Source organism: Monodelphis domestica, chromosome 4, assembly GCF_027887165.1.
Source record: "Monodelphis domestica isolate mMonDom1 chromosome 4, mMonDom1.pri, whole genome shotgun sequence".
Lineage (NCBI taxonomy): Eukaryota > Metazoa > Chordata > Mammalia > Didelphimorphia > Didelphidae > Monodelphis > Monodelphis domestica.
In genome coordinates, this window is record NC_077230.1 from 232,938,273 (window position 1) to 232,999,669 (window position 61,397).

At 40.9% G+C, this 61,397-nt stretch overlaps 1 protein-coding gene across 1 annotated transcript; it reads left to right on the top strand.

Annotated features, from left to right (window-relative positions):
* The first annotated feature begins 24,192 nt into the window (after positions 1-24,192).
* On the top strand, positions 24,193-36,290 carry LOC103095791 (tripartite motif-containing protein 43-like). Its single transcript, XM_007494725.2, has 7 exons — positions 24,193-24,302; positions 27,170-27,572; positions 27,839-27,946; positions 32,056-32,337; positions 34,317-34,339; positions 34,497-34,594; positions 35,396-36,290. Exons 2-7 carry the CDS (start codon positions 27,174-27,176, stop codon positions 35,674-35,676), a joined length of 1,191 nt encoding a protein of 396 aa, XP_007494787.2. The 5' UTR covers positions 24,193-24,302; positions 27,170-27,173; the 3' UTR covers positions 35,677-36,290.
* Positions 36,291-61,397: the final 25,107 nt, after the last annotated feature.

Here is a 61,397-nt window from a genome sequence, read left to right on the forward strand (position 1 = left end):
ACAGTGGATATCTATCAGAGGTGAAATTAACCCACAATAGCTTGCATTGATAAGCGATATCACCTGCTTAGAAAATTGTTAATAATTCCTCCATAGTTAAAATTAGAAAGCCTTATAAATTCCTTTAAATCATATTCCAATTCATGCTTATTATATCTCAGTATTAAATTTTTCTTCTAGCCAATTACAGCATTAGTGATAAAACTTGCAACCGCAGTTGCTCTGATGCTATCTTCCACGTGGCTCAAGCCACATGGCCGGTAGAGAAAAAAATTCAAGCTGCTTCAGATTTAAGCCCAAACCTTAAATTTTTCTGTTAGCACTTTAATTACCTCGTGCTTTATACCAATATTTCTCTACAGATAAAACGTTTCTAGTCCTGATATTTAAACGTTTCTAGTCCTGATATTTTGTGGCATATAACAAGTCAGAGAAAGATTTTTAATTCTCCTTTTTTGACTTCCTTTATCAAAAATATAAGTAGACATTCCTTTATAATTTTGCCTGTATCCAACCTAAATTAAAACGATTCAAATTCCCAGATCTCATCTCACGGTGCTTCTTATCATTTGCAATCACCCAGGTAAAGCCTGCCTTTACCTGGCTGGACCTCAAACAAAAGAGTTCCTAGGACCTTTTTCAAATGCTAAATGAGTGCAGAGGCTTGTCTTTTTAAAAAATCTTCTGCCTTTGGTTACAGAATGGCAATATATCTTTTTACAACTTAGGCTGTTCCGAATTTAACCTAATTCAGGATTATTACCTTGATTCATTAATTTTGCTGAGACCTGCGGTTTTATTAGAAAAAGTTTTTTCCTTTAAGTGCCCAGCTTTGAGTCAAAGCAATTACTTCCTGATAAGCCTTTCAAATGCATCCCAGGAATCTGCCTGTGAAGATTAGCTTGCTCCTTTCGAAATCCACTATGCTCTAGCAACTGTCTGTTTCAGACTGAGAGTTCTCAAGTTCTCAATCGCCCCTAGTGAGGGTTTTGCTAGGTCAAATTTTCTTTTTTTTCTTCCCCTCTCCCTCAGACCTCTCCTCTGGTGTTTCTTAACCTCCGGAGATCCAGGGCGGGGAGAGGAGGCCTCTAACTAGCTGCAGAGGCGTGGGAGGATGGGGGGGAGGGTGCCGAGGGGTCCAGCTGTTTGCCCCCAGTGGCTCGTTGGTCTAGGGTGAGTGACTTCTAATCCCATGCCCGCCTGCCTCCTTTTAAAATCCCCAAAATGCTGGAGGACCAGGTCGATAGGCTGGCTTTGAGAGTTTCCTATTCTTGTTTAGTGAAAGTAGGAAGGAAGATGAGAAGACAGATAAGGAGAGAAAGGAAGGTGAGGAAAATAAGGCCACGCGTGGTGAGAAGGAAATCAAGGGGACCGTCAGCCGAGTTAGTGTGTCTGCGACGGGGGGGGGGGGGGGGATAGCCCAAACAAATTAAGGTTAAATTTGGGCCTACCCATGTGCCGGCGGCCGAGTGAGGCGTCCCTCAGTCGGTGCACCGGCGCGGGACTCAAACCCACACGGATGGGACTCAAACCCACCTAACAACAAGTGGGACCCTAGCCCACCTAACGGCCAGTGGGATTTGTAACCCACTGAAAGACTGTGGCCTCAGGACTCGAACCTGGGGCCAGTAGCGGGACTGTAACCCACTGGTAGCCTCAGGACTCGAACCTGGGGCCAGTACCTGCAGGATTTTGTGGGGTATGCGTTGGGGAGGGAAGGGCGCCTCTTCCCGTGTCCAACACCCCGTTTATCGTAGTGTTGAGCTGAGACTCGAACTCAGGACACTGCGAAAGGACTCGAACCTAGATTTGGTAGAAACCGAAACTAGTGGGTAGGGTTGGGAGAGGGTAGGGTAGGGAGAGGGGTGGCGGGAAGGGGTGAATGGGATGGCATTCGCTTCCTCGGTTTCCCGGCTGGGCCCCTGCTGGGGAGACAGAACCGCGGTACCGCCAAGTCCACACTCAGAAACAGGTCTGGAGTTTAACAGAGTCGCGGGCAAGCCCTCACCCCAGAATGGGATGGACCCGTGAGGCTTAGGACAGGTGTGTCGTATAAACCCCGACCTGGAGCACAATGTGCCACCCTTTGCCTGTATGCGTTTCACGGGGTCTCCCTCCAGCCATAAAGTATGTCACGCTCTCTCATTCACACACACACTCAAGCCAGAACCCCGCAGTTTCGGTTTCAAAAAGCCAATAGGGGTCCCGGAGGCTTACCTGCTCGGCGTAGGTCTCCTGCTCTCCGTCTGTGGTTCCTGGACTCCCTGGGGACGAGCCCCCATATGTTAGGGTCCGTTTAGGGGCCAAAGGAACAGAACAGACGCTGCAATCAGCACAGAGAGGTGGTTTATTGTAACTCACTTCACACGCGTGGGGAGGAGCCCAAAGGGGGTTCCCCCCCCAGCAAACTTTAAGGCAGGCTTATATACCCTTGGAGCTCACCGAGGGTCCATATGGTTATCACACGGGGTGGAGTGGTCAATGTGGCTATCATTCAGGGTGGAGAGATCAATGTGGATATCCCCCAGGGTTCGTTGGCCTAGGAAGGGTGCTTATCTACACCAGGTTCGTGGGCCTAGTTCCCTTTCACTATCTGCAGATAATTGAGACCTGGAAAATCTGAGCAAATCAACAAAGAAGTTGACTAAGATGATGAAGAATCTTCTAAAGGTTCAAGATACAAAATACATTTGTTAAAATATAAGCTCTTCTATATGGCAATAAAATGCAGGTGGAAACAGTAAAAAAGGAAATTATATTCAAAATGCACCAGCCTCAGAAGACTCTATGATAGAAGCTACATATGCAAAAATGGATAATTGAGTACATTATTGATAAAGCTATAAGTCAGTACAAGCATTTTGGAAAGCAGTAAGGAATTATGTAAATAGAGCAATTAAAATGTCCATAGACATTGACCTAAAAAATCCAATGCAAAGCTTATACCCAAGGAGAGTGGTGATAAGAAATTCCTGATAGATACCTAATTATGAACAAGAGGGCAAAAAAAGAAGTTGAAAGAATCCATGAATCACTTCCTACAATAAATCTCCAAATGACAACTTCTAGGAATGTTATAACCAAGTTCAAGAGCTCTCAGGTCAAGGAGAAAATATTGCAATCAGCCAGAAAGAAACAATTTAGATATCATGAAGCCCCTGTCAGGATTACACAGGATCTGGCAACTTCCACAATGAAGAATTAGAAGGCTTGGAATGTGATATTCCAAAAGGCAAGGGAACTGGGTTTACAACCAAGAATAGCCTACCCATCAAAACTGACTATATTCTTTCAGGGGAAAATATAGTCATTTAATAAAATATAAGATTTCTAAGCATTACTGAAGACCACACCTAAACAGAAAATTTGATGTCCAAATACAAAATTCAAGAGAAGCATAGAAAAACAAATAAGAGAAAAGGGGGAAAGGGGGAACTAAGGGCCTTAATAAGATCAAACTGTTTATATTCCAATATGGAAAGATATCTGTAACTCTTAAAATTTTTTTATCATTATCATAGTAGTTAAAAGTATACATAGAGAGTGTAGCAGTAAACTATTTAGAATGATAAAAAAAATCAAGGGATGAAAAAGACAATTTCATTAAGAGAAATGGGGAAAGAAAAGTAAAATAGGGTAAATTATATCACATAAAGAGGTGTGGGGAGGGGGAGGATCTATTACAGTGGAGGGGAGAACGTGGTAATGGATAATACTTAAGCCTTATTCTCATTGGAATTGGCTCAGAGAGGGAAGTACAATAAGATTAATTGGAGTATAGAATCCTAGCTTAACCTATAGAGAAGTACAAGGGGAATAAGAAGAGGGGGTGGTGGGAAGAGGAATAATATTAGGGAGGGAGAATTAGATGAATGATTAATAGCAAAACATGAGGGATAGAGTGAAAGGGAAAGGGCAGGATTAAATGAGGAAAACAAGGTGGAGGGAAATATACAGAAGGTAATCATAACTGTGAATGTAAATGGGATAAACACCCATAAAATAGAAACAAAGAGCAGAGAGGATTAAAAAACAAATCCTATGATATGTTCTTTACAAGAAATACATTTGAGACAGGAAAACACACTGAGTAAAGGTAAAGGGGCTGGAAGAAGAATCTATTGGGCTTCAACTAAAATATAAAAATTAGGAGAAGCAATCATGATCTCAGTCAAAGCTAAAGCAAAAATAGATTTGATTAAAAGAGATAAGAAATTTAAGTAATTACATCTTGATAAAAGCTAGTAGAGACAATGAAATAATATCAATATTTAATGTATATGCACCAAATGATATAGTATCCAGATTTTTAAAGGAGAAACTAGATAAATTTAAAGAGGAAATAGAGAACAAAATTGTACTAGGGGACTTCAACCTTCCTCTATCAGAACTAGAATAAATAACTAGATAAATCTAACCAAAAATAAATGAGAACAGTAAAGAAAGTGGATGAAATTTTAGAAAAGTAAGATTTAATAGATATTTGTAGAAAAGTGAATGGGATAAAAAGGAATATTCCTTCTTTTTAGCAGCACGTGGCACATATACAAAAATTGACTATGTACTAGGGCAAAAATACTTCACAACCAAATGCAGAAAAGTGGTAATAATAAATGTAACTTTTTCAGATCATAATGCAATAAAAATTATAATCAGTAAGGGTTCATGGAAAATATAAGAAAATACTTTCCTTACAGATAATATACCAGGGTGAAAGGTGGGAGAGGTACTGATGGGCACTTCAAGATTTAGGGTACTTGAAGTTACAGAGAACCGTCTTCCCTTACTCGCTTTGGGGTCTCCTCACCCTTATAAAATTATCTGACTGTGTTTATTTAACTAAAGATGAATTTAATAACAAGTTCAAACTGGGAAGGTATCAGGGTAGAAGGAATAGGTATTTGCCCTATACTTTGCCATAGATTGGGTTTGAGTTTCTCTCAGTTTTTGAGCTGAGGACAGGCCTCGCAGGCTTGTGGAGGGTTTCTTTTGTTCCTGTCTAAGCTATATCCATGCTATCTTTCTTAAGTTCACAGTCTTTAGCAGTAGACAGCAAGAGGAAAAAGAGAATCTGACTTTCAGAGCTGGTTGGGCCTGTCTCTTTGGGCTGACACCCCTAAAGACCAGCCTTACAGTTCAAGTCACTCCCCTAAAATCCCTTTGTTCGATGACATGATCCACAGGAATCCAGGTAGAGCAAACAGTTGAGAAAAATCCAGGAATAGAGGTGGTTTCAATTCTAAGAGGTGGAAAGGATAATTTTAGTATTGTGACTTAAAATCTAATTGGTTGCCAGGGAAATCCCAAATAATAAAATACCCAAGTCAGCTGGAAATTTTATGGTGATTTAATTGATATAGAAGAGGAGATTAAGAAGAAGGAAGAAGGAAAGGGAGTAGGATTTCTCCCACCTGGTTAGTACTAGGTGGGAAGATTAGGAGATCTAGAAAGTAAGGTTTTGGAGTGTGAAGGAGAAGGAATCAATCTGAACTCCAAAAAGGCTCAGCCAAGGCTCAGCTCAAGGGCAAACTCACTGCCAAACCCAGACAAATAACTGCCACCACTCCAAGATGTCGGAACACCTAGCATGCTGCCATCCAGAGTCACCTCTCCAGGGAAAAAGGGAGAGAGAGCAAGTGATATGCCTTATGTAGACGGTTTTACATCACTTTCCTGCATCTCATCTGTACCAATGATAGCTTAGCTTGACTTAGGACAGCCCAGGGGTCTGTCTGATTTTTCTGCACATGTCTATTGAAGGCCATTTCCTCATATAATTAAATCTTTGAGTATGGTGCAGGCATCCTGACCTTGTTAAACTGAATAGGGTGGAGAAATATATAGTTCCCAAGACTTGATTCTGTTAAACCAAGTATCTCCATTGTTACTAATCAGGAAATAGCTAAATCAGATCTTCTAAAGTATGGCCTGAGTAGGGTGGAGTAGTTTTAAAATTCACAGAGGCAGAGAGATCTCCTTCCAGTCCAAGGTCCAGGAAAGAATACTACTCTAGAGCAACTGTCACTCTCCAAGTTTCCCCTCCCCCCTCCAACTGCCTTTGCTGTCCATCAATCTTTACTCTAACATTCCAAACCCTTTCTGTGAATTTTCCCCACAAAAGGCAAATTAATCTAATACTTCAAACTGAGTGTCAAAGAACAAATCATAAAAACAATCACTGATTTCTTTAAAGAGAATGACAATTAGTAAACAACATATCAAGATTCATGGGGTATGGCTCCATAATTTATAACCAAGGGAAAATGTATAAGTCTGAATATCAATAAAATAGAGAAAAGGCAGAAGAATGAATTGAGCATGCAACTAAAAATTAAATTAAATTAAAAAAGAACAAAATAAAAATTCCCAATTAAAGATTAAACTGGAAATCCTAAAAATCAAAGCAGAAATTAATAAAATTGCAAGTAAAAAACTATTGAACTAATGAATAAGACCAGAAGTTGGTTCTATGAAGAAAAACAACAACAACAACAACAACAACAACCATAAAATAGATAGAGCATTGGTTAATTTGATTTAAAAAAGGAGAGAATCAAGTTGCCAGTATCAAAAATGAAAAGGGTGATTTTACCTCCAATGAAGAGGAGATTAAAGCAATTATTAGGAGCTATTTTGTCCAATCATATGACAATCTAGGTGAAATGGATGAATATTTGCAAAAATATAAATTGCCTAGATTAACAAAAGAGGAAGTAGAATACTTAAATAATTCCATCTCAGAAAAAGAAATTGAACAAGCCATCAATGAACTCTAAGGAATTCCTGGCTTCAGGACCAGATGCATTCACAAGCAAATTCTATCAAACATTTAAAGAACAATTAACCCCAATACTATCTAAATTGGTAAAAAAGCAAAGAAGGATTCTCACCAGATTCTTTTTATAACACAAATATGATGCTGATACCTAAGCCAGGAAGCCCAAAACCAGAGAAAATTACCAAAAATTTCCTTAATGAACATTGATACAAAAATCTTAAATAAAATGCTAGCAAAGAGACTACAGCAATATATCACAAGGATTATTCACTATGACCAGGTGACACCAGAAATTCAAAGCTGGTTTAATATAAGGAAAACTATCAGTATAATTGACCATATCAATAATCAAACTAACAAAAATCACATGATTACTTCAATAGATGCAGAAAATTCCTTTGACAAAATACAACACCCATTCCTTTTGAAAGCACTAGAAAGAATAGGAATAAAAGGGCCTTTCCTTAGAATAAGTAGTATTTATTTAAAGGTGTCAGTGAGTATCATGTGTAATGGGGATGTTAGAAACCTTCCCAATAAGATCAGGAGTGAAACAAGGATACCCATTATCACCACCAATATTTAATATTGTACTAGAAATTCTAGTGTTAGAAATTAGGGAAGAAAAAGAAACTGAAGGAATTAAAGTAGACAATGAGGAAACCAAACTATTACTCTTTGTGGATGACATAATGGTATACTTAGAGAATCCTAGAAAATCAGCTAAAAAAACTAGTTGAAATAATAGTTTTAGCAAAGTTGCAGGATACAAAATAAACCCATATAAAGTGTCAGCAATTCTACATATTTCCAACAAAGCCCAGCAGCGAGTTAGAAAGAGGAAACCCATTTAAAATCACTCCAGACAATATAAACTATTTGGGAATCTATTTGCTAAGACAAACATGGAAATTATATAAAAATAATTACAAAACACTTTTCTCACAAATAAAGGTAGATCTAAACAATTGGAAAAATAATAATTGTTCATGGGTAGACCAAGGTAATATAACAAAAATGATAATCCTATCTAAATTAATTTACTTATTCAGGGCCATACCTATCCAACTACCAAAAAACTATTTTATAGAACTAAAAACAATAATAAAATTCTTCTAGAAGAACAAAAAATCAAGAATATCAAGGGAACTAATGGGAAAAAATGTGAAGGATGTTGATCTAGCAATAACAGATCTTAAACTATACTATAAAGCAGTAATCATCAAAACAATCTGGTATGGACTAAGAAATAGAAGGGTGAATCAATGGAATAGATTAGGGGCAAATGACCTCAGCAATCTAGTGTTTGATAAACCCAAAGATTCCAGCTTTGGGGATAATAGCTCACTTTTTGAAAAAAAACTGCTGGGAAAATTAGAAAATAGAATGACAAAAATTAGTTTTAGGGCAATATCTCACATCCTATACCAAGATAAGGTCAAAATGAGTATATGATTGAAACATAAAGAGTGATATAAGTAAATTAGGGGAACATAGAATATTTTGCCTGTCAAAACTATGGAGAAGGAAAGAATTTATGACCCAACAGGAGGCAGAGAACATTACAAAACATAAAATGAATAATTTTAATTATGTTAAATAAAAAAGGTTTTATACAAACAAAACCAATCCAACCAAGATTAGAAGGGAAGCGAGAAACTGGGGGAAAATATTTTATAACAAATTTCTCTGAAAAAGGTCTCACTTCTCAAATATATAAAGAATTAAAACAAATTTATAAGAATACAAGCTATTCCCCAGTTGATAAATAGTCAAAGGATATGAATAGGCAGTTTTCACATGAAGAGATCAAAGCTATCGATAGTAACATGAAAAAATAGTCTAAATCCCTCTTGATTATAGAAATGCATATCAAAACAACTCTGAGATACCACCTCACACCTTACAGATTGGCCAATATGACAGTAAAGCTAAATAATAAACATGTTGGAGAGAAAGTGGCAAAATTGGGACACTAATGTATTGCTGATAGAGTTGTGATCTGATCCAACCATTCTGGAGGGCTATAAAACAATGCATATCCTTTAATCCAGTAATATCACTACTAGGTGTGACAAGGAAATCACTTTTAAAGACTGATATATATTAATTTAAGGTCGCCAAGGAATTCAGCTATGTAATTCCTTAATGAAAACTCAAGTCTGCAGTCAATCTTTTATGGAGTTTAATTACAATAGGAGGAAGAAAGGAATTAGAGAGAGAGAGAGAGAAAAAGGGAGAGAAGGGAATAGAGCTTAAATACCCCTTCTGTTTAGGCTGGGCCAAAAGGCCCAAGCCCTTAGATAGCTGGGGCAAAGAAAAAAGATCAGTCCCTATTACTCACGTGACCAAAATGGAGAAACAGTCTCAGAGGCCCCCACCTTCAGCTTCCTTCAGAGCAAGCTTCTCAGAGCACCCTGCAACCACTCCGGCAAACTCCTCAACCCCCCCCCCCCAGTCTTCAGACCCCCCTGATCTTTAAGGAAACCATCCAAGTTGCCTCCCCTCAGTTCTCACATCTACCAATCACTGTCCATCAATTTCCCTGTGCCAATGGAGGCTCTAGCTTAACCCAGGACCGCCCAGAGGCTTTGCACATGTCTGTTGAAGGTCATATTTTCAAATAATTAAATCTTTGCTCCTTTGCTACAGCCCTTTCTAAATCCTGTTAACCTGAGTAGGGTAGAGATTGGAATAATTAAATTTTGATCTAGGCTGCAGCCCTTACTCAATCCTGTTAGGACTGAATAGGGTGGAGATTGATTCCAAGTATCTCCATTGTATCAATTCTAAAATCAATCATGACTCAAAGAAATTCCTGTTCTATGCTTAAGCATAGGTCAAAGTCCTTTCCATTGTTCAGCAAAAGGTTTCTGTCCTAAAGTAATCTTAAGAAGGTAGGAGAAGGAACCTCCCATGCCAATGGGGTTCACATTCCAATAGTCAAGACCCACTATCAATAGGAAATTTTTCAAGTATGAAATTTCCCAATGGTGAAATTTCCAACATTTATAAGTCTAAGAAATTTTGAGGTTTACATAGGTCTGTATCCCAAAGAGCTTTTTAAAAACGGGGAAAGACCTACATGTTCAAAAATATTTATAGCTGCTCTTTTTTTGTGGTGGCAAAGAATTTTTGGGGGTAGATGACCCTCAGGTGGGGAATGACTGAACAAATTGTGGTATATGATGGTGACTAAATGCTATTATATTGTAAGGAATGACAATAGGATCATTACTGAAAAAGCTGAAAAGACCTACTTAAATTGATGCAGAGTGAAATAAGCAGAACCAGGAAAACATTGAACCCAGTAACAGTAATATTGTGGAATGATAAAATGTGATAGACTTTGCTACTATCAGTACTATAATGATCCAGAACAAATCTGAGCAACTTAAAAAAAAAAGATTGCTATCCACCTCCAGAGAAAGAACTGTTGGAGTAGGAATTCAGATGAAAGCATATACTTTAAATTATATTCATTAAATAAATTATTATAAATTTGATTTATCGCTTGTTTATTTGGGTATATGCTTTGGGATTTTGGTTTTATAAGATTATTCACATACAAAAATGAATAATATGGAGATATGTTTTGCATGATAATACACAAATAACCAGATTGAATTACTTGCCATCTCTGGGAGAAGAGAGAGAAAAAGAAAGGGAGACAATTTGGATCATATAACTTCCAAAAACTTATATGGAAACTTGTTATTAAATTTTTTAAATAATAAAATTTAAAAAACAAAACAAAAAGGTGGGCCAGTTCCAAAGAGAAATCAAATATCTCTAAGACTAGTTCTTTTCAAGCAAATTAAAAAAAAGGTAGTCCTGCTTGCCTATGTTTTTGTTTCCAGCTGTAAACGCAATTGAAGTTGTTCTAGGTCACCTGGCCAAAGGGCTATGCATCTGGTGTTTGTTCAGTTGTCATTCATGAGGTGAAAAGTTTGTCCTTGTAAAGTCTGGATAGTTACCAGTAAAGGAGATGAGGCCATTTTCCTAGAATCACATGATTCACAGATGCAAGTGTCTCCTAATAAAAAATGAATCTTTCATCATTCTCCTATATCAAAGAATCCCAGTGAAACTTAATTCTCCTTTCAAGAGATGTGTGTCCTCTCTCAGATTGGCCTGACAGTTTGTCCTGTGGATATCCTCAGTTAGTGTCAGTTGGTGGATATTTCCAAAGAGGAGCTCAACTTTAAGACCTCAACTCCTCCTTCATTCCATCTTCACAAGGAAGGTGGGTCTTTTGCATGCATACTTTTTGAGAGATGAATGGAGCATCTCTAGAAATAGCTGTCTTGCCATAAAAATTCCTTCCCATTACCAGATTCTTTCCACCTTTTTATTTCTGTCCCCTCATCCTGTGGTGGGAAAGCTGATCAGGGAGGAATACTTTCTCAGGAATGACAAGGCTCCAGTAATTAGCTGAAAAATGGAAAATTTTATTAAGTTGAAGACAAGTTGAATTATTGAGTTGAGTGGTAGTGAGGCAGGAGCAAGTAGAATACTGCCTCTTAGAGGAGATGGGATCTGAGATTCTTATACCCTCTCGACAACAGAGCCTACATGACTAGAGATGGGATGATGGAGTAATGTTTTTAGGAACTCTGGGACCTGAGATGGGTCATGTGGTTATGTCCTATGCCTCAAAGTCAAAAGGGGACAAGCTTGTCCAGTTTAGGAGATGGTTAGATATCTGAACTCAAAACAGATGCTTATCAGAAGCCAGCTGGTAGGTACCTATCTGTGTACATCTAGAAGCTAGGAGAGATCAAAGGGAGATAATCTTATCATTTGGCTTCTGTTGCTCAGTCACCTACCTTTAGCCAGCACTTGCAGGAATGCAAGGGAAGAAAGGAATTCCTTTTTGACCTGGGATAGCTTTGGGGTTTGGGGGGATCTAGGGGAAGCCTGTACCCGCATATCAATCCCATTGTCTTTTGGGTAGTGAACTAAAATTTTATTACAAGGGGTTAGGAGAGAAGAAAAATTGCTGCTGAATAAAAAGAAGGCAATTTTGCATTCTTTTCCCACCAGGAGAGCTAAGGGAATCTAGGGTTCTCAAAGGCTATTGGCTAAAAAAGAGTGGATCATTTTCTTGCGAGCAAGTATAGGGTATGAGAACAAAAAGAAAGGCCTCAAAGAGAGGTCTGAGGCTTAGCTATGAATAGTATCCCCATTTCCACCTATATATTGGTATTTACAGACTATTCCTAGACAAGATCCTGCCTAACTAATCATGTCTCCTCTGACACTAATATTGACATTGGGAAGTCAATATTTTCATATGTAGGGAAAGGATTTTGGGGGGACAAATGGGTGGCACAGCAGGTGAATGCTAAGTGGAACTCAACTTTGTGGTCTCATGCTGAAATAGAGAAAGTAAACTGAAAGAAACTGTTTCTTATTGAAATAGAGAATGTAAACTGTAGGAAACTATTTCTCTTCTTGAAATAGAGAGGATAAACTGAGGGAAACTGTTTCTTGTTGCAATGACTGCTGTTCTCTGGCTGTGACTACAGAGAGCTGCTTCAGGAACCTGAGGCTCTTATTTGTAATGGAGGTAGGAATGAGAAATGCTGAGGGATGCCACACAGGGATACTGGTATACAAGGGATTGCTCTGGAGTTTGTTCTGGGGTTCTGCCTATTGATCCCTACTGATGGCTGATGGATCAATCTATTTCCTAACTTCCTTCCTCCCTCACTCCCTCCCTTAACCAACCCTCTCCTTTTGCCTCCCTCACCTCCCAATCTTCTTGAAGCCTTTTGCTTCTTCTCTCCCTCCTGAGTGAACTATAAAGGTACTCTAGTTGCTTTCTCATTCAAGGGATTTATTGGGATAACAGGATGGGAAACTGAGGTAAGAGGGATGAGGAAGTTCCCAATCTAAATGAAGGATTGATAAAGTAGTCCAGTCACAAAGGGTTACTCTTAGACAGTTAGGGAGATGGAGGACAACAGCCTTTTAAATCTTATTTCTCAAAAAATCATCAAGGTCTCTCAGCTCAACCCCAGAAAAAAAAAAACAAAACAAAGTTCAAAGTCTCTCAGTTTCTCCTGGCCAGTTCAATTCTCATATAGACCACCAACTCAAAAGCCAAGTTTCTTTTTCTTATCAGCTTCAACTACCCAGAGTCAGAGAGACAGAGACAAAGTCCAAAAGCCTTTTCTGATCCTGCTTCTTCCCCCAGTGTGACCAGAAATCCCAACTGCCACTCCTGGAAACATTCCTTTGGAACCTTCTCTTGATTGACAGCTAGAGCTAGGCCTCTAGCCTTGCATCTTTGTTTACAAGCTCTCTCTCTCCCCAGCCTCTACTACAATGCACTGACTATCTGTGACCCTGGGCAAGTCACTTAACTCTGCCTCAGTTTCTTCATCTGTAAAATGAGCTGGAGAAGGAAATGGCAAACCACTCCAAAATCTTTGCCAAGAAAACCCCAAATGAGGTCATGAGGAATTGGATGTGACTGAAACAACTAAGTGAACAAAAAGGACTTTTTCATTCTTGACCTCAGTCTACCTGGTTTCCTTTAAGTCCCAACAAAAGTCCCACCTTCTATTAGAAGCCTTCCCCAGCTCTTCTTAATTCTAGTGCCTTTCCTGGGTTAATGATTTCCTATCTATCCTGTACATAGCTTGCTTTGTTTATATTTGTTTGCATGTTGCCCCCTTCTTCATTAGATGGAGCACAGACCACCCTTTGTCTCTTTTTATAACCTCCACACTTAGCACAATGCCTGGCATATAGTAGGTGCTTAATTAATGTTTATCAATTGAATTGAATCTGACATTTCCCACCCAAATATTGACTTCTACGGTTTGGGATTGATGTCTTTTCCCTCTCTAGGATGGGGGGGTTGCAGAACAAGATTCATATGTTTTGTCTGAAGAGAGAAAGAGGAGCCTCACGCTTTGTTCCAGGCTTTTCTGTTGAGATATATTCCATTATATAACAAAGGTTTCCAGGAGGAGCGTGAGCAAAGAAAGCATGAATTCATTTGTAGTGTTCATTTATGATATGGATCAAATGTCAGTTGTGTGTGTTTACTCACACAATTTGCTTCATTCCAATAGATCTTGGAAAGTGGGATTTGTCATAAAAAGATACCCTTGTCTAAACTGGGAAATAATATCTGACATCTGAAAAAGTTCAGCTCCCAGAGGCAGTTGGGTGGCTCTGTGGATGGAGAGCCAGGCCTGGAGATGGGAGTTCCTGGGTTCAAATCTGGCCTCAGATTTGATTCCTAGCTGTGTGACCCTGGGCAAGTCACTTAAACCCTACTGCTCTTCTGCCTTAGAATCAATACTAGGATCAATAATACAGAGTATTGATTCTAAGGTGGAAGATAAGGGTTTTAAAAAAAAGTTCAGCTCCCCCAACTGTTCTCATTAGCCCTGGAGAGCTTTACTAGCATTGTCTGAGGTTCTGCTTTAAGGAGAAACCTCCCTGAATGAACAGAATGGCTGAATGCTCTCTTTCATATTGACAATTAGAAATCTGCCTGAAACTGGTCCCAGTGTAGTAATGCGGTAGTCGTTTTGCCACCAGATGGTGCTGTGTGCAGCTAGAGTGCTGCACTTGGAATGGGGAAGGCCAGAGTTCAAATCCCACTCCAGCTCCTTATGAGCCTAGAAAGATCATTTCACCTCTGTGTGTACAACAGGAATGAGAAGAGCACCAGACTCTCCGTGGTCCTGAGGAGCAAGCAAGAGAAGATGTCCAGTACTCTGTAACCTCACTGTATAAACCTTAACTTTTATTCACTGTTATTACTCACTCCAGACCAGCATTTTCAGGGACCCCAGGCAAAAATAGGTTTAGCAACCTGAGGGAACATCAAATAGCAAATTGTGCTTTTGGACCCTGGAACTGAGAGAGGCCTGTCTTTATTTTTTATTTTTTAATTGAAATTTTTTTATTTAATTAATTTAGACTATTTTCCCACCATCACATGATTCTTGTTCTTTCCCTCCCCTCCTCCCCGCACCCCCCCCCCAGTAGCTGATACACAATTCCAATGGGTTTTACATGTATCATTCGATCAAGACCCATTTCCATATTATTGATATTTGTATTAAGGTGATCAGCTTAGAGTCTACATCCCCAATCATATCCCCATGACCCATGTGATCAAGCAGTTGTTTTTCTCCTGTGTTTCTACTCCCACAGCTCTGAGAGGCCTGACTTTAACCCCTGTACTAAGGTTGAGACAACTGGGTAGTCCAGGCTAATCTCTGACTCTGATTTCCTCTTTTCACATTTCCTTGAAGGCTGGACATGTATTTCCATCCCCATTACTTTGCACAAAGCAGGCAATTCATTATTTCAATGGGTAAACTTGAAAATGGTGATGAAAGGGGGCAGCTGGGTCAATCAGTGGTTGGAGGTCCAGAAAGAGAGTATTCTGGGTTCAAATTTGACCTCAGACACTTTCTAGCTGTGTGACCCTAGGTGAGTCACAACCCCAATTGAGTAGCCCTTGCTGCTCTTCTGCCTTGGAATCAGTGCACAGTATTGATTCTAAGAAGGAAGGTAAGGGAAAAGAAAGAAAAGAAAAGAAAAGAAAAGAAAAGAAAAGAAAAGAAAAGGAAAGGAAAGGAAAGGAAAGGAAAGGAAAGGAAAGGAAAGGAAAGGAAAGGAAAGGAAAGGAAAGGAAAGGAAAGGAAAGGAAAGAAAGAAAGAAAGAAAGAAAGAAAGAAAGAAAGAAAGAAAGAAAGAAAGAAAGGAACATGTCAGAGGTGCATGCTCAGTGTTTATATTTGAGATCCTAAAGTGTTACAGAGAAACATGAAAAATATTCTTCTACCCTTTTCTCAAATTACTCATTCCCTATCAGTTGTATAGATGGTACAGTGGATAGAATGCTAGATCTGGAGGCTGGAAGATCTAAATTAAACGATTTGGCATTAAACACTTTCTGGCTATGTGACCCTGGGTAAGTCACTCAATTCCATTTATCTCAGTTTCCTTATCAATAAAATGTGCTGAAGAAGGAAATGACAAACCATTCTAGTATCTTTGCCAAGAAAACCCTATGTGGAATGACAAATAATTGGACATCACTGTAATAAGTGAACAACAACAGTCAAGTATATAGAAAAATCTGCTTTTCCTACCACAATTGCCCATTCTCAAGTGAAAAAAATTTTGTTTAAACTTGTTAAAAACCTGTATAATAAAGGGGGGGGGGATTGGTCATATCTACCAAAATTATTACATTTTGTCCTCTAAGTCCTTCACTGAGTCATATCATGTTTTATCATCAGTCATTTGGAATCCTGGTTCATCATTACAGTAATCAGTCTCAGTCTTTACCATATAGTTACCATTATATAAATGATTACTGTGGTTCAGTTCACTTAAATCTGATGAGTTCATTTTAGTCTTATGTTTTTCTTCCTCATTTCTTACAACACAATAGTATTCCTTTATATTTATAACTTATGCAGCCCTTCCAAAATTTATAGACACCTCCTCAAATTTTCAATCTTTGCAACTTCAAAAAGAACTATAATTATTTTGTACATCCTTAATTGTTTTGCTTAGGGTTTTGTTTAGCCTCTTCCTTAATCTATGTTCTGGTTGTCCCTTTCCCCTTCTCTTTCCCTCCTATTTCCTTGTTGAGTGAAATGTATTTCTGTAACTCTGTGTGTGTGTGTGTGTGTGTGTGTGTGTGTGTTCCCTCCTTTGACCAGGTCAGGTAAGAGTGGAATCCAAGTTTTAGCTACTTCCCTTTACTCTTCCTCTTTGTATAGATGCCTGTTTTTCCACCCTGGTTAGGATTCTTCTATAATGGTTTGATGAGCTGTTACTGTGTGATTTAAATAAGATATAATATTTAAAGTCTCTGCAATGATGAAAGTGACTATACACTTCCCCTTCCATTGTTGGTTCAAGTTTACCTTTTTTATTTCTCTTAACTCTTGTGTTCAAACTTCACAGTTTCTACATGGCTCTGGTATTTTCTTCAGGAATGCTTGCAAGTCTTCTTTCATGAAAGATCCAATTTTCCCCAAGTAGGATTGTATTCATTTTGCCGGGCAAGTTATTCTTGGTTATAAATCTTTATCCTTTTGGAATATGGTATTCCAAGCTCTCTTCTCCTTCATAGTGGTATCTCCTAAACCATTTGCAAAACTATGACTCCTCAATTATTTTATTTCATCCTAGTTATTTGGAATACTTTTCCACTTAGAAATCTGCATTTGTACTATAAAAAACAGTCATTTTCATTTTTTAAGTTTCAAGTAGAGTGATGAATGGATTCTTTCTCTTATTTTGTCTTCTGGTTCTAAGAGATCTAGGCAGTTTTCTTTTAAGATTTCTCTCCTTTTTTCCAACCTTTTATCTTAGAACATTTCTTGTTGTCTCATGGAAAACTTGTTTCTATTCCACTCATTTTCATTTTCAATTGGTTTCATTCAACTCAGATGTTGGTTGGGCAACTGCTGGGAGCCATCAGGCCATTATGTCTTGACAGAGTCACTCGTGGTAGCCAAGGAGGCCACAGAGTGGCCCTTGGCAAGAAGTGATTGCCCACTCAGTCCCCCTTGCATGACCTCTCTTATCAATGTCCCTTACCTATGAATTGACATGATTACTATTCTCCCTAGTCTCAAAAGGAATAATGCAAGAGAAAAAACACCTGTACCACAATTCCCCAAAATATCACCAAAAGATCAGACCCTCAAACCCTATCCCAAAAGACTATCATGGGTTAACTTTTACTTAGGTACATAATTCTGCAAAATTGCAGTTACAAGCCAAACCCAAAACTTTCCCACGCACAGAAACCTATTCTCATGAAGCCAGCACACAAATCAATCATAGAGGCCCATACAATAAGTACAAGTACATCAAGCTTCAATATACCTCAGTGACTCAATTACACAAATCAGTAACTCAGAAACTCCCTAGTAAAAACCTTGAGAAATGATTAGTCTAAATTTGAATTGTGTTCCCAGTACCCCTCAACCTCAATGATACGATTATTGAATTATCTTTTAAGAACTGTTGATTAATTATTCCATTTTATTAAAAGCAGTAAGTAATTTTCCTTGATTGTTTGGAAGCTCAAAACTCCCCACAGGGTAGTGAGAAAATCAAGCCACCTGTGACAAAATCATTTATCTTGAATGCTGTCTGTAATCACAATATAAGAATATAGAATGTTAATCAAGTGATTTGTTAAATGTTAATGTGTCACTTTTCCAATTATCTCTCTTTGAACATATGTGTTAGGTTATATCTGTGTGCCAAGAAAATGAGTATAAAAATAAAAACCAGGCATGGGGATGTCGGAGCAGCTATCAGATGCAAAGCAGTCCCATGGCCATAATGATTAAGCTGTCTTCTGTTTGTTATTTATTTTGACTGATTGTTTGACACCTGTTGGGAAACCCTGGCGTCTTGAGCAAGGGTGGACTTTGCCCCTGACAAACTTGATTGTGTTTACCAATGTGTTCCCCCTATTACTGTTGACTTAATTTGCCTCAACTTCCTCTTCTGTAAAATGAGCTACAGAAGGAAATGACACACTACCCAATATCTTTGCCAAGAAAATCCCAAGAGGGGTCATAAACACTGAAAATTGAGTAAACAGCAAATTGCTGTGGAAGGCACTACCATCCTACCCTACCAGTCCCCCAGACTCCCAGTGTCATCTTAAACTCCTCGCCATTTTTCATCTCCCATTTCCAATCTGTTGACAAGTCAATTTCATCATTGCCACACTTTTGACTAATCTCCCTTTTCTGAAACTACCACCACCCTAGTGCAGGTCCTCATCATCTAATGCTTGAATTATTAAAGTAGCCTACTAATGAGTTGCCCATTCTCAAGTCTCTCCCTACTCCAATCCCTCCTCCATTCAGTCACCAAGGTGATTTTTCTAAAACATAGGTCCAACCATGTCAGCCTTTCAATAAACTCCTGTCACCTCTAGGTTCAAATAAAAATCCTGTTGGGTGTTCATTGTCTTTCATGATCTAGCCTGCCCTACCTTTCTGGTCTTTTAACACCCTAGTCCCTTACCACATAATGTTTGATCTAGTGATAGCCTCCCAGTTGTTCCAGGATCAAAATAGTCCATCTCTGAGCTCCAGTTATTTTCTCTGATTGTCCTGCATACCTGCAATGTTCTTTTTCCTTTTCCCTGCCTCCTGGCTTCCTTCAAGTCCCAACTAAAATCCTGCCTTCCACAGACATCCCCTCCTAATTTTAGTGCCTTCACTCTATTAATCATTTCTGATTTAACATATATAGCTTATCTTTACATATTTGTTTACTTGTTGTCTCCCCCCCATTAGATAGCGGACTCCTCCAAGGCAAAGATTAGCTAACATGGTGGTGGTGCATTTTAAAAGCTTATTGAGGGGGCAGCTGGGTAGTTCAGTGGATTGAAAGCCAGGCCTAGAGACAGGAGGTCCAGGTTCAAATTTGACTGTGTGACCCTGGGCAAGTCACTTAACCCTTATCACCTAGCTCTTACCATTCTTTTGCCTTGGAACCTATACACAATATTGATTCCAAAATGGAAGGTAAGGGTTAAAAAAAAAAAGAGTTTATTGACAGCCAGACTAAACAACTCCTCACCTCAAAATGCCATCCCTGGGCCCTACTTACCTTATCAGCCCAACCTGGATCTGGGTAGTGAGTGATAAAGCTGCCACACAGTATCCATTCCCACTGTCTTGCCCCAGTAAAGGTATGGTATCTCCTTGTCCTTATGTACAGTCTCTCCCTGGGGCTGGAGTTCTCCCTGAAGTTCCTCCTTGCCAAATCCAGCCCCAAACATTCATGAACTTCTTTGTCTCCTTAAGCCTACTAGAGCTGGATAAAAATCACTATGACTTTTTCTTCAGTTTCTGCCATCAGGATTCCATCTGATATATTTTCTGGATCTGTCTGGAGTAGGATTTTTTCCTTTTTTTTTTTTTGGCAGGGGCAGGAGAGGAAGTGTGCAGGAAGGGAGGGACTCACTGTATTGCATCCTGGTACTCTACCAGCCTGGCCCCTTTGTGCCATCAGTTTTGATAGAGGGGTACAGGCTTTTCTTAGTCACCCTAAAACCCCTAAAGTATCTGGGTCAGAGAGTACATAATCGACACATTTTCCCTTGTATTCCTGCAGTGCTAAGGGAAGGTGACTTTGAGCTGAGAGCAATATCCCATCTGGCCTCTCCCCCTCATTCCTTTTTTTTTTTTAACCCTTTACCTTCCATCTTAGAATCAATACTAGGCATTGGCTCCAAGGCAGAAGAGTGGTAAGGGTTAGGCAAGGGGGGTCAAGTGACTTGCTCAGGGTCACACAGCTGGGAAGTGTCTGAGGCCAAATTTGAACCCAGGACCTCCTGTCTCTAGGCCTGGCTCTCAATCCACTGAGCTACTCAGCTGCCCCTGCTCTCCTCATTCTTGATGAGAACAGATAGGCACCTCCCAGTTTGCTGCTTTTGATAAGCATCTATTTTATATCTCAGATAACTGATTATTCTCTAAATTGAACAGTTCACGCCCGCCCTCTTGACTTTGAGGCATAGGACATAACCACATGACCCATCTCAGGTTCCAGAGACCCAATAGCATGCCACCATCATCCCATCTCTGGCCATGTAGGCCCTGTTGTCAAAATGGTATATAAAACCCAGAACACATCTCCTCTGGGAGGCAGCATTCTACTCACTCTGCCTCCCTCAGCCATTCTGTTTGACTTAACCATTTAACTTACATTCAAATGAATAAATCTCTTTTATTTTTAAGCTAGCTATTGGAGTTGTCATTCATGACAAGGACAACCTGTCCAGATCCAGGTAAAACTCTCCCAAACAGTTTCAATAGCATTTGGAAATGAGAAAGTTTTGTCATCCATTTTATCTTCCTAAATGCCCTGTAGGAAAAAATAGGATGGATCACATTCTGCTTGTTCCCCATTCCCATAACCCCATAGCCCCAGATTACAAATGAGCCAATATCCCTCTCTTCTCCATTTGTCAATAACCAATTTGAATTATTCTCCTTCTTTGCTACTTGTGAGAATCCCTTCTGATCAAAATAATCTTCCTATGGCCAAACTTTGATCCACACCAATCTTCTGCTGACAATGAGAGAAAATATAAAATAACTCCTCAGTCTGCCATTTATGGAAGGTTCAAGCCAAACTGTCTCCAATTTGTCTTTCAGCACTTTCTCATTATTGGCCTTCATAAGATGCTCAACTGTAAAGCGGGAGTGGTAATAATAGCACCTATTTGACAGGGTTACTGTGAGGATCAAATCAGATGCCAGATACCACTTTGTAAACCTGAAAGCCCAGTGTAGATATTACCTATTATTATTCAGATCATTATATTAATTCTCCAAATTCTTCCTATTTTGCTCTAGCATTAATCTATGTAAATTTTCCCAATTTTATTTTAATTCCTCATATTTGTCCTTTACTAAAGCATAACATTTCATTACATTCACATGCCACATAATTTATTAAGCTATTCTCCAACTGTTGGGCCCCTACTTTATTCCTATGTTTTTCCAGCCACAAAAAGAATTTTCCCCTCCCATAAATGGTATGTTTTGAGAGGGAAAGAAACATAGGAAAGACTACTACAGTTGAGCCTAAAAGAACCATTCAGACCATTATCCAATTTCTTTCTACTTTATCCTTGCCATTATAGTACCCAGAGGCATCACTTTAAAGACAGTGGGTTGGGGGAGCATCTGGGTAGCTGAGTGGATTGGCAGTCAGTCCCAGAGATGGGTTCAAATGTGACCTCAGACACCTCCCAGCTGTGTGACCCTGGGCAAGTCACTTAACCCCCATTGCCTAGCCCTTATCCCTCTTCTGCCTTGGAACCAATACACAGTAGTGATTCTAAGACAGAAGGTAAGGGTTTTTTAAAATAAAGACACTGTATTTAACATAACTCACCCTATTATGTCTCACCATTTTACTAGGCCCTGTAAGGGTTGGGGTGGAGGATAAAGGTGAGGTCAGGAATGTAAGCTCCTAGAGGGCAAGGATTGTTTTAACTACCATTTTATATCCTGGCAACTTGCACTGTTTGATGCTTGTAAAACCAAATAAATGCTTATTGAATAACTTTTATTTTTTATTATTTTTAATCCCTTGTTTTTGTTTTATTATTAGATCCTTTCTCTTCCCGCTCTTAGCGATTCATTGCTTCTGAAATTAAAAAAAAAAGGGGGGGGGGCAGCAAAATTAAATAACACGTTGACTGTCTGACAATCTAGAAGCATAGGGGGAAAGGCCAAGCCATAGAGTGCGGGCCTCACCTCAAAGAATAAACTAAAAGGTCTTTAGTGATAAAAGAGCCTTCCCTAATAGCCCACACCTGTGGGGGAAAGTTCAGGCTTGGAGGGGAGACCGTGGGCTGCTGACATGCCCGTTTGGCCCCAGGTGACCTTGAGTGTCATCCCATCTCATCGTGAGATCAGCTCCCAGCACTTCCCCAACCCCGTAAGCGGCCCTCTTGAAGTCCCCCAGAAACTCTCCGGGCCCAGAAGCAACCTCATAGAGCTTCGCTCCCCACTGCCTGCCTGCCAGCCAGCCTACAGGCTCAAGCCTGGGCAAAACTATTCCGTCTCGGCAGCTGGGAGCCCGGCTCACTCTCGAACTGGACAGAAAACAGGCAGAGTCATCTGGTAACTCCCCCCTGGAGGAGACGGGCCGGCGGCAGCCAGCGACACCCTGAGATCCCCAGGAACAGCTTCCCAGAGCCCCGAAGACCCTGAGGGGAACTCGCTCCGCCTTCTTCTTCCTTTCCTCTCACTAAGAATAATAATAGCTTCCATTTAGATAGTCCTGTGGAAGTGCAAAGCCACCGTTACGAAAGGGAAAAGCGCGGCAATTAGTGGCTCCTTGGAGCTTCCCAACCATGCTGGGAGGTTTTTATTTTCCCGGTTTTTCCGAGGAGGGAAATGAGCTTAAAGGTCTTGCCCGAGGGCGAATTGCTAGTCAGTGCGGGTGATGGTCTTAGACCTCTCTCCACCCTGGTCTTTTTGCTGCGCCCTGAGGAAGTTCCAGTAAAGGGTTGGGGTGGAAGATAAGGGTGGGGCCCTGATGTAAGCTCCTGGAGAGATAGGATGGTTTTAAATTCCACCCCAGCCTTTAGCCCTTTTGAAACCAAATAAATGCTAAGTGAATAACTTTGCTTAGATTTTACTTTAATCCTTTGTTTTTATTTTAGTCGCGTTCATGCCCGAAAACAGCACTTTTCCCTTCTTTCATTCAGGGATCCATTTCTTCCAAAACTTGAAGGGGGGAGGGGCAGAGAATCAGCAAAACTAAACATATTGACAGTTTCTGACAAGCCATACAACATTGCACATTAAGCAAATGAAAAAAAGCTAAAGCCATAGAGCAGTTTATTTTCCATCCCACAAAATTCCGAAGGTTTAGTCTGGTGATGGGCAAAAGGTTCACTATAGGGTCGTGTAATTTAGTGTTATGCCCTGTCTACGTGAGATCCAGAAGTCCCCAAACTTGTAGCTTGGAGAGATTTAGTAATGCCCCAGTTTTATTTAGCTCGGAGGTGAAAGCCTCAGGTTTGAGCCTGTTCCAGTGAGAATCCACAATCCACCTCAGATGGGGACTAGCTTAATGTGTTTATTGATTGACTGGGTACAGTCAGTAGGATATATAACCAGGCCTATGTTTTATTTTTGCTTTATTTTCATTTTTTTAAACCCATCCCTTCCATCTTAGAAACAAACCTGGTTCCAAGGCAGAAGAGGCAAGGGCTAGGCCATGGGGGTTAAGTGACTTGCCCAGGTTCACACAGCTGGGAAGTGTCTGAGGTCAAATTTGAACCCAGGACCTCCAGTCTCTTGGTCCATCTCTCTATCCACTGAGCCACCCAGCTGCCCTGGAGAATATTTACTTTAAAGCCTGAAGCTTCCCCAGATCTGAAGATTTACTTTAAAGCCTGAAGCATCCCCAGCCCTGAATTCTTTTCACTTCTTGAGACAGGCAAGGATTAATTGATCAAATGACTAAATTCCCTCTTTGCTTTTTAGAAATGAGTACTTTGATTAAAGAGTGAAGGAGGTGTGGAGGGGAGGTCTGGGAGAGAGGAATTAAGCCTCATCCTCCAGTATTTCCTAAGTATTCACTCAGGGCCAAAAACTGGGCTAACTCCTGGGAATACAAAGAAAGACAAGACAAAATGCCTGGCCTCAAGGAGTTCACATTCCACTGGGGGAAAGAGAGCGGGAACAGTTTGCTAGGAGCAGGTCCTGAACAAACATCCGGTGTAAATCCTGGCAATCCTGGAGGAGGGCCAGGTTCAGGGTCTTGGGTAGAATGCTTGATTGGAGCTGCTTCCAGGTGGGAGCACTGAAAGGCGGCTGAAGGGTTACTTAATGTAAATGAGGAAGGGGAGGGTTTGCCCGGGAAAAGCTTATAAAAACCCAGCCCTGAGTCCAATGAGAACCTTCCCGCTCTGAACCCACTTCTCCAGCTCCAGCCAAAGGAACAGCCAAAGACACTACTCCAGGTAGGTTTCCCTGTAAGTGGGAGAACTGAATGTGAACCCAGGTCTGCTGGCCCCAAAGCCAGTTGTACTCTCTAGAGAACACTGCTTACTCTTTTTATTGGCAGAAGGGAGAGATTTGGGGCTTTGAAGTCATGAAGACCCGAGTTCAAATGCTTCCTCATAACCATGACCCAGTGTGTGAGCCTGGGCTGGTCATCCTTTCAACTTCAGTTTTCTCATGCCTAAATTCGGAAGCACCCTAGCCCCTGCCTTACCTGATCTCTATTGTGAGGATCAAGTAGAGATAACTGGTTTGCCAACTTTAAGACTATGTAAACAACAACCCTTATTATCTTGTCTTGGCCCCAGTACCTTCCTAGAGTCCCCATAAAGACAACTGTATGTACAGAATTACAGGGATAAATTTATTTGTTTTTAAACCCTTACCTCCCATCTTGGAGTCAATGCTGTGTATTGGTTCCAAGACAGAAGAGCCGCAAGGACTAGGCAATGGGGATTAAGTGACTTGCCCAGGGTCTCAAAGATAGGAAGTGTCTGAGGTCAGATTTGAATCCATATTTGGGTCTGATTGTCAATCCACTGAGCCACCTGCTTGCTTCCCATTTAGATATATAGATCCTGTAGGTGGAAGTTAGTTTCTGAAGTATTGCGAGGAGGGTGAGGCAGGGCATTCCAGGCTATCCCTAGGTGGCCTTCCTGGTTGATAATTATTTTCCAACTAGGGGAAGGCAATTAAATCCATCCTGGCTATTGTTTCCAGAAAGGGTGTGTCCACCCCTCCAGCTTTGCTCCTGGAAAGCAAGGGGGGGGGGACCAGAGAGCTTGTCTCTTGTGCCCATCCACACTTGGCACTTACAGAGTCAGCTGCAAATGATGGCATCTTGGGAAGCTCTTACTGACCTCTTAAGAGTAGCAGGAAGAAGTGAGGGGCAGCCGGGGGCCTCAGTGGATAAAACCAGGAGGTCCTGGTTTAAAAAAAAAAACAGCACAGAAAGCAAAACAAGGTGATGGGAAGGCTGGATTTCATATTGGAAAAAGTTGGAGACAATTAAAAAAAAACAATAGAGATTCCTTTTTAAAATTCCCTGTCAGGTTCTATGTAATTTTGTTCAGGTTTTATGGAAGCAAGTTCTTATTCTGAAATTTAGTAATGTAGTATTAGATTAAAAAAAAAGCATTAAGTATTGACTATGAGACACTGAGCTAGGTGCTGGGAGTACAGTCAAGAAATGCCATCTTCTCTGCTGCCGAGACTTTCTTCTGGGGCAATCAGCATGTGCACCTGTAAGTAGACACATCATTGTTCTATCAAGCGTCCCTCTTCCTTCCCTCCTGGTCCCTCAATTATCTACCTTCTTCATCCCCTTCAGTTTTCTTGGCAAAGATATTAGAGTGGAAACTGCCAACCTCCAGTCTCCCATCTTTCCCCACCACGTTCCTAAAATAGTTTTCCTTCCATTTTCCCATCTCAAGTTCTCATCCCCTTGAGACCTGACTTTTGTTCCTACCATTTAACAGAAACTGCTTGCAGCACAGTGAATTCAATGACCTTTTCTTCAAATTACTCTCTACTTTCTGGACCTTTAGGTCGAATAGGACTACTACATACACCCACCTCCCAGACAGTTTCTCTTCCAGTTTTTCAAGTGTTGCTTCTGATTCTACTATTCCTCCTCAGCTTAACATCTGTTTCAGTAGGCCCTCCAGAAGAGACTACAGATAACTATTATTTTGTCTACTAATTTCAAGAGAAATGTGTGGAAATGACTCTTTGGAGTGATAGTGGTCAGTTGTATCTCCTGGTATTTTTGAGATGGACAGACAACATAATTGGATACATGAGGATTTGTTAGGCATTCTGTTCAAGTTCAGTATTGGAGTAGAATACGGTGGCACTTGTAGGTCATTGAACACATTTTCTTTTTTAAACCCTTACCTTGCATCTTGGTACCTTCTGTCTTGGAATCAATGCTGTGTATTGGCTCCAAGGCAGAAGAGTAGTAAGGGGTAGGCTATGGGGGTCAAGTGACTTGCCCAGGGTAGTCACAAAGCTGGGAAGTGTCTGAGGCCAGATTTGAACCTGGGACCTCCTGTCTCTAAGCCTGGCTCTCAATCCACTGAGCTACCCAGCTGCCTCCCATTGAACACATTTTCAACAAGGAAACAGTAGCATTTAGCTCATGGACACTCCCTGGAATGTCCTGGTCAGTGGGGCCGAGTATGGTGACATGGATAGTCTTGGGACATTCACAAAAGTCTGAAGGCCCAAACCTCACATGGGTGGGCCTTGTTTTGCACTTAGTGACCCGCTTGGCCAGAATAGCTAGAAGCTGTCTCTAACCTAACATATGCGAGTGACCCCACACAGGGGAGAAATGGGTAGATTATCTCTGGATCCTAGGGAACTCTAGAAAAGAGACAAATTGAGGAAAAACTCATTGTTCTGTCAGAACCTGTTCAGTCTTCAGATGGTTATAAACCATAAACAGTGTCCAAACTCCTGTCTCTGAAATGAGAGTCAAGATAGGAGTCACGGGGACAAAATGTTTGTTGTATTTGTTTGAATTTTGGTGGACCGTGCTTAGGGTCAAGGCCTTCCCAAATCAATATTCCCCTGTTTGGGGTTCTCTCCTGGCCTTTCTCCCCATTTTCTCAAGAGAGGGTGTTCCTGGCTGTCAGATTCTATAATCTGGATTACTCCTTGAAGCTTATTGTGATGGTTACCCTTGATGATTATCCTTCTCAGCTGTAGGCCTGGGACAAGGCATTGCTTTTGTTCTTAATTGGCTGTTTGCAGAAGGGATGGCAGCTGAGGGCTTGAGAAAAAGGTCTCCACCAGTCTTACACTGATTCATTTTCTTGCTCAGATTCATGGCTTCTAAAGAGATGAAGGAAGGTCTCCAAGATACGTTTACCTGCACCATTTGTCAAGCCTCTCTCACAGACCCAGTGACTGTGGATTGTGGACACAGGGTTTGCCAATCTTGTCTTGATGACTCCAGCCAAGCTTCGGGGTCTTTCTCCTGCCCTGAATGCAGGAAAGTCTCCCAGTCAAGAGCTTTTAAACTAGCTATGAGGAGAAGGAAATATGCTTTTAACCGCAGACGGGCTCAGAGGTCTGAGGGACCCAGCAAGTGTGACAGACACCTGGAAGCTCAGACGCTGTTCTGTATGGATGATAAGACCTTACTCTGTGTATCCTGTTCACAATCCCAGGAACATGAGGCTCACACGATCCAGCCCATAGAAGCAGCTGCTGGGTACTACAGGGTGAGTAGCTAGGACACTAGAAATGCTAACACTGGGAGATGAGGAACCATGGAGTAATGGCATGTCCCAGGGGATTTCGTAGTACCTCTGCCCACCCACCCCTGCTTCGTTTTGCCCCCTCCAGTGTTAGCTTATTCCTTTAAGGGACTAAATTCTCACAGCTGAGAACTAAAGGACTCCTTAAACAAATGGTGTTAACCTCCCAAGCCTCCTGAATATTTCCATCCCTGCTCTTTGCTGGAGCTCTTCACTCATTTCTCTTGCAGAAAAAGCTCCAGGAGAATATGAAACTTGTACGTGAAACTTTAAAAGATGTTCAGAAGTTGATACTAGAGGAGAAGAAGGTACCTCGGACATGGGCTGTCCTGTGGACAGTAAGTATATCTGGCTCCGTCTTCCCCAATAATAGTTTGTATATCCTTTATGTATCTTTCCAGAGAGGTAGATCTTCATCATTATTAACCCTCCCAGATACAAAAGACCTAAGTGATTCCAAACCCTATGTTGCTTGCTAAACTATACAACAGAGATCTGTTGTATTGCCCTTCCTAATTACCAAGCTAGGTCACCTAGCCCCAAACCCTCTAGAATCACCATGGTGGGCAAACATGTGGCAGGTTTCTGAAGTCAGAATGATAGAATTGGAAGGAACTTAAAAATTAAATTAGGGGTAGCTGTGTTGCTCAGTGGATTGAGAGTCAAGCCTAGAGGTCCTAGGTTAAAATCTGGCCTCAGAGACTTCCCAGCTGTGTGACCCTGGGCAAGTCACTTGACCCCCATTGCCTAGCCCTTACCACTCTTCTGCCTTGGAGCCAATTGGTTCCAAGACAGAAGGTAAGGGTTTAAAAAAAAAAAAAAGAAATTCATTTAACCCAACACATAACTGAAAGGTATCCCAACTGTAATATAATATGACAAGGGGTTATCTACTCTGCTGAAAGAACTCAAAGGAAAGGCAAACCTCCATCTCTCAACGGCTTTGGTTGATAGGAAGTTTTGCCTGACTGAATTGTCTGAATTTGTCTGAATTGACTTCTTTGCAATTTCCTGTGCCTTGCTCCTTGGAGTCAGACAAAAGAGAAATTTTAAACATTTGAACACAGTGGTTATATATATAACCTCCCCCTCTACTCTAGTCTTATTTCTCCTAGCTGACCATCCCTAGTTCTTTCAATCAATCTTCATATGACTTGGATTCAAAGTTTTTTGTTTTTTTTTAAACCCTTACCTTCCGTCTTGGAGTCAATACTGTGTATTGGCTCCAAGGCAGAAGAGTGGTAAGGGCTAGGCAATGGGGGTCAAGTGACTTGCCCAGGGTCACACAGCTAGGAAGTGGCTGAGGCCGGATTTGAACCTAGGACCTCCCGTCTCTAGGCCTGGTTCTCAATCCACTGAGCTACCCAGCTGCCCCCTCAAAGTTTTTTTTTAGCATCTTGTTTACCTTGCTCTGGGTGTGGGTAGCATCAATGTTGCACAGAATTGAAGAACCTCTAGAACAGGTTCTCAACCTCTCAATTTGTAGCAATGAGAATACATAATGCATATTTCAGGTGTTTATAATCTGAATCATAACTGTAGCAAAATTACAGTTTTGAAGTAGCCACCAAAATAATTTTTTGGTTTGGGGTCACTGCGACATGAGGAACTGTATAGCAGGGTCACGGCATTAGAAAGGTTGAGAACCATTGCTCTAGAAGGTCTGATAGGGTCTGACCACAGAGGGACTTGTCCTTAGTCCTATGTTATATCTTACAGCCCCCCAATATTGTGTCATTAGTTTCATTTCGCTGCTTCATCATACAAATCCCCCCAAATATTTTTCAGACAAGGTCTCACCTCACCATGCCTTCCTAACATGCTAACCATGGAAAGCTTAATTATTTTTTTTTTGTAACCAAGTAGAGGAGTTTATTTTTATTGGATTTGTTTTTCCAAACTCCAGCCATCAAAATATTTTAGATCCTAATTCTTCATCCATTGTATTAATTTTCCCAGCCTTTTGCCACCTGCAAATTTATGAATACTGATAGCATTCATACCTTCATTTCCTTTTTTAAAAAAAGCTATTTTTAACATACTTTAAATTTGAGTTCCAAATTCACTCTCATCTCCTACTCACTGAGAAGATACACAATACAACTATACATGCAAAATCATGCAAAACATTTTTCCATATTAATTATACTGCCGAAAAAAGAAAAAAGTGAGAGAGTTAAACTTCAATTTGCACTGAGTACATAATTTATTTGGAGTTGAAATAACATTCTTTCAATATGAATCCTTTGGAATTTTCTCTAATCATTGTATTGATCCAGAGTAGCCAAGTCTTTCATAGTTGATCTCTGGTTCTTCTTTCCTCTGCTTTGTACCAGTTCATATAGACTGCTATTTTTTTCCTTTCTTTTTTTTGTAATCGAGATATTTTATTTTCCCAATTACATGTAATAATTTTCAACATAATGTTTTCCAAAATTGTAAGATCCAAATCATTTCCCTCCATCTAGTCCCTCTCCTCATTTGGAGATGGTAAGTAATTTCATCTGGGTCATACATGTATTGTCATGCAAAACACACTTCCATGTTTTGCCATTTTCTAAAACCACTTTCCTCATCCTTTCTTATAGCATCACAATCATACATCACAACTTATTCAGCTATTTCCCAATTGATAAGCCATTCCCTTTCTTTCCAATTCTTGCCACCACAAAGTGTTATAAATATTTATGTACATATGGGTCCTTTCCCTTTTTATTTGACCTCTTTGGGATACAGACCTAGTAGTGGTATTGCTAGGTCAAAGGATATTGCACACTTTTATAACCTTTCTAAATCATAGCTCCAAATTGTTCTCATGTCTCCCCTCAATAGATCTTTAGTGTATCTATTTTCCCTCATCCTTGCCAGCATTTGTCACTTCCCATAGTTGTGAGATGGTATCTCAGAGTTGTTTTAATTTGCATTTCTCTAGTCAGTGATTTTAGAGCATTTTTCATGTAACTGATAGATATATTCTATAAATTGCTTGTTCATCTCCTTTGACTATCAATTGGGCGATGGCTCTTGTTTTTATAAATCTGATTCAGTTTCCTATATTTGAGAAAAACTATTTCATTAGAAGCATTCCATCTGGCTGACAGTAAAGCATCATTGAAATAATAGTAATAATATGATAAGAATATTTGGATCCAGCTATTCAGTTATTTCTAAATGCATTTATTTCTGTCTTCATTTAGTTCATAAATCTCCATTTTTCCCACAAGAATAATGAGTTACTTGAACAAATAAATGTAGCACTAATTATTTCTATATTATCCTCATATACTTGCTTTTAGTAACTGTATCAAGTAGAAATTAAGATTAGTCTTCTATGAGTTATTTTATTTGTGAGAGACAGCTAGGTGGCACAGTGTACCAGACCTGGAGTTGGGAGGACCTGGGTTCAAATCTGACCTCAGACAATTCCTAGTTGTATGACCCTGAGCAAGTCACTTGCCAGCAATTGCTTAGTCCATACCAATCTTCTACCCAAGAACTGATACTTAATATGGATTCTAGGACAGAACGTAAGGGTAGAGGAGATGGCTATAGAGGTAGAGGCATTGTCAGTTCCAGTGTCACTCTCCCTCCCACCTCTACTCTCCAATTAAAAGAAAAGAAAAAGAAAACCTTTATAACATGCCTGATCATCTTGGATTTCTTTCTTTGAGAGCTGCCTGTTTATATCCTTTAACCTTTATCAAGTGGAGAGTAAACTCAACCATCTGGGGAAGAGTAATATTAAATGGGCCCAGATCATAGAGGACTTAAAATGCCAGACAAGATGGTTTGATCTTTATTTAGTAAATAATAAAAACTATTAAATGAGAGGGATATAAATGGTGCCATGACAGGGTTTAGAGACACAAACAAATACTCCCATCAGAAAATAGATTTTACAAGAATGGAACGTGAGCAGAAACAGGGAAATATTGTAAATGGTGAGAGACTTAGCCATTCTAATTAATACTATGATCCATGATAATTCTGAAGGACTTGGGATAAAAAATGCCTCCAAAGAGAACTGATGAACTCTTGAGTATACATTGAAGTATTTTGGGGGTCTTTTTTTTTAAGGAAAGTTTTAACATAGCTAACATTGAATGTTTTACTCGTCTTCACATGTATAACAACTATTACTTGCTTTCTTGGGAGAGAGGAGAGAATTTGAAATTTAAAAATGTTAAATAAATATAATTTAAATGATTTTACAAAAGGTCTGAGGCCAGAAAGTTTAAATTGCATTTCCCAGGTCACCCAGCTTATTGATAAAAGAACAGGAACTTAAAATCAGGTTTCCTAAGTCCTGTTTTAATAGAGTATACTTTCAATTTTTTTTTAGTTTTACATTTATTTTAATAACAAACTTACACAAAAGTTACATTCATGTTGTCTCCCTCCCCTCTTCCCTCCCCTATAACTAACATCTGAGTCTGCATCACTATAGGAACAAGTAGAAATGCCAAGAAAAACGTTTCAGGAAAAATTTAAAGAAATAAGTGATTTCCTGAGTGATGAAGAGGAAGAAGTCCACAGTCTAATGGAACTGGATGAGGAGGAGAATGAAATGTTTGAGCACTTGAAGGAGCATGAGGTCCAGCAAGAAATCCAAAACAGAGAGAAAAAGATGATGAGCAACTTCCAACTGTCCCAACACAAGAATGACTTAAGGGAAATGGTCATAGCACTGGAAGAAAAGTCTCAGATGCCAGATAAGGAACTGCTGCAGGTAAGAGCAGTTTAGTGGGTTGAACTCTAGGCAGTGGTGAAACAATTACAGAGCCACAGCCAAGGGTAATTTATTGTTGCCTTAAAATTGTTCCATGTACGGGCAGTTTGTGGGCTCCTCAGTGAATTGAGAGGCAGACCTAGAAACAAGAGCTCCTGGGTTCAAATCTTGCCTTAGACACTTTCTAGCTGCTTGATCCTGGGAAAGGCACTTAACACTTATTGCCCAGCCATTACCACTCTTCTGCCTGGGAATGAAATACAATCTTGATTCTAAGATGGAAGATAAGAAAGTAATTAAAATTTATTGATATGAAATTCTTCCATTTCCTTTGGTCTAGTCCCCTATCACCAACTGCCTTCTTGCATGTCAAAGAGGACATATACCTCAAACTCAACAAGTCCAAATTGGCACCTCTCAATAAAAATGGAGCAAAACAGAAACCCAGCCTAGCACCTCCCAAGTGGAAATGTGCACAGCACTCCTCCTGAGTCATACTTTGATATATGATCCATAACTGGTTAGTAATGGAGAGCTACCAGTTGCCACCCGTTCCCCTAAAAGTTAGGCTCTGGATCTCAGGCCTCTTCTGGAACGTAGCCTCTCCCTTGGCTAGAGTGCTCCATGGTGTGCCAAATCCATCCCCAGTGTGAACAGCCATGTATCTTTGCCCCCATTCCAACATGGACTGGGGGAAAAAAAATAGCTTGCTGTGATTACAAATTTTTTTTTTTTAATTTCCTAATCAGGATTCAATCTGCTCTATTCTCCAGATCTGCTTGGAGAAACTGGCTATGGGGGAAGTGGGAGTGAATGGAACTTTTCTATACTTCTGCTACTCCTAGTTGTTGGCTCTCCCTTTATTTAGCTCCCTTCAATAGCTAACATTTCTATTATCATTTTAATATTCGCAAAGTACTTTGCAAGAATATCATCCCATTCCCCCACCCCCCAACAACCCTGAGAAGTATGTTGGTATTATTCCTGTTTTACAGTTGTCTACCTCAATTTTGTCAAGTTAAGAAGAGCTAATAAGTGTCTAAAGATTGATTTGGACTTTGTTCTCTTAGCCACCTCTTTAAATTAAAGATAAGTTGTTTTTGCTATGAAATACCTTTTCCACCTAAGATGTCATCTGTTTACCAGAGAAAGTTACTTATCCCTCTTGCCACTTTCCAACCCCAAAGTGTTTGTATTTTCCTCTTGTACATTTTACATATTTATCTATGAATTTGTTATAATGTGGTAGATTTTAAGTTCCTTGAGAAGGGAAACAGGAGGGGTCTTATTCCCCTGGAAACTTTTGTTTCAGAAACCTAAGCTGGTGATGGCCATTTTGTAAGCACTCAAGTGTTTAATTCCATCATTTTTGCCCCCAAGGTGTACTTCCAAAATCTGTCTTATGCTGATTAAGGCCTTCCTGGCAGAAAGGAAGAGAATTCAGATATCTGCCTGCCAGACATTTTTGCCTGAGGATTGCATTTCTGTTAGAATTTCTAAGGGCTGACTTTTGGAAATATTTACTTCTCCTGTTTGGATTCTTTAGACAAACCGGTAGGCAGCCCCTAGAATAAAAGACATTGGTGGGGTCCAGGTTATTATGGAGATGAAGTTAATTAAAACCCATTAGCAAACTATCCTTTTAAAATCTCATTTGCAAAACCAATGAATATTCGAATGTTTTGCCATGTGATGGTGCTCAACCGGCCTAGGGATGGAACTTGAGACAGGTACCTACCTTTCTGATAAATGTTAACAGCACAGCTGTTAATTAAGGAACTTCTCATTTCTGTCCATTATTTTAAAATGTTTGTCCAGATTTCAGCATTTCCCAATTTTGGTTTAGTGAAATAAGTAAGATATGTTGATGTTTACAGCAAATATAAGTGAAGGAACTGCCAGAAGATAGGATGAGGATTATGTCTCAGAATTTTGCCTTGAAACTTAGCAATTTTTACACTTTTCTGTTTCTTTTCTAGGATGCAGGAAATACACTGAGCAAGTAAGTTTGCATGGGAAAATAATAAATGGGACACTGAGGAAAGTGGGGTCAAGTTATTAGCTGTGCTTAAAACAGGATAAGAAGGTCTTTGGAGGCCACAGAAAACACAGGTGCCTCTGGTGAGAAGAGTGGTAACTGAATATCTCTACTCCTATAGGAGTGAGTCACTGTTGCTTCAAAAGCCAGAACCTTTCACACCATTTCTGAGCCATTCTTACTGCATGGATTTAACCAAATTTCTGAAGAGATTTCAAGGTAAGGGTCAGATTTTTGAGTCTATTCAGGTTTTTTTTTTTTTAATCCTTCCATCTTAGAATCAATACTAAATATTGGTTTCTATGTAGAAGAGCAGTAAGAGCTAGGCAATTGGAATTGAATGACTTAGCCAGTCACATAGCTAGGAAGTGTCTGAGGCCAGGTTTGAACCCAGGACCTCCCATCTCCAGACCTGGCTCTCTAGCCACTGAACCACCTTGCTACCCCTGGTCTTTCTTCTTAGGAGCAAATGCTGTACCTTTTTCATTTCTGATCTTGGATCTCTGGACTATCCAGGAACCTGTGGTCAAAGTACCAAAGATTGTAAACTGATGGATCCTTACCAATCTGCATAAATAAGAGGGAGTTTCTATTCCACCCTTCCTTCCCTGGAGAAAACCACAGGTGTTGTCTAAACCAAGAGCAAACAATCCTTTTCAATGGGTAATAGGTGAAATTAAAATTAGTTGGCCAGTAACCTTTAGACCTTTTGCTATTTTCATCCTTTTATTTGGTCAAGGGAAGCTAATTAGACTGGGAGAGCTGGGGCCTCTGAAGTATTGGCAAAGGTGAAGAAAGAGGTCTATTGGCAGAACCTATCTAATTTCATGCAACCTTAGATGGCAGTTATAGGGGCTAGAAAGAGCAATCGGTATCTGGAAACAACATTCTTTCCCCTTCCTACTGTTGTTCCTACCCCACTTCAGGGGGACCACACGTAGAACACAGCAGTAGAGAGCCCAGCCCATTTCTAGTTGACACTGGGCACACTGAAGTACCCAGCCTCTGTTTTCTCTGCAGAATCTCGACGGGTGCAGTGCCATTATCCATATGAATTTACTGATGACCGAAAGAGGACTATCACTTTCGCAGATACTTCCTCAGGTCAGATGTATGCTGTTTATACCTCTGGAAGTCTTCACTACATTAATGGGATGGATTTGTCTTTTACACGACTGGATATGGATGGCATGTCTGAAGAAGAGCAAGAAGATCCCATCTTTGCCTGTTACTGTGTGCCAGTTGAAAGGGAGAACTCGATTAGCAATTACCCTTCTAAACCCTCAATAGAATGGCATTAGGAACAGATAGATGCCTGGGCAAACTAAGGACAGAGTTTCAGGAGGGTATTGAAACTATATTCCACTTGTTCACTAGTTACGTGTGTATCAGGGTAAAATGTCAGTTTTGGTAATTAAGAACTTAGTGGAATCTTGTATTGTCTTCTCCTTACTTCAACTATGTCTGGAACAAATGTGATCTGCTGAAGAAAATAAGCTTTAAAGCTTGCCTTCCCCCCTCTCCCACCTATTACATTTCCATCTTGGGATATCATTGATGGGAAATGGGTGCTGGACTTTGGAGTAAAGGAAAGACTTGTTGATTCTCACCTCAGGTACCCGACACACAGGTTGTGCCACAGATTGATTCTTACAAAATATCACACAATGTATATGAATAAACATTTGGTGGGGGGAAGTTTACAAGTGTATTTGAAAACTTTATTCAATGTTTCTAAGCTATGGGGTGGTGGGGACCTTGGCAGAAATAATCAGTCAGGTCTAATCTAATTAAACTTTGATTTTTTGTAGTGCTTCAGAATTATTCAAAGTAATTGCCACATAACTCCTGAGAAAGGAGTTCCTCTTAATAAAAAATTGATCAACTCTTCAAGGGTCCAGTTTCTTTTGCCTCTAATCACCTTCCATAATCTCGTCAGCTCCCACAGATGTTTTTCAGATTTATTTGTCCAGCCTTAACTTCTGCTGACTTTTAGTTTCACATCTTCAACTTCCTACTGGACATCTCAATATGTTCTCTGTCTTTTCTTTTTTGACCCCTTACCTCTTGATATCCACAAGGACTAGGCAATTGGGGTTAGTTAAGTGAATTGCACCCAGTCACACAGCTAGAAAGTTGTCTGGGTCCAGATTTGAAAGGAGATCCTCCTGACTCCAGGCGTGGTGCTCTACCTACTCAACTTAGCTACCCTTGTCCCCAGAGGCATCTTAAACTCAACCTGTCTAAAACAACTCTGGCTTATCTCCAAACTCCCTTTCTAACTTTTCCAGTACTGTCTCCTCCCAGTCACCCAGGCTTACAATCTAATTGTCATTGACTTCTCTAATCTCTTCTTTTCAGAAGAGAGGTTTAATCTACTCAGTTCCTTGATCTCTCCCCTCAAGGACTGAAAGGGTCTACTCATCGGTATCTAAAATGGCCAAAGTGACAGCACAAAGTGCAATAAAATGATCAGTATTAGAAATAAAATGTTCAATATTAGAAACAGAGAAGGCTAACTTAAAACCAACCCAATTGCATTTGGGTTCTGGGGAAGGAAAAGATTCATAAAAGGTTTGGTTTCTACCCAAAACCCATTTCCTTAAGAAAGACGTTTTTGTATTTTACCTAACCCTTCTATGGGGACAATTGTGCAAAAAAAATATTTTTAGAGAAACTGAAAAGTTTAGAAATGTTTCTTCACTATTAATTTGGAAGTTTTTGTTTGGGGGTTTTTGAAGGGTAATGAGGGGGAAGTTTTCTAAATCTACCATCTCCAGGATCAATATAAAATCCTTTCTAAAATCTTTTAAAAACTTGGCCCCTTCTACCTTTTCAGTCTTCTACTTTACTCCCATCCAGCTTCTCTTCAATCCAGCGACAGAGGTCTCCTTGCTCTTTCTCAAATAATAAACTTAATCTCAGACATTTTTATTGTCTTTCTCTCTTGCTTAGAAATCTTTGCCCTTTTCTCTTTCCTGGATTTCCTTGGTTTGTTTTAAGTCCCTGCTAAAATCCAAATCTCACTTATACCCTTTCCCATTTTTTTTTTAAATTTTAAACCCTTACTGTCTGTTTTTAGAATTGATAGAAGTATCTGTTTCAAAGCAGAAGATCATCATGGCTAGAGGATTGGAGTTAAATAACTTGCCCAGGGTCACACAGCTAGGATATATTTGAATATGAGGCAAGATTTGAATCCAGGACTTCCCAGATCTAGACCTGGCTCAGTCCACTGAGCCATGTATCTGTCTCCTGAGACCACATTTGAATTCAGTTCTTTCCAACTCTAGGTCTGGCACTCAAATCCTTTGAGCCACCTGCTCTCCTTGCTTTCCCTGCTTTCCCATTCATTTTAATGTCTTTTCTAAGAGATTATCTTCTGTCCTTTTTGGATGAATCTTGGTACATAGTTATTTTCATCTTTTCTTCCCACTTAAAGGCAGCTCTTTGAAAACATGAACTGTTTTTTTCCTTTAAACTCAGTACACATTGTCTGCCACATAGTAGGAATGTAATAAATGCTAGTTGGCAGATTTATGGAAAATTATACATTTTTTTAACTATTGCGATTTGTTTTAACTTATACAAAGCACATGACTTTCCATTATTGGAGGCTCACAACACTCCTGCAGAAAGTGTTATTCATATATATGTATACACATACATACATACACACTAAATATACTTTTCACATTCCTAATACTTAGTATTGATTCTAGGACAGAAAGTAAGTATTTAAAATGTAGTGATAGATTTAAATCCCTGATAGGCCAATTTTCCAGGCGAGGTTGAGCCTCCCCCCATTTCTAAAGCAATCTCTACTATTCTGTTTGGTGTTATGCTCTCATCTGTTTTTGCAAGTCCAAGCTCATAAATTTCAGGCCTCTGTCCCTAGAATTCCCTTGTGTAATCCCCCCCCCCTTTTTTTCTTAAGAAAAATTCAAAGCACAGTTAACATATCTCTAAAGGAGCAGAAACTCTAGGTATCTGAGTCAATATACTTTCCCATCAAACGATCCTATTGGTTAAAAAATGGACTCCATATAGTGTAGAAAGAGCAAGATGCACAGGACACAGGGTCCATGCCCTCTGCCTAGAAGTCATTCTCATTTTTGCTGTCCCTTGTTAGACTTTACTGAATTGTAGCATGGATAAGTTGGGTACAGTGTAAAGTCAGGAGGGCATGTGACCAACAGAAAAGAGGTGACCCCCCTGCCTTGTGCTTCTCAGGTAGAATGTGTCTACTGCAGGTGTTGAACCTTTTTAAGTTTCATGTCACATACTCCCTTCCCTGAGGTAGAGTCCATTGGAGCTGCCAGAGCAAACTCTACAGGTCCTATTGTTGGCAATGTCATTGAGGGTGAGTCATAGCCACCATTAGCCCTCATTCCCAGGAATATACATCTGGCTTCCTCCCTCAGGTTATATCCATAACCCCTAGCACCCATTGAAATTCCACCTGAGAGTTCTATGGGAGCGAGTGTCCATTGAGCCCTGGGATCCCCCGGAATATAGCACTGGATGCTAGATAGTGAAGAAACTACCAGAGCCAGTGGAAAAGAATGAATTTAAGAGAACTCAGTTTTGTCCCCCAGTGAGGGACGTTGACTCCAGATTTTTGCCTTTCCTTGTAACTTCCCAATATTCATTTTATTTATTTTTTTACTTTTTGTCTGTGTATAGATTGGTTCTAAGGCAGGAAACCAGTAAGAGCTAGGCAGTGGGTGTTAAGTAACTTTCCCAGAGTCCCACATCTAGGAAGTAGCTGAGGCCAGATCTGAACCCAGGCTCTCCTGTCTCCAGTCCTTGTGCTCTATCCACTGAGCTAACCCCCCCACTTTTTTTTTTTTAGCTCTTCCATTTTAGAATTGGTACTAAGTAAAAATTCCATGGCAGAAGAGTGATCCCAAAGCAAGTTTATTTCCTTGGGAGTAAATTTATTACACAAGTGTTGATTCCTCTAGCTGGAATGTTATTTGTGACATAAACCTCATCTGTTTTCTACTAAAGCAGAATAGGAAACAGGTTTGAAAGGGGGCAACAAAGTAGCTCAGCAGATAGAGGCAGGTCTGGAGATGGGGGAAATATGATCTCAGACACCTGCTAGCTGTATGATCCTGGGCAAAGTCACTTAACCCTGTTTGCCTAGCTGGCTCTTGTCCTGCCCTAGAGATGTTACTAGGATAGAAAATAAGGGTTTAAAACAAAATTGACAGAAGTATAATCAATGACTTGGTCATCAATTGCATAGGTATAGCATAGGCACAGGGGTGGCATAACAAGTCAAGAGCAACGTTTACATTTTAAATCTGAATAACTAGGAAGATTTAGGTGATTTCTAGAAAAATGAAGATGGTTAGAATTGGGGGGGGATAGAGCAGGGAATCTGAGGAAGTGACTCAATGGAATTATCTGAAGGACCCCCACCCCCACTCCCCCAGTGGCCTTGGGAGCAGCTGTAGACCCATTGAGGCCTGGCCACATCCTCTATCAAGAAGAGGCATTTTATTCAAACGGCATCAGCTGTTCACTAGGCACCTTCTGGGGACAAGTTCTGAAGATAGCCTTTTTGATGTCACAGATCCTAAAAAGAGTCCATTTCATGCTCCATTCAGGGCACGTTTCTTTGCCTAGGCCTCATCCAGGCTTTAGTCAGTGATGGCCATGATTTTCTGTCATGATGTGCCCAATGTCCTGTTTTCCCCATCCTGGGACCCACCTAAAACCTCCAGTTTTTTTGGCACCAGAAACTTCCTTAGTCCTCCCCACCACCCCCTCTTTCCTCTCTCTGTCTCCCCACTTCCTCACCCTCAGGTCTCTTCTGTCCCAGAACAGAGGTGGCTATGGGCTGGTCTCCCTTGAGGAGATAAAATGGAATCGGGAAGAGAGGAGACCCAGGCTGATGTGACCCTGATATAATTTGAAAAGAGTTTCATACTCCCAAGATTTTGTCCTCAGGTTATGGGACCTATTGCCCAGGGAATTTGGAAACCCTTTAGCTGACTATATTAACTTGAAAGTTTCCTGGGAGGGGGCTGGAAAGTGCCCAAGAATAGGCTTTGTGGTGATAATGAGATTGGACAGAAGATTTAGGGGATAGAACCTCAGAATAATTGAAACTCTTGATAGACTAGAACCTTTCCCAATTTTCTTCCAGCTGTTGCTTCAGGGTAAATATGTCCATTGGGCTGGATGACTTCCTGGAACTTGATTATTCTTCCTATCTAAAGCAGACCAGTGATATGCAGCTTTTTGGGTGGAGGAGAAACAAAGACCAGAGACTCTCCCGAGATAATATTTATAGCTTTAAGTACAGCCTGAAGTGTGGTGGGGCTGCTTTGGCTGAATTTTGTCTCTTCTGTAAGTTGGCTTTGGTTAGCCATTGAAAAATACATGAGGCTTTTGTATTTTTTGTAAAACTTGTAACATGATCATTGAACTGTGTAAAGAGAATAACTGATAAAATTAAAAAAAAACTATTCCTCATTAATTTGTGGATTTTGGGGGCTGTAAAAAAGGTTTCCTACATTTTTTCTCCCTAAACCTTGCCTTCTGTCTTTAGACTCAATACTAAGTATTGGTTCCAAAGCAGAAGAGCAGTAAGGGCTAGAGGTGGGGGGGGGGGGTGGTTAAGTCAGCTAGGAAGGGTTTTAGGTGAGTTTAGAACTGAAGACCCCCCTGTGGGTTCGCTCCTAATGAACTACCCTGACCAGCAGGGTCCCACAAGGGAAGGGGCTCACCTTTGTAATGGGACCGAGGAGAGATAGGGACCCAGAACCAGGGTGGAAATGAAAGACACCGACAAATCAGTAGTTGGATAGGGCAGGCAACCCCTATGATTTTCCTTAAGGCGGAAAATGAGGATAATGGAATACAAGGTGGTTGAGGAGATTAAGATAGAGAATGCAGGCCGAGATGGTCACAGCCTCGGGGAAGGAAAGGACTTGGAGGAGAAAGAGAGAGAGGAACGTTAATCCTATCTAGGGAAAGAATCTTCCTAAAAAGAGAAAATTCCAGGGGTTGCCTTGCTTTTATTGATGAGGAGGCAGAGGGATGCCTCTAATCACGTAGACAATCATGATTGGGTGGTACAGTGGAGGGAACACCTTTTGGGCGTGTAGGACAGAACCGCGCTTTCCCGGGCAAGTCTCCGAACATGTTAATGGACTTGTATTGCGCAATAGGTCTCAGGTTACCTTCACAAACCTTATCGGTAAAGCCTCATGCTTGGAGACACAGTAATAATACAGTCATCTATATTTCATAGATGTGAATATGCTTGGGATGCTACACCCCCCCATCTCAGCCTGGCTCCTGATCCAAAGAGTCCTCTAGCTGTCCCAGTTTCCAACACTTGCACCAAGTCTCATTCCTAGCCATCTTGCTTGAGGAGGTGATTAAAAATCTGGATAAATTTTTTCTGCTCTTATTTGCCTGGAATACTTCACAGACCCACACACAGCTAAATGTAGACAAAGTTTTTATTTTTCTGTTTTCATCAAATGTCTCAGAAATTGTGAAGAAGGTGCTATAACTTTCTCTTGCCTGAGGGCAGGGAAATCTACCAGTTGAGAGAACCCACTTTGAGTCTGGGGAAAACCCTGAAATGTGGCCCAGCTGATGAATCACTACCATCAGTTCTAGATCCTACTGGAACTCATGTGGGAAATACCAGGAGACTAAACTTGAGTATCTGCTTTCCATACCCTAATTGGAGGGGAAGGGGGGAGGATAAAAAAACCCTCTTACAAATATGTATAGACAAAAAACAAAATTTCTGCCTTGGACAAGTATATATATATTTTTAAAATATATTTTATTTGATCATTTCCAAGCATTATTCGTTAAAGACATAGATCATTTTCTTTTCCTCTCCCCCACCCCCCATAGCCGACGCGTAAGTCCACTGGGCATTAGATGTTTTCTTGATTTGAACCCATTGCTTTGTTGATAGTATTTGCATTAGAATGTTCATTTAGAGTCTCTCCTCTGTCATGTCCCCTCAACCTCTGTATTCAGGCAGTTGCTTTTTCTCGGTGTTTCCACTCCCATAGTTTATCCTTTGCTTATGAATGGTGTTTTTTTTCTCCTGGATCCCTGCAAGTTGTTCAGGGACATTACACCGTCACTAATGGAGAAGTCCATTACGTTCGATTATACCACAGTGTATTAGTCTCTGTGTACAATGTTCTCCTGGTTCTGCTCCTCTCGCTCTGCATTGGACAAGTATATTAGTGTGTGTGTGTGTGTGTGTGTGTGTGTGTATTTTTCTCCCCTTTGAGATTTAGATTCAAGTAAAATTCAAGTATCCACCCTTTGCTCTTTTTTGTTTTTAATGAACATCTCTCCTTTTGGTGCAGTGCTAAGTCCTGGAGCCAGGAATACGTGTGACTTAGGCAAGTCACTTAACCCTATTTAGCTAAGTTCCTCGTCTGAAAAATGAGCTGGAGAAGGAAATAGCTAACCACTTTAGTATTTTTGCTCAAAAACCCCAAATAGGGTTATACAGCATGGGACATGACTGAAAAGACTTAAACAACAATATTTCTATATTTCTTAGAATTTGTTATTCCATAGAAATGGTATTTGGGGGGGGGTAGAGAATTGAATACCCTACAACTTTGCTTAAGTTATTGTCTTGGTATTTTTATTTTTATGAATTCCTTTATAATTTCTCTTAAGTTTTGTTTCATCATTGTGTCCATGGTCCCAGTAAAAACCACTGATCTGGGTTCTAGGGGGATTGGGGTTACTTGTTTTAGTTCCATTGACAATGTAGGGAAGGAGAAGAGAGTCTGAATAATTTGCAGCCAGGAAACTTGGATTAAAGCCCTAGCTCTGTGTCACTGACTACTTGCCAAGCCTTAGGCAAATCATTTATCTCAGAAAACTAGGGTTTGTAGGAGCCAGCTTGAATAAATTCAAGGCCTTGAGAGAGCAAATTGTTAAATTTTGGGCCCAAGTATCTTGGAAATCTGCAAATCATGCCCAGAAAAGATTAGTTGGTTGTCTAGAATAAAGAAAGTGATAGAGAAAATGTTAATAATTCAGATTAAATTTAGAAGTATGTCATTTTTTTCTCCCTTAGAAAGCTAGTTTGTTCAACCTTTTTGAGCATTCTGCTGTTTTTAAGCCTTGGTTTCCTCAACTATATTATAACAAAGTTGAACTAGCTGACTCCAAGGTCCCTCCCCTCTGAAAACTTGTCATTCTTTGACCCTATGATTAATTGACTATATTCAATTCAATTTAAAAAGTATTAAGCACCAACTATGTAGGTGACACTGAAGAAATGAGACAAAAACAAAGCAAGTCTCTAGCTTACATCCTCCCATGGTTGAGAAAATCACAAAGATAATGAAATATAAAATACATGCAAAGTAAATACAAAGTAAATGGGGTCAGGGTGGGGTGTCCAAGAAACACAGATATAGTGGGCAAGATCTTTGAGCTTTTTTCTCAAGAACTTTTTTCTGTCATCTGTAAAATTAGAGCATGTTAGATCATTTATCCTCTTGAGTCCTTTCCATTTCTAAAATTCTTTTACTATATTTCTTCCAAGAAATAAAATAGGAAGTGTGGCCAAGAAGCATTAGACATTGTAGACAGGAAATAGGAGTGGATGGGATTTGAAAGCGGCCAAATAGGTCTAATCATTTTCATATAATGTTATATATGAATTGTGTAATATGCTGCTAGAGGGCTATGTCAGGAAATTGCCTATTGTGAGAGGGCAATCTTTTGTTATAACTTTGTTAGTAAGAAAGAAGAGCTAGGGGGGTACTGAGAAGTAGAGATAGATAGGGAAAGTATGAATGAGATATTTTCCTCTTTATGAAATGATACCTCTCCAAATTCAGAGTCCTAGAAAACTATCACCTTTTAGTTGGACATCATTATCTGGCAATACTTCACATAGAGTTCTGAATAAAGATGATGAGGCTGTGGCATAAAGATAGTAGCCATTTTGGACTCTATAGACATAAGCACAGATAAGTGTTCAGGGTCACATTCCATTATAGCCAAGAACACCTCAAGCTGTGTTGCATAGGACCTTCAACTCCCAGCAACATGCTTAAATGAGGGACTAAGTACAAAAAGCTTAGGGAAAATTTCTGAATCTCTCACTGATATTGTGTACTACCAACTGGGCTCTTTCATATATCACACTCTTCAAATCACCAGATGTAAGACCTGGATAGGCTGCTTTAGATACCGGTTAATGTCCACTGTGGAGAGAAAAAATATTGGTTTAATGAACTGCATCCATCATCGATGTTTGGAGCTTAGGGGAGGAATGGGAGCAGGGTAATGAACTGTGGAGCTACCACCTAGGATATCACAATGAAATCCAGAGAAACTACTAAAGAGAGAAATAAGTAGATCCATGGAATTGGGAGCATGGTTTGTTAGAAAAATCTGGTACTTCTCTTGCTGAGTCCCTTTAACAACTATACAATTCATACTAGGAATATGATAGATTATATTTGTGATTCTAGATGTGGAGTTGGAGTCACACTAGGCATGACATCAGATATACTGCTGAGTCACTGAGTAGTGCACACAAATAGAATATATTTCTTAGTATAAATGGAGAAAAACTCTGCAATCTCTGAGTAGCATCTAAAAAAGAATGATATCTGATGGAAATCCACTAACGGAAATCATCCTCATTTTTCCGAGGATTCCCAAATTGATACTGCCTACAAGTAGGTAAGAGCAGATGACCTCCAAGGGAGCCTCAGCTCTGGAATCACAGGGCCCTCCACACACACACATCCCCTGGCTCCAAGGGAGACTTGATGGACAGAAGGAAAAGAAATGGAGGAAAACAACACAACATAAAGAACTATTCCTTGATGCCAAGATAGTAAGATTTCCACTCTTATGTATGGAGAATCCTAGACTGTCTTCTAAGCAGAGGCCCTAACTATCCTTCCTGTCTGATGGCCTGAGGCCCATGGAACATCCCAAGCCAGTTTTGGGAAGTCTATCTGATAGGCAGAACTTTCCAAAGTCCTTTATGTACGTAGAGGCCACAGCCCTCCTCCAGTTCTTCCACCAGCCACTAGAGGTCAGGATGCTCTAGAAATACTGGGAAAGCTTTGCTTACTGGAGAATTCAGTAACTGAAGTGGAAAGAGACTCAGAATGCAACAAACCTTTACTAAGCAGCTGCCATGTGCTGAGCACTGGGGACAGTTGTCTGGTCTCCAGGGGCTCACAGAGCAGGGAGGTCAGGGGGAGGCAAAGGGGGATCAGATGCAAAGGGAACAACTGAGCAGAAATGAGCAGAGAGATGATCCAGTCCAGTGCCTCCTTTCAACTTTCCTGTCCTTGTTGAGTCATTTCAGGGGTGTCTGACTCCTCCCGACCCCATTGGAGGTTGTCTGGGCAAAGATCCTGGAGGGATTTGCCATTTCCTTCTCCAGCTCATTTGCCAGATGAGAAAACTGAGGCCAACAGAGTTCAGTGACTTATCCAGGGTGACACAAGGAGGGAATGTCTGTGGCTGCATTCCATCTGAGGAAGAGGAGTCTTCCTGACTCCAGGCCCAGTGCTCTACCCACTGCACCACCTAGCTTCTCTTTCCAGTTAGGAAGATTTCCCTGAGTAGCTTCTGTGTCCAGCACTGCCCTGGGCACCGTCTGAGACACACACAAGCCAGACACCCGCAACCTGGTCCCCCAGGACTCCCAACCCAGCTGGAAAGATGTGATGAGAATAAGAAAGAATGGATGCAGTGCTTACTGGCATAGTGCAGACTGGGACTGTCCTGTCTTGCAGGAACTCAAAAGAGAAGGAGCATGGAGGGGTAGGGAGTTGCTTCATGGAGGAAACTGACTTGACTTGGGCCTTAAAGGCCTGCCAAGAACCCTGAGCTGGGCAGTTGTCACATTCTCTCCAGCCAAATAAGCACAGGTTAGGCACCTACTACTGGCCTAAGGGCTGGGGATACCAAGACAGGAAAAGAAAAAGAGTCCTTGCCCACCAAGAGCTGACATTCTACTAGAGAAATCCATCCTGTCCATAGAGAGCCCTAGGGAGCTATTTTAGGTTACTGGAGAGAACAACAAAAGGCCATCAGGAAAGGCTTCCTAGAGGGAATTGATTGAGGGTTTTTTTTTATTTAATTGATTAATTTAGAATATTTTTCCATGGTTACATGACTCATGATCTTTCTTTCTCCTTCTCCCTCCCCCTTTGTATTGAATTTTGAAAGAAGATTGGAACCCTAAGAGGCAGGACATGACAGGCATGGAGGATAATTGATACAGAGGCCAAGAGGGAGAAGGCAGAATTCAGGCTGTGTGGAGGATGGATTGGAGAGAGGAGAGCCTGGAAGTCTCAGAGTTAAAATCAGACTCTTTTTATCCCATTGACCAAAGGGGACTAGAATAGAAGCAGAAAAGAGGGGCAGCCCTCTCATCACTGTCCTTTGGCACCAACTCTAACGTTCTTGTGTGGCCTCTACAAACAAAGAGCAAAACAACCTTCCCCCAAAAGCTGGAGACCCCAAGGATGACCGGCCTCAGGTCAGAGTCTGGGGGCTTACAAAACTGCTGCTCTGAGCTCCTCTCACTAAAAAAATTGTGGAAGTTTTAGGCTTGGATAGCCAAATGCTTCTAGGGTCATCTGTATTGAAACAACTTCAGGGTTGATCATAGGCAGCAATCAAAGCTGAGCCCTTCCTTGTTCCTGCCCTATCCCTAAACCCCATATTGGCAAACCTCCCAAACTGTCTTCCTGAGCTGGACAAATGGCTTACCTTCCATGAAGTTTTCCTTACTCTCCAACAGGCCTAATAGGATGATGGTAAAGGCCATTTAAAAACTTCTCTATCCTCAGGAAGTGGAGGACTAACCCTGCCTAGGTATGTTTGGGATTGGGTAAGGCTGGGGAGTGTGAAGTCATGACTGAAAAAAAGTGTGTGGCTGCCATACGCCTAGCATTATTAGTATAAATAGCTGTTTTGGGACAATAGAATATCCTTGTCGCAGATGATTTATTTTGAGGGATTTTCCATTTCCTTTTCAAGCAAATCAATCAGCATTTTTAACATCCCTACTCTGTAACTGGCACAGTGCTAGGCCCTGGGATGAAAAGAAAGGCCAAAGCATGGTCCTTGCCCTCAAGCAGGTAGCATTCTAATAGATGAGGCAACAAGCAAGGAGCTATGTACATAGAAGATCTATAGGAGGAAGCAATTCATAGAAGCTCTCCTCCATAAAACTCATCCAAACAGGCCTGGAAAATGTACCAAACCAAATCCATCATGTTGAGGAATTCCAAAAAAAGTCAGTGAGCCATTTGCCCAACCCAGGAAGACAGAGAGGGAGGTTTACTGACATGGGGGTTAGGGATAGGGCAGGAACAAGCTCCTTATGAGCCTCCAGCAGCCTAGGAGATGTTGTGCACTAGGTTAACAGGAGGTCCCAGACCCACAGCAGAACACAAGGTTCTGACTGGTCCCATAGTCCTAGTTAAGATGAAATTGTTCTGAGAAATATGGAGAAGCCTGAGGTTTGAGTTCCTCCTTCCTGCCCAGATTTGCCTTGCTCCTCCCATCTCTATGCCTCAGTCTACCTTGGTATTTTTTTTTAAAACCTTAACTTCCCTCTTAGAATCAGTACTATATATTGGTTCCAAGGAAGTAGAGCAGTGAAGGCTAGGCAATGGATGTTAGGTGACCTGCCCAGGGTCACATAGCTAGGAAGCATCTGAGTCCAGGTTTGAATCCAGGAACTCTGGTCTTTCAGACTTTGCTCTCCATTCACTGAGCTACCTAGCGGCTCCCATCTGAATTGGTATTTTGATGTTAGATTGTTATTCATGAGAACAAACCCTAAGATATAAAACAGTTTTAGAAAGAAATTTCTTAGGTCATTTGGTAGAGGAGTACAAGACAGAAAGAAGGCCCGGCTCCCTTTCTTCTAGGCTCTGGAAGATTTGTACTATAAAAGGTTTAGACAAAGGTACAGGCACACAAACCAAGCACACATCAAGCAAATTTGCAGAGAGGGTAACTTGAAATCCATGTCGATTGGGCTGGATATCAGTCAATATAAACACTCAATAAAATTTGACTGAAGGCAAAACATAAGGGGAACTCAAAGCACAAGCCTGGGGAGACCCAAAATAAGACCTGGAAAAATGATCCCAAAACAATATTTTAGATGGATCCAAGACTTGGGGATTCAAAAAGTCCTCGTAGCCGCCTCCAGCATTCTCGGAGCATTACCGAGGTCAAGGTGGCATTCTGGGTTCAGACAATCCCTAGTCACGTGTGGTTAGATTTAAGTAGTATATAATAAGCTTTCTGAACAATATAATGAAGTATTTTCCACAGGGGAGATCGATGTCTTTGGTTGAGGCAGAAGGGCCTGATCCTTGGGGATGAAAGAGGGGGTGTGAGGGAAGGCGTCCATCTCTTCTGGCCTCTTACACTTTTTTCTTCAGCCTTCTTGGCCTATCTGGTCGCTCTGGGGAGGCGTCCATCTCTTCTGGCCTCTTACACTTTTTTCTTCAGCCTTCTTGGCCTATCTGGTCGCTCTGGGGAGGCGTCCATCTCTTCTGGCCTCTTACACTTTTTTCTTCAGCCTTCTTGGCCTATCTGGTCGCTCTGGGGAGGCGTCCATCTCTTCTGGCCTCTTACTCTTTTTTCTTCAGCCTTCTTGGCTTGACCTTCTCAGCTACTTGGATTTCCTCCGCTTCTCCATAGCTCTGGATTCTTCAGCTTCTTCATTTAGGGGAAAGAATGCTGGGCAAAACGGGAGGGACGAGGTGTGAGTGGTAGTGAGGGCAGGCGTGGGGGGAAGATTCCGTTTAGACAACTTGAACAGTTGACAACTGAACAACGTGATCGGAAGCCTCTGCCTTGACTTCCTGTGGTCCAGCCAGGAGTCTGGGACTCCCTCAGGAGCTTTGACCTGTGTGCAGGAGGTGACCAGGTGTTGAGGCCTTCTGAGCCTGGAAGTTATGTATGTGTGTCTATGTGATTGGGATGAGCTAGGGCAATACAGTGAATTTTCCAGCCTCCTGTGTGAGAGAGGCATCCTTTAAGCTCTACACTCACCCCGCGGGTTCTATATACTTTCTAGAAAAATTTCCCAACTCCCAGAAGTGTCTGCCTTTCTGCCTACTACATTTTCCTAAAGGTGAGTCCTTCCTACTCATCTGAAGAAAGCATGGGGACAGCTAGGTGGCACAATGGGTAGAGCCCCAGCCCCAGACATTTGCCTATCTGTTCCCTTCTGGCTTACAGTTGTTATTAAGACAGAAAGTGGAGGCAGCTGGGTGGCTCAGTGGTTTGAGAGCCAGGCCTAGAGATGGGAGGTCCTGGATTCAAATCTGGCCTCAGACACTTCCTAGCTGTGTGACCCTGGGCAAGTCACTTGACCTCCATTGCTTAGTCCTTACTGCTCTTCTGCCTTAGAGCCAATACACAGTATTGATTCCAAGATGGAAGGTAAGGGTTTAAAAAAAAAGACAGAAAGTAAGGGAAAAAAAGAGAAACAGAGGGGGAGAGAAGAGATGAGAGAGAAAAGGAGAGGGAGAGAGACAGAGACAGAAAGGGTGACAGTGAGGGAGGCAGAAATAGAGGGGATGGGGGAGAGGGACATGGGGAAAGAAGGAAAAAGGCAGGGCGAGAGAAGGAGAGGGGCTGGTGGAAACCATTCTCCATGACTGTGTTATGCTTTTTCCTTTTGGCAACTTCACAGCAGCTCCTGCCATCTCTGAGATCATAATATCCTAGATCTTGACTAAGACAGGCCTGCAGAAGTAGTCTAGTTTTATGCTATTATTTTGTCAAGTAATCTGAGACTCAGAGATTGCCCAAAGTCACAAAAGGAGTAAAAAAAGTCAGGATTTGAAACTTCCTCCTTTAATATGCTTCTTCTCACACTCCAGACCCATAGTTGTTTATATGGATGAATTAACTCAGCAGGCTAGGTCCAGAAGGCTCAGAAGGGAGTTTTCAGCAACAACTGATTATTAATCCCAAAATGGAGCAGCTAGGTGGCTCAGTGGATAGAGAGCCATACCTGGAGACAGGAAGTCCCAAGTTCAAAATTGGCCTCAGAGACTAGCTATGTGAGCCTGGACAAATCACTCAACCTGATTTGCCTCAGTTTTCTCATCTGCAAAATGAGTTAGAGAAGGAAATGGTAAACCACTCCAGTATCTTTGCCAAGAAAATAACAAAAGGGGTCACAAAGATTCAGACAAGACTGAAAATGACCAAACAACCAGGAATCCTAAAATTCTGATGAATGTGGCCCCTCTCCCTGCAATTTGGGCCAGGTGTTGGAGTGAGAGTCAGGGACTAAACATGGAAGAACAGAAGGATGTGAAAAGACTAAAGAAGTAAAGCCAAGCAGGAAAAGGACCGAGGTTTAGTAAATCAGCCAGATATCTCAGCCCCACAAATAATTGTTTCCCCATTTCTTAGCTGTAAGTGTAGGACAGGCATCCTCCTGCCCAAGGGTTATTTCTGGACCAACTCTGGTAAAGTTTCTTAGAATCATAGAATGATCAAGCATGAAGCACCACCCCCTCCAATTTAACAGAGAGGGAAACCAAGACCCAGAGAGGTTAAAGGTCACCTTGCAACCTGATGGCAGAACCAGGATGAGAATCCAAGTTCTTTCTTACTTGATAATAAGCCCAAGTGAACACCTTTTCTGTCTTTGCTGAAATTATGGTAGCTGAAGCTACCTTTAGATTTGGGGCTCTCATAGCTTTGTGGGACACTGATCCTGAAGATGTCCTGCTTCCCTTTGCCAAAGAAAGCCTGGGTGGTTCTTGTTGATTCAGGTGCCATTCTAGTGGTGACAGCAAAGGCAGTCATTTCCCACCCAGACCCCCAAAGAGGAATCCCAAGACTTGGGGTTCAGTTTGATGTTGGCTTTAATTACACTGGGAAAGGGGGCAGCCTCTGCTCTAGAGAGTCTATCTGGGACCCTGAAAAGGTATTTGGGAGGAAAGGCAGAGATCAGAGGAAGATACCATGGTATCTCTTAGGAGTAGTGGTAGTGGCACCTGGAACTAGGCAGGTGAAGGACCTTAGAGCGAGGCAGGGATTTCTTCCCTAACAGGGAAGAAACATGCCCCCTAGTTGTAGGACCCTGAGACAAATGCCAGTCATCCAATACTCCCTGGGGCTTTCCCTTTACCATCACCTCATTAGACCTGTTAGAAATCCTCATGGAAGGTATGCTGGAGCTCAGTTGCCCATGATTGCCCCTCCCTCTCTTCTTGCTCAGAGACTTAAAAAACATAAAACAGAGGCTTTAGGGTATTTGTCTCCATGAACTTGAACTGCTTCCAGTTTCTTCAGGGAGAGGGGCACAGAGCAGCTTGTAATCATAGGGGTTTCTACTTTGTCCAGTTCTAGGCTTGCAGAATCCATAAGTATACATCTCCAGGGTTAAGGGTACCCCCACAATCTGGAAAAACCTCGTAAGATTGCCATAACCACACCTGGCATCCTTAGAACTGTAGCACTTTCACTATAAATTTAATTTTTAGGAAAAAGGATGTAGCGTTCATTTATGTTGTTAAACAGTAAAATACATACTATATAGGTAATATTATATATAACATGTACATTTTATGCATTTATTTACTAAACTTTTAAAGATATCTACATTTCTAGCCTTTGTGTGTCTGTTGGCTTTCATATTCTTTTCAGACTTTAACTTTTTACTTTTTTAATAAAAAAAGGAGTTATATATATTTGTGGAATTAAAAGATAAACGATGTTGATGTTCTATAATGCTATATATTCCTGAGTTTTTAAACTTTTCCTGTGTCACCTTCTGGCCTATGTGTGCCACCTCTCAAAATCAAGTTCTCATTTAATTTCTTATGCTGACCCATGATAGAGTGATGGGGAAAGTTGCAACGTGGAAGACACTTGTAGTTCAGAGTTGGGGCTAGGTGGGACAAAGCCACCGGATGCTAATGAGAAGACTGCCTTTGTTTTGGTCAATTTGATTTGTTTTTAAAATCTAATTTTGACTCTGAAGCACCAGAGACTTAAGTCAGAGAGAAAGTTCTTATGAAAAAGATCTGGGGCCTCTTTGGTTAGCCACATGGCCACACAGAATCAGCAGTGAGATGTTGCATCCATAAAAACCAGGGACCTCAAATCACACTGATTCTTCCTACTAGAAGGGTCGTTGGAGATTGTCTGGTTCAGCCTGTGCATGAACAGGAAGCCTCACTATGATGTCCCCTACAAGTAGCTATCTAGGCTCTGCTGATGAACTTCAGTGAAGGGGAGAGTCTACTGTTTCCCAAGGGAGCCTACTGCACTGTGGGATAGCTCTAATCTTTAGGCTGCTTTTTCCTTTTATAGAATCAAAACCTGCTTCTCTGTTCCCCCATTGCTCCTAGGCCAATCTTTGGCCACATTAATTAAGAGCATTGTGTCTAGAAAAGGGTGGTCATGTTCCTTTTGTCCTCTGTTCTGGTTAGACTCCATTTAGACTCCTTCCCTCCCTCCCTCCCTCCCTCCCTCTCTCCCCTGGATTATTTTTCAGGAGGTCCCTCACAACATCAATAACAAAAGTCTTCATTTAGTTAAGAATGTCAGGCATTCTTGGAGCAATTCTGACCTCCAGTGTCTGGCAGAGGAACTGAAGAATGGCTATTACCTCTAGAGACACCGAGAGCTTTCTGGGAAGTTTCTGGACATTGGATAAATGTTCCCAAAGCTGGCTTGAGATATTCCAGGGACTTTGGGTCAAGGGGCAGGAGGAGCAGTTAGGGTTTCAGCTCACTGCCAAAGATAATATTCTAAGCAAAGTCTTCTTATTTCTGGGTATAGTATTAATGCCACATGCTTACTGCAGAATTCAGACTGCATGGGCTTAGAATAACAGAAGGACTGAGCTGAGAGGTAATTTTGAGATCCTTTGTTCTAACTCTTTCATTTAAGAAATTGGGTAATTAAGTGTTTGGGCTTCAAGCTCTTCTGTTGAATTTTTTTTGTTGTTGCTATTCAGTAGTTTTTGAGTAGTGTCAATTTTTTCTGACCCCATTGGGATTTTCTTGGCAAAGATACAGGGGTGGTTTGCTATTTCTTTTTCCAGCTCATTTTATAGATGATAAAGCTGAGGCAAACAAGGTCAAGTGATTTGCTCTGGCTCACACAGCTAGTCTGGTACCACATAGGAACCCAGTTCCTTCTGATTCCTGGAAAAATGACAGAGTCAGGTGAAAGATCTTGGGATGAAGAGAGGGAATGCAGTTATTGTGGGTAACTACACTGGGCCAAACACTTTTTTTTTTAAACCTTACCTTCCATCTTCAAGGCAGGAGAATGGTAAGGGCTAGGCAATGGCGGTCAAGTAACTTGCCCAGGGTCATACAGCTAGGAAATGTCTGAGGCCAGATTTGAACCTAGGATCTCCCATCTCTAGGCCTGGCTCTCAATCCACTGAGCCACCCAGATGCCCCCATCTAAACATTAAAAAAAAAACAACACTTTATTTTATTCCAGTAACAAATTTTCACATCAGTTTTTCATGGTTACGTGATTCATGTTGTCTCCCTCACCTCTTCCCTCTCCTCTCTTGGAGTTGACAAGCAATTCTACTATTCCAAACATTCCTAAGAAAACATCATTTCTGTGTAGTTAGCCAATATCAATCTCTAGATTGTGGCAGGGCTACAAACTCAAGGCAGCTCCCTAACTTTGTTTCTTTGATTCTCTCTCTCTCTCTCTCTCTCTCTCTCTCTCTCTCTCTCTCTCTCTCTCTCTCTCTCTCTCTCTCTCTCTCTCTCTCTCTCTCTCTCTCTCCCTCTCTCTCTCTCTCTCTCTCTTCCTTCCTTCCTTCCTTCCTTCCTTCCTTCCTTCCTTCCTTCCTTCCTTCCTTCCTTCCTTCCTTCCTTTCTTTTCTTTCTTTTCTTTCTCTTTCCTATCCTAATAACAACTCTAAGACAGAAAGGCAAAGGTTAAACAGACAGGTCCAGGGTCACCCAACTAGGGAAATGTGAGGTCATATTTGAATACAGCTCCTCTCAACTCTAGTCCTGGTACTCTCTCCACTGTGCTATTTAGCTGCTCAAGCTCCCTAACTTTCCAAATGGCTTCCCTTTGTCCAGAGTCCTCCTCTCTCATTACAAGCCTTCCCGAACTACTTAGAGTCTGAAATAGAAGGACCTTCATAGGTCACTTATTCTTTTGCATGTGTCCCATCCTGTCTTAATTTACTAACTGGTCTGTGTGCTCCTGGCCTTTAAATCGGTGCTTAAATTCTTTCTCCCTCTCTGACTCATCCTGACATTTCTTCTCCCTGACTGCATCACTAGTACCCCCAACACACAAACACAAACACACACCTACCTGATCTCCATAGCAACCTCCCCTCATTGTTCTCCTTTCCATCACATATTAACAGTTATGAGCATCCATTACTTATTAAACATGCAACATCACAGAATGTCAGAGCTGAGAAGGACGTTATTAGACATATAGACGAACCCCCCTTTTTATTAGGTCACAAAACTGGAGATAAGATGGAGGTGGGAGCTTGTTCAATATTACACAGATAACTGTTGCCTAAAGAAAGATGGAAGTCGTCTCTGCTACTTACTTTGTGACCATCACAAGTTGCTTCCCCTCTCCAAACCTCAGTTTACTCACTTACAAAATGAGAGGTTGGAATACTACAAGGTGGTGTCTCTTACAACTATATGAGTTATAGCAATAAAGATGATTGATTATGAAAGACTTAGCTACTCTGATCAATGCAATGATCCAAGAAAATTCTGAAGGACTCATATGATGAAAAATGCTCTCCACCTTCAGAGAGAGAATTGATGGAGTCTGAGTGCAAATTGAAGTATCACTTTTTAAATTTTGTTTTCTTGCCTTTAAAAAAATAACACAGGAATTACAAAGGTGTATTTTGGAGGGCAGTGAGATCACTCAGTAGATTGAGTCAGGCCTAGAAATGGGAGGTCTTGAGTTCAAATCTAGCCTCAGATATTTCCTGCCTATATGATCCTGGACACTTAGCTCCTATTGCCTAGACCAACATCTGCAAAGTATTGTCATGAGTACTAGCCCCACCATGGGGGAGATACTTTGTTTCCCCTCTTCCAAGAACCTGAAGACATTTTTTGCATGCCCTGACCACCCTAAGCAAGTACTTCCTTCCTCCACTCTCCTGGGTAATAGGGGAGAGGCTCAGGGGGCTCTCTGGGCACATGAACTCAAAAACCTTTGCCAGTGCTGGCCTAGCCCTTACCACTCTTCTGCCTTAGAACCAACACACAATCTTGTTTCTAGTACAGAAAGGAAGTATTTAAAAGGAAAAAAAAGAAATATGTTCTGCATGATTTCACATGTATTGTACTGTTTGCTTTCTTAGTGGATGGGGAAGAGTTGAAGGGAGAAAATTTGGAATCCCCAATATTTTTAAATGACTTAAAATAAATTAATTCTAAAAAATTAAGAAAACAACTGTATGACCTCTTAGGGTCATTTAACTAGTCATAGATTCAGAATGAGAAAGGAGGTTAGAGGAGAAAAGTCCTAGAGGGGAAACTGAGTGCCCTGGAGGTTAAATGACTTGTTCAGGTTCACATATGTAACAGACTTAGGATTGATTCAAACCCAGGTAGGACATCTACAATGGAGGAGGGAACATTCATTGGAAATCCTCACAGTGAAGGAAGAGGAACTTAGCCTGCTTCCTCTGGACAGTCATTTGATGTCAGATCAACCACCTCTAAAAGTTTCTCCCCAGATACAGCTGTGAGTTTCCAGGACTTGGGGGAGTTGGAGCAATGTATCCAGGAGGCCATGTCCCAAGATTCCCTTTCTGTCTCTGTGACCCACATACTCATGTAGGGGCTTCACCCAGTTCCTCCACACAGGTCAAAAGAGAGGTAAACTTGCATCTTTAATCTTTTTTGTTCTTTACCTTTCTTCCTCCTTAGAATAGCCTGATGTTTGTGATTGTGTTAACAATCTGGGAATGAAAATGCATTCTTGTACCATGTTGCTACAAGCCCATCCTCGAGTTAAGGATTTGAGCTCCAGATACCCAGACTTACAGCTTAGGGCCACATAGACAATTATTCTAGAGTTCAGGAGGGCATCTAGATTTTCTGCTCTTCATGAGACCTCTCTGCCCCTCCTCTCTCCCCTCTCCTCCTTTTGTCTCCCCCTCTCTCCCTCCCTCTCTCTTTCCCTTTCTCTCTCTCTTATTTTCTCTTTCCCTCTCTGTCCCCCTCTCTCTCTCCCTCTTGCTTTCCTTCTCTCTCTCTGTCTTTCTCCCTCTCTCTCTTTCTCCTTCTCTCTCTTTCTCATTCCTTTAGCTCTAACTACATGAACCTTTGACCAGACCTGGGAGAGTTGTAGAATAGGTATTATTAATTAACCCCATTTCACCGAGAAAGAAATGGAGATTCAGATGCCCAAGGTCACTTAGTGATAGACCTGAACTTGAACCCATAACTACCTACTCCAAAATTCACAGACCAGCAATAAGAAGAGAATAGCCAAGGGTAAGCCCTAAGATAACACTTATCTCCAAGGTCACTGGAGGCATTGTTATCTTAATCTATTTAATGAAGGAGGAAGGGGAAGCATACATCCCAGCATCGTGAGATCACATCCCGGTTTTCTCTAAAGCAAGTCAGAGTCACTCAAGTGACTGTTGACAGAGAAGGGGAGAGGATTCCTTAAGGTGTGCTCCAGATCCGTCTGGCTCAGCCCACCTCTGGGCTGAAGGAAGGTGGGGCTGGCAGGGAGAGAAGGTCAGGCTTGACTGAGAAAGGATAGGGGTGGAGCTGTAGAAATATTTGTCTCCAGGCCGCACATAGGTGCTATGGCCTCTTTTCATCATTAGCCTGATTTATTGCTATCTGGGCTTAGCTCCAGGGGAGCAGAATGAGCCACATTAAGCCAATGTTGATTTTATAGACCCAGCTTCCCAGCTTGTTGCACAATGACAGGACTCATGCCAAGGAGGCTGGGGTGGGGGTGGGCAAGGTGGTACAAATGGAGCAGGTGATGAGGAGCTGAATATTCTTGAGAAAACAGCATTATTCTATGCTTATAGAACTGGGGGCCCTGCCATTATATTGGTGCCCCCAAGTCATGTTGTCTAAGAAATCAAGAGTACCTCTATCAGAGAAAAGAAATAAAATCCATGTCAGAGTTAGAGTGGTCTATAGAGGTCACCTAGCCCAAACCCTTCATTATACAGATGAGGAGACCCAGACCCAAAGAGAAGAAACTTGGCTATGCCTTCTGACCTCTGACCCATTCAGCGTCCTTTCCATTGCACTATCCTACCATTTTGGGTTATGGAGACAGAAGAGAAGGTATGGAAGAAAAACAGGATCAACAGACATAGAAGAGGGAGAGGTGACAGAGAAACACTAAAACCCAGAAAATGAATCATGGACATGGATCTTGAATGGTCCTTGTTAGTTAAAGGCTGTTTGAAATACTGGATGGAGTACTGTACTTGTAGCCAAGAAGACTTGGGTTCAGATCCTACCTCAGGTGTTAACTCTTTGTCTCACCTGGAGCAGGTCACTTGATTTTTCTGTGCCTCAGTTTCTTTATTTGTAAATTGAGGGAATTGACCTTTAAGGTCCTTTCTATCTCTAAGTCTATGATCCTATGAAAGGGGTAGTAGTTTGTTTACTAGAAAGAGAATTAGCAGATGTGGGTTCTAGTCACAACTCAGTTGCTTGCTGAGAGACCTTAGGCAAGTAATTTTATGGGCCTCGGATTCTTCATGCATAAAATGAGGGAGTTGGTCTTGAATTGATCTTTAAGTTCCCTTCCAGCTTTGGATTTATAGCCCTATGTTCCCAAGTAGTGGAAGTGGACTTGCCATATCTTTTTTTGTTTTAGCCTTTACCTTTTGTCTTAGAATCAATACTAAGTATCTCTTCCAAAACCGAAGAGTAGTAAGGGCTAAGAAATGGGGGTAAAGTAACTTGCCCTGAGTCACACAACTAGGCAGTATCTAAGCTCACATTTCAACCCAGGACCTCTAGTCTCCAGGCAGATTTGTTGTATCTTATATTGCAAGCCTAAGGAATTTCTTTTTTTTTTTTTAATAATATTTTATTTGATCATTTCCAAGCATTATTCATTAAAGACAAAGATCATTTTCTTTTTCTCCCCCCCACCCCCCATAGCCGACGTGTGATTCCACTGGGTATCACATGTGTTCTTGATTCGAACCCATTGCCATGTTGTTAATATTTGCATTAGAGTGTTCGTTTAGAGTCTCTCCTCTGTCATGTCCCCTCAACCGCTGTAGTCAGGCAGTTGCTTTTCCTCGGTGTTTCTACTTCCACAGTTTGTCTTCTGCTTATGGATAGTGTTTTTTCTCCTAGATCCCTGCAGATTGTTCAGGGACATTACACCACCAGTAATGGAGAAGTCCATTACGTTCAGTTATACCACAGTGTATTAGTCTCTATGTACAATGTTCTCCTGGTTCTGCTCCTCTCGCTCTGCATCACTTCCTGGAGGTCGTTCCAGTCTCCATGGAATTCCTCCACTTTATTATTCCTTTTTGTACAATAGTATTCCATCACCAACATATACCACAATTTGTTCAGCCATTCCCCAGTTGATGGGCATCCCTTCGTTTTCCAGTTTTTGGCCACCACAAAGAGCGCAGCTATGAATATTCTTGTACAAGTCTTTTTCCCCATTATCTCTTTGGGGTACAGACCCAGCAGTGCTATAGCTGGATCAAAGGGTAGACTTTCTTTTATCGCCCTTTGGGCATAGTTCCAAATTGCCCTCCAGAATGGTTGGATCAGTTCACAACTCCACCAGCAGTGCATTAATGTCCCACCTTTGCCACATCCCCTCCAGCATTCATTACTTTCCTCTGCTGTCATGTTAGCCAATCTGCTAGGTGTGAGTGATACCTCAGAGTTGTTTTGATTTGCATCTCTCTGATTATAAGAGATGTAGAACACTTCTTCATGTGCTTGTTAATAGTTTTGATTTCTTTATCTGAAAACTGCCTATCCATGTCCCTTGCCCATTTATCAATTGGAGAATGGATTGATTTTTTGTACAATTGATTTAGCTCTTTATAAATTTGAGTAATTAAACCTTTGTCAGAGGTTTCTATGAAGATTTTTCCCCAATTTGTTGCTTTCCTTCTGATTTTAGTTACATTGGTTTTGTTTGTACAAAAGCTTTTTAATTTGATGTAGTCAAAATTATTTATTTTACATTTTGTGATTCTTTCTGTCTTGCTTGGTTTTAAAGTCTTTCCCCTCCCAAAGGTCTGACATGTATACTAGTCTGTGTTTACCCAATTTACTTATGGTTTCCTTCTTTATGTTTAAGTCATTCACCCATTTTGAATTTATCTTGGTGTAGGGTGTGAGGTGTTGATCAATTCCTAATCTCTCCCACACCATCTTCCAATTTTCCCAGAAGTTTTTATCGAATAGTGGATTTTTGTCCCAAAAGCTGGGATCTTTGGGTTTATCATATACTGTCTTGCTGAGGCCACTTGCCCCCAGTCTATTCCACTGATCCTCCTTTCTGTCTCTTAGCCAGTACCAAATTGTTTTGATGACTGCTGCTTTGTAATATAGTTTGAGGTCTGGGACTGCAAGGCCCCCATCATTTGTGTTTTTTTTTTCATTATTTCCCTGAATATCCTTGATCCTTTGTTATTCCAAATGAACTTTGTTATGGTTTTTTCTAAATCAGTAAAGAAATATTTTGGGAGTTCAATGGGTATGGCACTAAATAGATAAATAAGTTTGGGTAGAATGTTCATTTTTATTATATTGGCTCATTCTATCCATGAGCAGTTAATGTTTTTCCAATTGCTCAAGTCTAGTTTTAGTTGTGTGGAGAGTGTTTTGTAGTTGAGTTCATATAGTTTCTGTGTTTGTCTTGGGAGATAGATTCCTAGGTATTTTATTTTGTCTAAGGTGATTTTGAATGGGATTTCTCTTTCTAGTTTTTGCTGCTGAGCTGTGTTGGAGATATATAGAAATGCTGATGACTTATGCAGGTTTATGTTTTATCCTGCAACTTTGCTAAAGTTGTTGATTATTTCAATTAGCTTTTTGGTTGAATCTCTAGGATTCTTTAAGTTTAAGACCATCATGTCATCTGCAAAGAGCGATAACTTGGTCTCCTCCTTGCCTATTTTGATGCCTTCAATTTCTTTTTCTTCTCTAATTGCTACTGCTAGTGTTTCTAGTACAAGGTCAAATAATAGAGGTGATAATGGGCATCCTTGTTTCACTCCTGATCTTATAGGGAATGCATCTAGTTTATCCCCATTGCAGATGATATTAGCTGATGGTTTTAGATATGTACTGTTTATTATTTTTAGGAACGACCCTTTTATTCCTATGCTTTCTAGTGTTTTTAATAGGAATGGGTGTTGTATTTTATCAAAGGCTTTTTCTGCATCTATTGAGATAATCATGTGGTTCTTGCTGGTTTGCTTGTTGATGTGGTCAATTATGTGGATGGTTTTCCTAATATTGAACCAGCCCTGCATCCCTGGTATAAATTCTACTTGATCATGGTGGATGACCCTTCTGATCACTTGCTGGAGTCGTTTTGCTAGTATCCTATTTAAGATTTTTGCATCTATATTCATTAGGGAGATTGGTCTATAATTTTCTTTCTCTGTTTTTGACCTGCCTGGTTTTGGAATCAGTACCATGTTTGTATCATAAAAGGAGTTTGGTAGAACTCCCCCTTTGCTTATTATGTCAAATAGTTTGTATAGTATTGGGATTAACTGTTCTCTGAATGTTTGATAGAATACACTTGTGAATCCGTCGGGCCCTGGGGATTTTTTCTTAGGGAGTTCTTTGATGGCATGTTGGATTTCATTTTCTGATATGGGATTATTTAAGAATTCCATTTCTTCTTCTGTTAGTCTAGGCAGTTTGTATTTTTGTATATATTCATCCATATCACCTAAATTGGTGTGTTTATTGCCATATAATTGGGCAAAGTAATTTTTAATGATTAC

Bases quoted from the DNA above. Each gene is read 5' to 3' on its own strand.
- LOC103095791 (XM_007494725.2), top strand. From the start codon at position 27,174: ATGGCTTCTAAAGAGATGAAGGAAGGTCTCCAAGATACGTTTACCTGC. The intron at 27,947-32,055 runs GTAAGTATATCT...GCATCACTATAG, and splicing joins CATGGGCTGTCCTGTGGACA to GAACAAGTAGAAATGCCAAG. The intron at 32,338-34,316 runs GTAAGAGCAGTT...TTTCTTTTCTAG, and splicing joins CAGATAAGGAACTGCTGCAG to GATGCAGGAAATACACTGAG.